Raw genomic sequence first — 72,089 nt, forward strand, 5'->3', positions numbered from 1 at the left:
GACGTGAACTGGGGACCCCGATCCGACACTATATCCTCAGGCACCCCGTAGTGCACATTGGTCAACAGGGCTTCCGCAGTCTGCAGGGCCATAGGATGACCGGGCAGAGGGAGGGAGGAGGGAGGAGATGACAGAACTAGTCTTCCGACTAGCTTGGAAAGACAGTACCGTGCAGTACCGAAGAGCCCTTACTGCTGCTCGATCATCCTATTTTTCTAACTTAATTGAGGAAAATAAGAACAATCCGTAATTCCTTTTTGATACTGTCGCAAACTAACTAAAAAGCAGCATTCCCCAAGAGAGGAAAAGATCATTTGAGGAAAAGATAATGATTATTAGAAAGCAAATTACGGACTCCTCTTTAAATCTGCGTATTCCTTCAAAGCTCAGTTGTCCTGAGTCTGCACAACTCTGCCAGGACCTAGGATCAAGAGAGACGTGTTTTAGTACTATCTCTTGACACAATGATGAAAATAATCATGGCCTCTAAACCTTCAAGCTGCATACTGGACCCTATTCCAACTAAACTACTGAAAGACCTGCTTCCTGTGCTTGGCCCTCCTATGTTGAACATAATAAACGGCTCTCTATCCACCGGATGTGTAGCAAACTCACTAAAAGTGGCAGTAATAAAGCCTCTCTTGAAAAAGCCAAACCTTGACCCAGAAAATATAAAAAACTGTCGGCCTATATCGAATCTAACATTCCTCTTAAAATTTTTGAAAAGGCTGTTGCGCAGCAATTCACTGCCTTCCTGAAGACAAACAATGTATACGAAATGCTTCAGTCTGGTTTTAGACCCCATCATAGCACTGAGACTGCACTTGTGAAGGTGATAAATGACCTTTTAATGGCATCAGACCGAGGCTCTGCATCTGTCCTCGTGCTCCTAGACCTTAGTGCTGCTTTTGATACCATCGATCACCACATTCTTTTGGAGAGATTGGAAACCCAAATTGGTCTACACGGACAAGTTCTGGCCTGGTTTAGATCTTATCTGTCAGAAAGATATCAGTTTGTCTCTGTGAATGGTTTGTCCTCTGACAAATCAACTGTAAATTTCGGTGTTCCTCGAGGTTCCGTTTTAGGACCACTATTGTTTTCTCTATATATTTTACCTCTCGGGGATGTCATTCGAAAACATAATGTTAACTTTCACTGCTATGCGGATGACACACAGCTGTACATTTCAATGAAACATGGTGAAGCCCCAAAATTGCCCTCGCAAGAAGCATGTGTTTCAGACATAAGGAAGTGGATGGCTGCAAACGTTCTACTTTTAAACTCTGACAAAATAGAGATACTTGTTCTACGTCCCAAGAAACAAAGAGATCTTCTGTTGAATCTGACAATTAATCTTAATGGTTATACAGTCGTCTCAAATAAAACTGTGAAGGACCTCAGCGTTACTCTGGACCCTAATCTCTCTTTTGAAGACATATCAAGACCATTTCAAGGACAGCTTTTTTCCATCTACGTAACATTGCAAAAATCAGAAACTTTCTGTCCAAAAATGATGCAGAAAAATGTATCCATGCTTTTGTCACTTCTAGGTTAGACTACTGCAATGCTCTACTTTCCGGCTACCCGGATAAAGCACTAAATAAACTTCAGTTAGTGCTAAATACGGCTGCTAGAATCCTGACTAGAACCAAAATAATTTATCATATTACTCCAGTGCTAGCCTCCCTACACTGGCTTCCTGTCAAGGCAAGGGCTGATTTCAAGGTTTTACTGCTAACCTACAAAGCATTACATGGGCTTGCTCCTACCTATCTCTCTGACTTGGTCCTGCCGTACATACCTACACGTACGCTACGGTCACAAGACGCAGGCCTCCTAATTGTCCCTAGAATTTCTAAGCAAACAGCTGGAGGCAGGGCTTTCTCCTATAGAGCTCCATTTTTATGGAACGGTCTGCCTACCCATGTAAGAGACGCAAACTCGGTCTCAACCTTTAAGTCTTTACTGAAGACTCATCTCTTCAGTGGGTCATATGATTGAGTGTAGTCTGGCCCAGGAGTGGGAAGGTGAACGGAAAGGCTCTGGAGCAACGAACCGCCCTTGCTGTCTCTGCCTAGCCGGTTCCCCTCTTTCCACTGGGATTTTCTGCCTCTAACCCTATTACAGGAGCTGAGTTACTGGCTTACTGGGGCTCTTTCATACCGTCCCCGGGAGGGGTGCGTCACCTGAGTGGGTTGAGTCACTGATGTGATCTTCCTGTCTGGGTTGGCGCCCCCCCCCCCCCCGGAGATCTTTGTGGGCTATACTCGGCCTTGTCTCAGGATGGTAAGTTGGTGGTTGAAGATATCCCTCTAGTGGTGTGGGGGCTGTGCTTTGGCAAAGTGGGTGGGGTTATATCCTTCCTGTTTGGTCCTGTCCGGGGCTGTCCTCGGATGGGGCCACAGTGTCTCCTGGCGCCTCCTGTCTCAGCCTCCAGTATTTATGCTGCAGTAGTTTATGTGTCGGGGGGCTAGGGTCAGTTTGTTATATCTGGAGTACTTCTCCTGTCCTATTCGGTGTCCTGTGTGAATTTAAGTGTGCTCTCTCTAATTCTCTCCTTCTTTCTTTCTTTCTCTCTCTCAGAGGACCTGAGCCCTAGGACCATGCCTCAGGACTACCTGACATGATGACTCCTTGCTGTCCCCAGTCCACCTGGCCGTGCTGCTGCTCCAGTTTCAACCTTATTTTTATTGGACCATGCTGGTCATTTATGAACATTTGAACATCTTGGCCATGTTCTGTTATAATCTCCACCCGGCACAGCCAGAAGAGGACGGCCCACCCCACATAGCCTGGTTCCACTCTAGGTTTCTTCCTAGGTTTTGGCCTTTCTAGGGAGTTTTCCTAGCCACCGTGCTTCTACACCTGCATTGCTTGCTGTTTGGGGTTTTAGGCTGGGTTTCTGTACAGCACTTTGAGATATCAGCTGATGTACGAAGGGCTATATAAATAAATTTGATTTGATTTGATGTGTGGGCTAGATCAACTGGTCACGGACAGTTGAAGTAAACAGAGCTCTTAGCTGCCCAAAAGCCCTGTCCGCCTCAGCCGACCACTGCAACCATACAGGACCCCCTTCAGCAATGAGGTAATGGGAGCAGCAACCAGGCCAAAACCCCGGAAAATTATCTGGTAGTAATTGGCAAACCCTAAAAACCGCTGCCCCTCCTTTACCGTGGTGGGAGTCGGCCAATTACGCATGGCTGCAATGTGGTCACTCTCCATCTCCACCCCTGATGTGGAAATGCGATACCCTTGGAAGGAGACAGCCTGCTGAAAGAACAGGCACTTCTCAGCATTGACATACAGGTCATGCTCCAACAGTCGTCCAAGTACCTTGCGTACCAAGGACACAAGCTCGGTGCGTGTAGCAGAGTATATCTCGTCTACAAAGGATTGGAAAACTGATGGAGCATTCATCAACAAATGCGGCACGACGAGGTACTCATAATGCCCTGTGGTGGTACTAAACGCTGTCTTCCACTCGTCTCCCTCCCGGATACGCACCAGGTAATACGTACTCCCGTGATCCAGTTTCGTGAAGAAACGCGCCCCATGCATTGACTAAATCGCCATGGCGATAAGAGGTAGGGACAAACTGTATCTCACCGTGATTTGATTGAGTCCTTTTTAGTCAATGCACAGGCGTAAACCCCTATCCATCTTCTTCACAAAAAATAAACTTGAGGAGGCGGGTGACGCAGGGATTCAGAGACATATGTTTCCATAGCCACCGTCTCCACTTGCTACAGGGGATACACGTGACTCCTGGGAAGCACAGCATCTGCCAGGAGACGTATCGCACAATCCCACCGTCGATGAGGTGGTAATTGAGAGGCCTTCCTTTGACAGAAGGCGAGAGCCAAATCGGCATATTCTGGGTGGGGGGGGGGGTGCACGGTGGAGACCTGGTCTGGACTTTCCCTGCCGTGGTAGCACCAACGGAAACCCCTATACACCTCCCTTGGCACTCTCGCGACCACCCCTTGAGAGCCCTCTGTTGCCAGGAAATAGTGGGGTTATGCAGAGCCAACCAGGGAAGGCCTAATACCACAGGAAACACAGGAGAGTTAATGAGGAAGAGGCTGATTTTCTCCTCGTGATCCCCCTGCATAACCATGGCCAAAGAGATGGTGGCCTCCCTGATTATCCCGGACCATAATGGTCGACAATCCAGAGCGTGAACCGGGAAGGGTCTAACTACAGGAAAAATGGGGATCCCTAAACTAATGGCTAACGCTCTGTCGATAAAATTCCCAGCTGCGCCTGAATCGACGAGCGCCTTATGCTGGGAATGTGGAGAAAATTCAGGGAAACAAACAGGCACAAACAGTTGATCAACAGAGGATTCTGAATGAGTGTGGTGCGAACTCACCTGGGGTGACGCCAGTGTGCCCTGTCTGTTGCCTCGACTCCCAGAGGAACCAACACGGCACGCAGAGTGTGTCCTCTGCGGCCACAGATGGTGTATGTGATGGCTCCTCCTCCAGTCTCCCTATGAGCAGCCCCTCCTAACTCCATGGGCACCGGAACGGGGGTGCTGGAAGATGGCACCGACAGAGCCTCCTCTGGACGTCCGCAGGTGACCAGCAGGTTATCGTACCAGATGGATAAATCCACCAGTTGGTCAAAGGAGATGGTGGCATCCCTGCAGGCCAGCTCACGTCGGACATCCTCTCGTAGGTTGCATCGATAGTGGTCGATGAGGGCCCTGCGTTCCAGCCTGCTCCGCCGGCCAAGGTCCGGAATTCCAGAGCGAATTCCTGGGCGCTCCTTGTCCCCTGCCTCAAATGGAAGAGCCTTTCTCCCACCTCTCTACCTTCGGGTGGATGGTCGAAGACGGCCCGGAAGCGACGGGTGAACTCCTCGAACTGGTCCAACGCCGTGTCCTGCTCTCTCCACACGGCGTTTTCCCACTCCAGCGCTCCTCCTGTGAGACAGGAAATGAGGGCAGCTACTCTCTCCCTTCCTGAGGGAGCTGGGTGCACGCTGGCCAGATAGAGGTCCAGTTGAAACAGGAATCCCTGGCACTTTGCTGCCATCCCATCATACTCCCTGGGAAGGGAGAGATGCATCCCACTGGAATTCTCTCCAGACGGGACGGGTGGAGGCAATCCCGGTTGTACTGGTTGAGGCGCTGGCGAGACTCCCTGTCTCTCCCAACGGTCCATGGTTTGAACAACGCGATCCATCATGGCACCAAGTTGACTTAACATTGCCGAATGTTCCTTGTCGCTCTCCTGGACGCGCTCCTCGACTCCTCTAACCGGGGTACCTGCTCCTGCTGACTCCATGGTTTGGTGTGTAATTCTGTCAAAGGTGTGTAAGGGAGGCAAAGTCAGGTGCATGAGAGCAGAGTGTAGTGAACAGGCGCACTTTAATTCCGTTCCAAAATACACAGCACATAAAAACAATAACGTGACAAAAACACGGAACATGACAAAAGTAAAGCGCCCGACAATAATCCACAATACAAAACAAATAGTTACACACAAAGACATGTTAGGAAACAGAGGGCTAAATACATAGAATGATGAGGGAATGAAAACCAGGTGTGTATGGGACAAGACAAAACAAATGGATATCTGAAAAACTGAGCGGTGATGGCTAGAAAGCCGGTTGATGTCCATCGCTGAACGCTGCCGGAACAAGGAGAGGAGCCGACTTCGGCGGAAGTCGTGACAATGACCAGCAGGGTCAAATAATAATAATCACAGTGGTTGTCGAGGGTGCAACAGGTCAGAACCTCAGGAGTAAATGTCAGTTAATTTTTCATAGCCGATCATTCAGAGTATCTCTACTGCTCCTGCTGTCTCTAGAGAGTTGAAAACAGAAGGTCTGGGCCAAGTAGCACGTATGGTGAACAGGTTCCATAGCCGCAGGCAGAAAAGTTTAAACTGGAGCACCAGCACGGCCAGGTGGACTGGGGACAGCAAGGAGTCATCAGGCCAGGTAGTTCTGAGGCATGGTCCTTGGGCTCAGGTCTTCCAAGAGAAAGAAATAAAGAAATAAAGAAAGAAAGAAAGAAAGAGAGAAAGAGAGAGAATTAGAGAGAGCATACTAAAATTAACACAGGACGCCGGATAAAACAGGAGAAATACTCCAGATATAACAGACTGACCCTAGCCCCCCGACACATACTCTACTGCAGCATAAATACTGGAGGCTGAGACAGGAGGGGTCGGGAGACAATGTGGCCCCATCCGACGATACCCCTGGACAGGGCCAAACAGGCAGGACATAACCACACCCATTTTCAATGTGTTGTCAGTAGTATCCCCCTGAGGATAGACTGGTCACTTCTTGTTGGAGACCTCATCAACGTTACAGTCTCTAGAGGAAATAAATGGCTTCTCTCAATGTCCTTGTAACTAAATCACTGTAATGCCATGACCACTTCATGTGGATAGAGGAGTAGGTGTGAGCGTGTGTGTGTTTTTGTGTGTGTAGGTGTGTATACGTGAATGTCTGTGTGTACGTGCATGTCTGTGTGTACATCTGGGTGAGAGACACTTTGATCTCCTTATTGGGTAGATTAATATTTGAATTCATAGATGGATTCATCTCACCATCCCTCCTACTGTCTCTCCTCTATATCCACCCAGTCATCCCCCTCTCTTCTCTCCCTCCCCTTTCAGAGTTAATATGTTCTGCATCTTTTCTAGATTAACAATCCTCAAAAACGTCATGCTTAATTACATACATGTACAGTATCCATGTTATGTTGATTTAGTTCCAAGTCTACTTTGTCAACAGTATGTTGATGTCAGGCTGATCTTTATTGTGGAGAGTGCACTCATGTACAACTAGGGGGTTTCTCAGGTGAGGGACAGCTTGGCTGTAGCCCTAAACGATATGCTGCTACTACTGCTTCTCTCAGCTCATTATCCATGCAGACCACAGGCATGACAGAGACAGAAAAGTGCAGTTTGACCGAAATCTTCCCTGTGAGAATTCATAAAATACCTAAATTCTCAAAGTGATTTTCTAACGGAGCATTTTTCACCTGGTATTTTAATACTTAATTCAATAGTTTCAAAGCTCTCTATTCTGTCACCATTCAAGGTGATAAAACGACACATACAGTATGTGTGCTAATCAATTACTCTGATGACACCAATATATCCTCCCCTCCTGTAATATAGGCAAAGAGAATGATGTGCTGTTGTTACGCCCCTGAAAACAGGGGAGAAATAATCACGAGAGTGATATGGTATTGTTTTCTCAATACAACTTTTAGTTCAATCATTTCACAAAAGTAACACATTACAAAACAACAGAAAGACCATTATACAAATAACACAGCAAAATATCTTATTAACAACGCACAAGTTCATTCACAATCGACATAAAATGGCAGCTACTCTCAGTACAACGCTATTCTTCGCTACAACCGAGCAGGGCTAATATTACTCTCTTCAAACTTAACTCTAACTTCCTCAATATGTTATTAAGACACACCTTAAACACTCTTAACGTTAGCGAGTTATTACATTTAAATTACTCTTTTTTTTATCATCATAAAGTACCTGAAAACAGGGGAGATCACAGAGAGTGATATGCTATTGTTTTCTAATGAGCTTTTAGTAGATCACAGATTAACACTTTTAGGCACCACAAAATAAAGTAATCAATATAACGTTTACACATTACTCACAATTCGTACCCTTTGACAGATTTTAACGTTAACACAATTATATGAATGTTATCAATCTCTATCAACTAATACTGAATGCATCTTTTTAACCTTAGATTTTTTACGATCCTCACATACTATAAACTTACTAATACTTTTTAATGTATAACAGGCTATGAATATTTACTTTAACCTGTCACACTCTCCCCGACAAAATAAATGTTGTCCCAACATTACCAACATTGTCTTCTTCAACAGTCCGTATGCACTGGACCTAGAAAATCCTCTTCTGTAAGGTAGTACTTGAGCAGAGGTCAAGGGTCACAGTTCAAATATAACTAACAAGTTATATTCACAGTCCATATCTGTTGACCAGCTATATAACATAAGCAGTATTTTCTCATACTATTGATCAACGGTCCATCAATTTTAATGATCTATATGCATAGTCTGCAAATTGTCTCTTTTGACAGTCTGTGAAATCAGACAGTAGTCCATGGTCAAACATGTCAACTCTGTAGCCTCATGTTTGCTGAAGCCCATACATGTAAGGTGGCTGAAAGTAACATTGCTGTAGTGATGGCAGCCATGGAACCAGTCCTGGTGCAGAGTAGACAGGGAACAACTGTGGCTGTGGCTGTATACTGTAGCAGGAAGGGATACCAAGCTGATCATAGGTGATACGTCTTGGAGGGTGTCTCTCTCTTTGTGGCAGCTGGTAGGCTGGTTCCTCAGGTTCAGCAGCATCAGTTAATGAAGGAAAGGCACTTGGTGGACGATCATCAGGCAAATTTTCAGCAGGCAAATTCATCTCCTCAGCAGGCAGGTCTTTAACTGTTGTTGTCTCCTCCAGCCGCTTTTCAACAAGAGGCTGTGCTGGTAGCGTATCAGGGACTGGCACTGCAACTGTCTGTCTCACTGTTGGGGGCCTGTGTTCCCACTCTCTCGCTGGTTCAGCATTCCTCTCCTCAGGTACTATAGGAGATGTGGGAACCTGTAGCGGCTCATGATGAAGGTCATATTCATCCCCGCTGTCTTCATCAGAATCTAGAGGCTGTGATGCAGGCTGGTGTCTCTTCGTTTTCTGACTTTTGTCCACTTTGGTCATTTCTGGTTGTGTCTCAAAAGGTAAGTGGTCACAGGACATGTAGCACTGAACTCCTAACTTTAGTCTCATAGTACTTCTTACTTCTTTCAGCGGCTTTCTGAGCATTTTAATTTGCAATGGCATATGCTTCCTCCATCCCTCGTTTCCAGTTCTCCACGTAGTCTCGCTGGTTACTGGAACCTGCCTCTGTGCACAATCCAAAGAGCATATCAACTGGAAGCCTGGGTGATCTCCCAAACAGAAGATAAAATGGTGAATAGCCAGTCACTTCGCAACGGGTGCAGTTATAGGCATAAACCAGTTTGTTCAGAGACTCCTTCCAATTTGACTTTTGTGTCTCAGTTAGTGTCTTTAACATTTGCAACAATGTTCTGTTCATGCGTTCCGCTTGACCGTTTCCCATCGGGTGATAGGGTGTTGTCCTGGACCCCGCCATGCCACTGAGTTTCTTTAACTGATGGAACAACTGATTTTCAAATTCTCCCCCTTGGTCATGGTGGATGCGGGACGGGAACCCAAACTTCAGGGCAAAGTCATTGAAGATGAGATTTGCAGCAGTTTTACCTGACTTTGATGTGGTGGCGTAGGCTTGAGTGAAACGTGTAAAATGATCAACAACCACGAAGATGTACTCATATCCCCCTTTGCATCTGTCGAGATGAAGGAAGTCTATACATACCAGTTCAAATGGCTGTGTTGTCACAATGTTTGTCAGAGGAGCTCTTGTTTCATGGGCTGGCTTTTTCTGCTTGACACAGCTACAAGTTTTAGTCACATAGTGCTCGATGTCAGATTGCATATATGGCCAGAAGAAGCGGTCACGTACTAGTGATACAGTGCGGTCAGTACCTTGGTGTCCCATGTTATTGTTCAACTCTTCCATCACTTTACCTTTGTACTGCTCTGGTAGAACTAACTGCTTGCGGGCTGTAGTGATTCTGTACAGAATGCCATCACTGTCTATTGTCAATTTGTCCCATTCTCTGAATAGGCATTTTGTCTTTGGACTGAATTTCTTTTGCTCTTTAACTGGCGGTTTGGAACCAGACAGTTTGAAATTGAGCACAGGACGGATGACCGGATCAGATTCTTGTGCTTCTCTTATCCCATCTTTTGGGATCGAGATGGTTGTTGCAGTGGTTGTCTCACCTTCAGCTAATACTGACATCGATGCAGCTGAAAATGACCAAGGTACAACAGCCTCTTTCTGTACCTCAACTGCTTGTATCGCGGCGGCAATGGTGTCTGGTGGAAGCTCCTCAGAACATTCTCTCATCAGTGACTCTACATCCAGTGGCATCCTTGACAAAGCATCTGCATCACCGTTCTCTCTGCCTGGCCTGTACTTTATTGTAAAGTGGAAATCAGCCAAGTCTGCAACCCACCTGGAAGTGGGTTGTTATCGCTGTATACAGTGAAGGTCGGAGCATAGTACAAATAATCATGGAACTTATCAGTGATTGCCCATTTTAGAGCTAGAAATTCTAGCTTGCTCGAGTGGTAGTGATAGTTCTTCTCCGCTGCTGTTAAGGTTCGAGAGCCATAAGAAATGACCCTAAGCTTCCCCTCTTACTTTTGATAAAGAACTGCTCCCAAGCCTTGGTGTGACGCATCAGTGTGTACAACAAATGGCTGAGTGAAATCAGGGAAACCTAAAACTGGTGGGTGAAGCAAACACTCAATCAGCTGTTCCAGTGCCTGTTGATGCTGGTCAGTCCACAGGATTGGCTTGTTTGAGGGCACCACATGACTTACTTTCTTTGTTTTTGTATTCCGTGGGTGGTCAGGTATTTTCTCTGAATCTGCTTTCAGGAGGTCATACAGGCAGCTGGCACTCCTAGAAAAGTACTTGATGTACTGTCTGTAGTAAGTGAGTAAACCAAGCATTTTTCTGAGCTGGCCTACAGTCTCTGGTCTGATTTCTTTCAATGCTCTTACTGCTTCAAAATCGTCTGGGTCAACTCGGCTGCCCTCTGCAGACACTATTCTGCCCAAATAACGGACCTGGGGTTTAAAGAGATCACACTTACTTGGTTTGAGTTTAATGCCATACTCTCTGAGACGCTGCAAAACTTTTCGCACATCATTCACATGGCTGTCGAATGTTTTACTGAAAACTAGCGTGTCGTCCAGATAAGGAATGCAGATGTTATCCCGGAGCCCTTCCAAACACTCCTCCATACACCGCTGAAAAGCTGCAGGAGCGTTCATGAGGCCGAATGGCATACGTATCCACTCATAGAGTCCCCACAGTGTCACAAATGCTGTCAGTGGTCTGCTTTCTTCAGAGATGAACCCCTGGTGATACGCTTTTCCCTGATCTAAGAGGGAGAACCAGGAATTACCACCTAAACTGTCCATGATGTCTTGGACCCGAGGGATGGGCTGGCGGTTGGGATGTGTCTTTCTGTTCAGGTCTCTGTAATCTATACACAACCGGAGGGTCCCGTCCTTCTTACGAACGCACACGACAGGTGAAGAATATGAAGAGTTTGACTTCCTAACCCAGCCCTGGACTATGAGGTCATAAAGGTAACCCTTCATCTCCTGATACAGTGGCCTGGGCACTGACATGTATGTGCGCTTTACTGGTTCAGAGTCCTTTAGAGAAATAGTCATTTTCAATCGTTCAATGCAGCCAATATCATTGTCTGACCTGGAGAAGGAGTGACACTCTTCTCTAAGCATTTGCCTAACAACCTCTCTCTGCTCTTCGGTTAGGTGAGTTAAACCTACTGGTGGATCCCACTGTTCAGTAGCAGTACATGGGGTTCGAACGCTGGTGTGATTCACTGTGGCTGGGGTGACAGTTTTTTCAAAGACTTGGGCAGGTAACACAGTCATAATGGTTTGTACTGTACCGATTAGTGTGCGTCCTAGCAGGGCAATGTCGTGGTCAGTGGGGTTAGAGACATCAAGCAGGATAACTGGAAAAACACCTTTCCTGACTCTGACTAGTGTGTCAAAGAACTCAAGGTCGTCTGGCCACTGCGGGTTCAGGTCTGGCTGGAAAAGCATTGTCATGTCATCTTTGAAAGGCTGGGAAGCTACACGGCACTCAATCTGAATGCTACTGTGTTTTGGTACAGCAACCTTCTCTTTCTTGGTTTTCACTGCGTATTCATCTGTCTGTTCTGCGCTAACAGCCTGTATAAAAGCTCTCACCTTGTTTCTTTTGAGGCTTGGGAAAGCTATTTTTACTGTACTGTATCGTTTAGTCTTTTTGGTCATTGTCAGGATGTGCTCAATAACATTGAAACCTATGATGGGATGAGATAGGTGACAGCCTTTCAGTACCAGCACTGGGATGATCAGTTCCTTTGTTTGGTCAGTTTCAGAGGCTAGCCGAAAAGTTGTTTCAATCCATCCCAGGTATGGCATTTCAGTCCCATTTGCTGCAATCAACCTTAGATCATCAGGTGAGTCCAGGATTTCTGAAACATCTCTCAGCCTTGCGTTTGGGAGAGATTCCTCTTTCCATCGTTCATCAATGACCGATACCCGAGATCCTATGTCCCATAGAGCTTGGAGGTGGTGGCGATTCAGGTGACACTCAATAAGGCACTGTCTGCCGACTAGCGAGGTGACCTTACGGGGGTGGCAACCTTGAGCTAGGGATAGTAAGGAGTGGTCATTTTCCTCTGTGCAGGAAAACCTTTCATGCATTTATCCTTATGTTTATTCCAATGTTGGTTTTGACATACTTTGGAACAGTACAGTGTCTCTTTACATGATGAACATTGTTTCAGGTTCTCAAATGACTCTTCTCTGGCACAATTTACAAATTTCTGGGACTTTTTGGTACCTACGGTTAACACTCGTCCCTCAGCGGTAACCCGTTTCCGTTTAAAGGGGCCTCCCTTGATGGTCTGGCTCCCCGGATTTTACATCCAGCTTGAAAATGTTCTCCACTCCCACATCGGAAGCAGTGTGTGCAGCGTGCATCTGTTCTGGCCTGCTGGCAGACAAAACACCTCCTTGGAGCTTGAGCAGAGTGGTTGGTATACCGGTTAGGTGCATATTGATGCTGCGCAGGGTCAGGTGCTTGGGACCGACTGTAGTTGCTGCAATACTGCTGCTGGGAAATAGGTGCCTGGGGGTCCCTATCTGGCCTCCTAACTGGGGGTGGGGCATAGGCACAAGGCGGTGACTGAAACATAGGCTGCTGTAATGTCTCCTTAATGTGAGCAATCTCTGCACTGAGACCTTGTAGAGAAGCTACACCTGTCTTAAGTTCAGCTAACTCTGTTAACAGTTCTGTGGGTATCTTAGCTTTGGCTTCCTTCACAGGACACTTTGCAGATGGTGTATCTTCTAACTGGACTACACTTACAGTTGTAGCAGGCTGTGGGGCATTAAACCGCTTTTTGTTTCCTCTTTCTATCTCATTAGCACAAGCAATGTTAAGCTTCTCTAACAAAACCTCATCTGATGTTTCGCTCTTTAGCAGGAGAGGCTGCATGTCTATCCTGATACTGTCACTCTGGAGACCCGTAAGGACTGTGTGTAAACACATGCTCTGGACTAGAGCAGGGTCATACGTAAGCCCTGATTCTGACTCCTGGGATGCAAACAGTACTTTTTGCCTCAAATCTAAAACGCGCATCAGGAAGCTTTGAGGGGTCTCCTTGCTATGCTGTGCTTCTGAAGCTAGCTGTTTGTAAAGCTCTGTTGCACTCTTCTCTTGGAAGTGGGAACGCAGGATACATCTAAGTGTGGGAAAAGTTAGCTGGGGTTTACCTTCCAAGTAGCTGCGTAGCTGTGAGCCTGGAGAAATAGCCCTGACTACTGTGTCTACTATTTCTACCTGAGGATAGCCTCTGTTAAGTCCATTTTCGATCTGATGGGCAAGGCTGGAAAAAATCAGTTTTTCTTTCTGGCCCGGTTCACCTATCTGACCAGAAATTTTAAACTCTTTGCGCCAGTATGAGCTGGGCTGTGCATTTGGTGAGAGCGGCACGCTCCCCTGAAGATTGGCATGGGGTTGGGGCTGACGCAGAGAATCACTGGCTTTGGCTGCAGTAATCTGCTCAGTTTCCACCCCTTGTTGTGGGGTTATAGTTCTTAGTTCCTCTATTCTGTGATGTGTTCCGGCTGGTTCAATATCATAGTCAGTTTGCCCTGTTTTGTTATCTATGCCACTGATCATCTCTGTCATTTCGTCTTTAAGTAGCAACAATTCCGACATGCCGCCATCTTCTAACTCTGCAACTTCCTCTCTTTCAAGGAACATCATAATGTGAGTCATTAATGATATGCAGGATTTGTTTTGAACATCTCTTCTCTGTTCGCCTGATATGTAAAGGAAATCACATATCTCTAGTAATTTGTCTTTAGTCAGGATGTTCCCACCATCCTTATTTAGGTTGACTTACTTAACCAATCTCCCTGTAATCTGTTGGAAACCCACCAGTAACAAAGCATCTTCAGGTGGCTCAGATATGTGGTGACAGGAGGACTCTATTTGATGCATGTGTAACAAAGGTAATTAGGCCCTGAGTTTGCGAGGTGTTATTAAAATGCTAAACAGTTTAAGGGCTGGATAACATGACGATCTAAACCTCATCAGGATGTGGGAGGGAAGGACAGAGGGAGAAAATAGAACACGTCTGATTTGTATTCGCTGTGGGTGAATGTTATTTCATACATTACAGAATGCAATATGCTTATGGATCATTATTGTCCAAATGAACTCTATGCTGATATATTCACTCTCCCCTACCTGTAGTAGTTTGATTGTTCCCTTGGCAGTAATATGTATTACTTTTGGTGAATTCAAACAAATAGGTCTAATCTAAACATGCTGCGTCACATATCAACCGTAGTAAACATTTGCTGCAGAAAAAATGTTTTATTAATTGATCAAAGTATAGCTTTTGCTACATTGAAATGTTCATTAGGTCTATTGGCTCTTCAGAGATGCAGAGGCAGCTCGGTCTCCACTGTCAAGATGTAATCAGTCAAAAAGTGCTGCAATCTCCAGCAGCATTGCATCCTCATTGTCATTATCAGTAGCAGGGGTAGCGGAGGCAGCCATATCCTTCAGCTCAGTGTCATCTTCATACTCAGCAATGAGGTCTTTCAGGCTGGTCTCACTGATGGATTTCTCCATAGAGGTGTCTGTTAGGGTGGAGATCAAATCTTTAGCAGAGTCATCCTTCACATCCTCATCAGTAGTGATCATGTCCTTAGTGCTCTCAGGGGTCAGTGCCATGTCAAGAGTGGAGGTCTGGTTAATGGAGTCTGACGTGTAAAGATCTATCATGGTCTCCGATGAGACCATGGAGATCTGGCTCTGAGAGGTAGAAGTGGTCTGTGTGTCTGTGTTCATATCTGATGTCTGTGTTTCCATCTGCGCATGTGTCGAAGTGTTGGTAGAGGATGGGGTTCTCTCTGTCCTAGTTGCCATAGACGAGGTGGGCAGAGGGACTCCGGGTAGCTGCCACTCCAGCGGGAGGATGGCCAGGTTCGAGCCAGGGAAAACTGAGAGAGGGAGCTCTACCCGGAGGAAAAGGGTGGTTAGGTTGAGGTCAGAGGGGAAATTGTCTAGATGCTTTAATCTCTGTCTGTCCGTATAGTAATTTAGGTTTCAGTAACTTACGTGGGCAGGTGGTAGAGTCGGAGAGTCAGGTCTTATGTAAATTTCCTCCACAGGGGTCTTCACTTGCCGGGGTGTCCTTCGATTTTCCTGCACAACACAATTGTAACACCCAATGATAACACAGCATTATGGGAAAGATCTTTTGCTCACAATAAAATATGATACAGCATGTTTGGTTGTCTCACAGAGTTAGGTCTTTGTCCTGAATTAGTTCCCTTGTCTGTTTCTGGTGTTGTACTTACGGGTTCGTGGTCCTGAGATGATTTCAACAGCTGAACTTCAGTCCGGTCTTTCTCCCTGCCCACCTTTCCATTACTCTTGTCCTTGACCCTTTTGGTTGTAACATCACCTCCAGACAAGTCTGAACCTGTGTAGATTAGACATTTTGATTTTGAAGACACGTTCTTCCAAGTGAAGCCAATCTCATTCTATATCTAATCAGCAGACACCTCATAACACTCACCAGTATCAGATGCATTATCTTTGTCCTGGTCCTTTCTACTCTGTCTGTTCTGAGAGGGACGAGTCTTCCTCAGCTTTACTTTCCCACCACAGCAGAAGAGAGTGAACAGCTGCAGGGCCGCCACAGCTGGATGGATGCTCTTCTTCTTCTCTTTCTGCTGGGTCTCCTTTGCTTGCTCCTCAGGGAAGACCTCAGTGTCGCAATCAGTACATCAGTTAGAAATCTACTGACATTTCAAACTACGATATCAATGTTGAATATAGGTAGCCAATGAGCTCTAGCTTCATTGGCAACAAATATTATTTCCTTTTTTTCTTTTTTTTTGAATTTTACCCCTTTTTCTCCCCAATTTCGTAGTATCCAATTGTTGTAGTAGCTACTATCTTGTCTCATCGCTACAACTCCCGTACGGGCTCGGGAGAGACGAAGGTTGAAAGTCATGAGTCCTCCGATACACAACCAACCAAGCCGCTGCTTCTTTAACACAGCGCACATCCAACCCGGAAGCCAGCCGCACCAATGCGCCGGAGGAAACACCGTGCACCTGGCCACCTTGGCTAGCGTACACTGCGCCCAGCCCGCCACAGGAGTCGCTGGTGCGCGATGAGACAAGGACACCCCTACCGACCAAGCCCTCCCTAACCCGGGCGACGCTAGGCCAATTGTGCGTCGCCCCACGGACCTCCCGGTCGCGGCCGGTTACGACAGAGCCTGGGAGCGAACCCAGGACTCTGATGGCACAGCTGGCGCTGACAAATATTATTTCCTAAGTGTGTTTCCATGTCAAAATGTTACCCCATAATAACTAGGGTTAGTGCTATCCGTGATCCTTGGGACGTCCCTACCCTAAACCCTAACCTTAACCCCTACCTTAACCTTAACCCTTACCTTAACCACGGTCAGAGTTGGGACATTCCATGGATTCTGTTTAGACTTTTCCTAATAACTATTAGGGCCTACCACATCCGAAGGGGCATTGTGACATTGTCACATTTGTCAAGCCATGTCAAAGGATCAGATTCAACACAATATGTTGTGTTTTCCTTATTGTGGTCATTATCAGTTGTCAAATGCATTGGTTGATCCTCATTAATAAGCAAGTTTGGATGTCTTACCAAGTTAGGTCTTTGTTTAATGTCTTTTTCTTTTTCCTGTGTCGTTCTGCATTTGTGGTCCTGAGATTCAATGCTATGTTTCTCTCCTCCAACCTTTCCTTTACTCTTGTCCTTGATCCTTTTCATGTCACCTGCAGAGTAGTCCAAGCCTGTAAGTGAAACATTTCTAAGACACATGACCTGTTTTTTTTCCAAGTGAAGCCTAGATAACTGTACTATGTAGCAGCACTAATCAATATACACCTCCTAACACTCACCAGTTTCAGAGTCATTATTGTTGTTTGTATCGTTTATCGTTGTTCCCTTTCTCCCATCACCACTCTGGGAGGGATCAAAGGGTGTTTTCTTCACCTTGACGCAACTCAGCAGTGTAAACAGCTGAAGAAAGGTCAGGGCTTGAGGGATCGATCCTCTTCTCCTTGGGTTTATCTTTATGTTCCTGTGTCTCCTTTGGTTTCTCCCTATGGGATACCTCAGGGACAGGGTCACTTAGTCTCTGACCCATGTCACGACAAGGTAGTGTACCGTTGTAATCAATCAAATCAGTTATAGGTTGAGAGATCGTTCGAATGTAGCTAATGCGCTCTACCTGAGCTTGTCTGACCGTTATAATGTGGTCTGAGATTATGACATAAGTGTGTTTCCGTGGCAACATGTTACCTCATAATGTTCCCTTATAACAACTAGTGCTCCATTCCTGGTAAAGGGGCATTGTGACATCATCAAGTTAGTTACCTATCCACATATCCACCCAGAACACCGGAACAGCCTATTTCTATGGACCTAGTCTGCCTGTATGTCTGTATTTTCCTGCTGGATCAAATTAAGGTCCTACAACTGTATGTCTGTCTCTCTCTGTCCTTCTCTCTACCTCTCTCTCTCTGCCTGTACTCATATTCAACCTCTGCCTTCACCCTATTGCAGCAGTTGATTTTCTCATAGTTTGCCTGCATCATGTTGCAAGGAGAGAGTGGCTGAGCACAGGTCAATCACTCCACAATGAGTATGATTATACAGTTGATTATCAAGTGCCACATTCAACAGACTACTACTGTTGGCAATCAGAATACGATGTTGTTGTAGTCCAAGAGTCAACTCAGTAAATACATGCAGCACAATGGGCAAGAGTCATGGCAACACGTCTATTCATACCTCCTCTATGTTTGCAATATTAAAAGCAGATCGCCGCCACATGTAGCATTAGAGACAGCAAGCCTCCCTGGCTCAGCACCTGTTAGTGTCAGCTTTTAAGTGCTACATGTCAGCCTGTAAATTACTCTGTGTGTCATCAGCAGAGGTGAATAGTGATAAAAGCTCACAGAACATGATAGGCTAACACCTCTGGAGGCACCTGGATGTATCACAGTAGTTTATCCATTTCACTCAGACCACTAACGATAGGTTTGCAGGTATGCACGCACAATCACACACCACACGCACACACACACACATTTATGTGTTTGCAACCACGCATGCATTTCTAAGAACGCATGCACACACACATTACTGAAGACAGGGACACACACACACTGTCCATCATGTCCTATGAGCAGGGTAAAGACAGGGCCAGCAAAAACAGCAGCTGACCCACGGTAATAGAGCCTGTCTGTCAAATCAAATGTATTTATAAATCAAATCAAATGTATTTATGAAGCCCTTCTTACATCTGCTGATATCTCAAAGTGCTGTACAGATACCCAGCCTAAACCCCCAAACAGCAAGCAATGCAGGTGCAGAAGCACGATGGCTAGGAAAAACTCCCTAGAAAGGCCAGAACCTAGGAAGAAACCTAGAGATGAACCAGGCTATGAGGGGAGGCCAGTACTCTTCTGGCTGTGCCGGGTGGAGATTGTAACAGAACATAGCCAAGATATTCAAATGTTCATAGATGACTGTCGAAGGTGTGTTCGGGAGGCAAAGTCAGGTGCAGGAGAGCAGAGTGTAGTGAACAGGCACACTTTAATCCTTTCTTCCCAAGATGGCGTAGCAGTAGGACGTGTTGTCGTGTCCCTTGTATATATCGTTTGTTTTCGTTTTTTTCTTCGCATATCTTTTAAAACATTTTGCTGAACCTCAACTTCTTCTAAATACTCTCCTGCAACCCGCCTCACCCAACGTAGCTATTTTTCCTAAAGTATTTATATTTACTTCGGATCTGGAACCCCTCAACTGAAGCTAGCCAACTAACTACCAGCTATTCAGTCAGCAAAACATTGCTAGCGGTCTTCAGCTAACCGGTCATCAGCTAACCTTTAGCTCGGAAAGCTCTACCCAGTTCGAACAACGCGACTCTAACCAGAGCATAACGGACCTATTTTTTTATTTTATTTTTCATCCTCGGATTCCCACCGCAAACGGAACATTTTGAGCTCCTGGGCTACAATATCCGGACCCACGACCGGTCCATTGATGTCACCGCATGAAGAGGAATAAACAGACTCACCCCATCGCGACGTCCCCCAAAGGCTAACTCTCTAGCCCTTGCTATCTCCTTGCTTGCAAATTCGGCCTGCTAGCTTGTTTAGCCCGGTCCGCTAACTGCTACCGTGTTTAGCACCGGCCTACTAACTGTTAGCTTGTTAGCACAGGCCTGCTAACCGTCTGAATCGCCGCGTCCCAAACACTCACTGAACCCATATTTACTTTCTATCCCTTTTCAATTTTTAATTTGTTTATACCTTCCGGTAACCTGCCTCACCCAATGTGATACGGAACCGCTATTATTTTTACATTTTTAGAACACACTCAAGAACCTCCAGAAGCTAACCAGCTAACTGGCTACAAGCTATTTAGTCATTGTTAGTTTTCTAACCTGGATAACACTCGCCAGTCCAGCTTCCCTGCCCCATCCACCGCTGCCCCCTGGACACTGATCACTTGGCTACATAGCTGATGCATGCTGGACTGTCCATTTATCACGGTAATCCATTCTGCTTGTTTATGTTTTATCTGTCGGCCCCAGCCGCACTCAGGCTCTGTGTGTAGTTAATCCGACCCCCCCTCTGCCTAGTCAATCGCCCAAAAAAAGTTTACAAGTTTAAACTGGAGCAGAAGCACGGCCAGGTGGACTGGGGACAGCAAGGAGTCATCAGGCCAGGCCAGGCTAGGCATGGTCCTAGGGCTCAGGTCCTCCAAGAGAAAGAAAGATAACAAAGGAGAAATACTCCAGATATAACAGACTGACCCTAGCCCCCCGACACATACTCTACTGCAGCATAAATACTGGAGGCTGAGACAGGAGGGGTCTGGAGACAATGTGGCCCCATCCGACGATACCCCCGGACAGGGCCAAACAGGCAGGATATAACCACACCCATTTTCAATGTGTTGTCAGTAGTATCCCCCTGAGGATAGACTGGTCACTTCTTGTTGGAGACCTCATCAATGTTACAGTCTCTAGAGGAAAGAAATGGCTTCTCTCAATGTCCTTGTAACTAGATCACTGTGATGCCCTGACCACTTCATGTGGATAGAGGAGTGGGTGTGAGCGTGTGTGTTTTTGTGTGTGTAGGTGTGTATACGTGCATGTCTGTGTGTACGTGCATGTCTGTGTGTACATCTGGGTGAGAGACACTTTGATCTCCTTATTGGGTAGATTAATATTTGAATTCATAGATGGATTCATCTCACCATCCCTCCTACTGTCTCTCCTCTATATCCACCCAGTCATCCCCCTCTCTTCTCTCCCTCCCCTTTCAGAGTTAATATGTTCTGCATCTTTTCTAGATTAACAATCCTCAGAAACGTCATGCTTAATTACATACATGTACAGTATCTATGTTATGTTGATTTAGTTCCAAGTCTACTTTGTCAACAGTATGTTGATGTCAGGCTGATCTTTATTGTGGAGAGTGCACTCATGTACAACTAGGGGGTTTCTCAGGTGAGGGACAGCTTGGCTGTAGCCCTAAACGATGTGCTGCTACTACTGCTTCTCTCAGCTCATTATCCATGCAGACCACAGGCATGACAGAGACAGAAAAGTGCAGTTTGAGCCAAATCTTCCATGTGAGAATTCATAAAATACCTAAATTCTCAGTGATTTTCTAACGGAGCATTTTTCACCTGGTATTTTAATACTTAATTCAATAGTTTCAAAGCTCTCCATTCTGTCACCATTCAAGGTGATAAAACGACACATACAGTATGTGTGCTAATCAATTACTCTGATGACACCAATATATCCTCCCCTCCAGTAATATAGGCAAAGAGAATGATGTGCTGTAGTATGAGGATGTTCCCACCATCCTTATTTAGGTTGAATTACTTAACCAATCTCCCTGTAATCTGTTGGAAACCCACCAGTAACAAAGCATCTTCAGGTGGCTCAGATACAGTGCCTTGCGAAAGTATTCGGCCCCCTTGAACTTTGCGACCTTTTGCCACATTTCAGGCTTCAAACATAAAGATATAAAACTGTATTTTTTTGTGAAGAATCAACAACAAGTGGGACACAATCATGAAGTGGAATGACATTTATTGGATATTTCAAACTTTTATAACAAATCAAAAACTGAAAAATTGGGCGTGCAAAATTATTCAGCCCCTTTACTTTCAGTGCAGCAAACTCTCTCCAGAAGTTCAGTGAGGATCTCTGAATGATCCAATGTTGACCTAAATGACTAATGATGATAAATACAATCCACCTGTGTGTAATCAAGTCTCCGTATAAATGCACCTGCCCTGTGATAGTCTCAGAGGTCCGTTAAAAGCGCAGAGAGCATCATGAAGAACAAGGAACACACCAGGCAGGTCCGAGATACTGTTGTGAAGCAGTTTAAAGCCGGATTTGGATACAAAAAGATTTCCCAAGCTTTAAACATCCCAAGGAGCACTGTGCAAGCGATAATATTGAAATGGAAGGAGTATCAGACCACTGCAAATCTACCAAGACCTGGCCGTCCCTCTAAACTTTCAGCTCATACAAGGAGAAGACTGATCAGAGATGCAGCCAAGAGGCCCATGATCACTCTGGATGAACTGCAGAGATCTACAGCTGAGGTGGGAGACTCTGTCCATAGGACAACAATCAGTCGTATATTGCACAAATCTGGCCTTTACGGAAGAGTGGCAAGAAGAAAGCCATTTCTTAAAGATATCCATAAAAAGTGTTGTTTAAAGTTTGCCACAAGCCACCTGGGAGACACACCAAACATGTGGAAGAAGGTGCTCTGGTCAGATGAAACCAAAATTGAACCTTTTGGCAACAATGCAAAACGTTATGTTTGGCGTAAAAGCAACACAGCTGAACACACCATCCCCACTGTCAAACATGGTGGTGGCAGCATCATGGTTTGGGCCTGCTTTTCTTCAGCAGGGACAAGGAAGATGGTTAAAATTGATGGGAAGATGGATGGAGCCAAATACAGGACCATTCTGGAAGAAAACCTGATGGAGTCTGCAAAAGACCTGAGACTGGGACAGAGATTTGTCTTCCAACAAGACAATGATCCAAAACATAAAGCAAAATCTACAATGGAATGGTTCAAAAATAAACATATCCAGGTGTTAGAATGGCCAAGTCAAAGTCCAGACCTGAATCCAATCGAGAATCTGTGGAAAGAACTGAAAACTGCTGTTCACAAATGCTCTCCATCCAACCTCACTGAGCTCGAGCTGTTTTGCAAGGAGGAATGGGAAAAAATTTCAGTCTCTCGATGTGCAAAACTGATAGAGACATACCCCAAGCGACTTACAGCTGTAATCGCAGCAAAGTATTAACTTAAGGGGGCTGAATAATTTTGCACGTCCAATTTTTCAGTTTTTGATTTGTTAAAAAAGTTTGAAATATCCAATAAATGTCGTTCCACTTCATGATTGTGTCCCACTTTTTGTTGATTCTTCACAAAAAAAATACAGTTTTATATCTTTATGTTTGAAGCCTGAAATGTGGCAAAAGGTTGCAAAGTTCAAGGGGGCCGAATACTTTCGCAAGGCACTGTATGTGGTGACAGGAGGACTCTATTTGATGCATGTGTAACAAAGGTAATTAGGCCCTGAGTTTGCGAGGTGTTATTAAAATGCTAAACAGTTTAAGGGCTGGATAACATGACGATCTAAACCTCATCAGGATGTGGGAGGGAAGGACAGAGGGAGAAAATAGAACACGTCTGATTTGTATTCGCTGTGGGTGAATGTTATTTCATACATTACAGAATGCAATATGCTTATGGATCATTATTGTCCAAATGAACTCTATGCTGATATATTCACTCTCCCCTACCTGTAGTAGTTTGATTGTTCCCTTGGCAGTAATATTTATTACTTTTGGTGAATTCAAACAAATAGGTCTAATCTAAACATGCTGCGTCACATATCAACCGTAGTAAACATTTGCTGCAGAAAAAATGTTTTATTAATTGATCAAAGTATAGCTTTTGCTACATTGAAATGTTCATTAGGCCTATTGGCTCTTCAGAGTTGCTGAGGCAGCTCGGTCTCCACTGTCAAGATGTAATCAGTCAAAAAGTGCTGCAATCTCCAGCAGCATTGCATCCTCATTGTCATTATCAGTAGCAGGGGTAGCGGAGGCAGCCATATCCTTCAGCTCAGTGTCATCTTCATACTCAGCAATGAGGTCTTTCAGGCTGGTCTCACTGATGGATTTCTCCATAGAGGTGTCTGTTAGGGTGGAGATCAAATCTTTAGCAGAGTCATCCTTCACATCCTCATCAGTAGTGATCATGTCCTTAGTGCTCTCAGGGGTCAGTGCCATGTCAAGAGTCTGGTTAATGGAGTCTGACGTGTGAAGATCTATCATGGTCTCCGATGAGACCAAGGAGATCTGGCTCTGAGAGGTAGAAGTGGTCTGTGTGTCTGTGTTCATATCTGATGTCTGTGTTTCCATCTGCGCATGTGTCGAAGTGTTGGTAGAGGATGGCGTTCTCTCTGTCCTAGTTGCCATAGACGAGGTGGGCAGAGGGACTCCGGGTAGCTGCCACTCCAGCGGGAGGATGGCCAGGTTCCGAGCCAGGGAAAACTGAGAGAGGGAGCTCTACCTGGAGGAAAAGGGTGGTTAGGTTGAGGTCAGAGGGGAAATTGTCTCATGTTTGAATCTCTGTCTGTCCGTATAGTAATTTAGGTTTCAGTAACTTACGTGGGCACGTGGTAGAGTCGGAGAGTCAGGTCTTATGTAAATTTCCTCCACAGGGGTCTTCACTTGCCGGGGTGTCCTTTGATTTTCCTGCACAACACAATTGTAACACCCAATGATAACACAGCATTATGGGAAAGATCTTTTGCTCACAATAAAATATGATACAGCATGTTTGGTTGTTTCACAGAGTTAGGTCTTTGTCCTGAATTAGTTCCCTTGTGGTCCTGAGATGATTTCAACAGCTGAACTTCAGTCCGGTCTTTCTCCCTGCCCACCTTTCCACACCTTTCCATTACTCTTGTCCTTGACCCTTTTGGTTGTAACATCACCTCCAGACAAGTCTGAACCTGTGTAGATTATACATTTTGATTTTGAAGACACGTTCTTCCAAGTGAAGCCAATCTCATTCTATATCTAATCAGCAGACACCCCATAACACTCACCAGTATCAGATGCATTATCTTTGTCCTGGTCCTTTCTACTCTGTCTGTTCTGAGAGGGACGAGTCTTCCTCAGCTTGACTTTCCCACCACAGCAGAAGAGAGTGAACAGCTGCAGGGCCGCCACAGCTGGATGGATGCTCTTCTTCTTCTCTTTCTGCTGGGTCTCCTTTGCTTGCTCCTCAGGGGAGACCTCAGTGTCGCAATCAGTACATCAGTTAGAAATCTACTGACATTTCAAACTACAATATCAATGTTGAATATACGTAGCCAATGAGCTCTAGCTTGATTGGCAACAAATATTATTTCCTAAGTGTGTTTCCATGTCAAAATGTTACCCCATAATAACTAGGGTTAGTGCTGTCCGTGATCCTTGGGACATCCCTACCCTAAACCCTAACCTTAACCCCTACCTTAACCCTAACCCTTACCTTAACCATTTCAATTTCAGGTCAGAGTTGGGACGTTCCATGGATTCTGTTTAGACCTTTCCTAATAACTATTAGGGCCTACCCCATCCGAAGGGGGCATTGTGACATTTTCACATTTGTCAAGCCATGTCAAAGAATCAGATTCAACACAATATGCTGTGTTCCTTATTGTGGTCATTATCAGTTGTCAAATGCATTGTTAATCCTCATTAATAAGCAAGTTTGGATGTCTTACCGAGTTAGGTCTTTGTTTAATGTCTTTTTCTTTTTCCTGTGTCGTTCTGCATTTGTGCTCCTGAGATTCAATGCTATGTTTCTCTCCTCCAACCTTTCCTTTACTCTTGTCCTTGATCCTTTTCACGTCACCTGCAGAGTAGTCCAAGTCTGTAAGTGAAACATTTCTAAGACACATGACCTGTTTTTTTCCAAGTCAAGCCTAGATAATTGTACTATGTAGCAGCACTAATCAATATACACCTCCTAACACTCACCAGTTTCAGAGTCATTATTGTTGTTTGTATCGTTTATCGTTGTTCCCTTTCTCCCATCACCACTCTGGGAGGGATCAAAGGGTGTTTTCTTCACATTGACGCAGCTCAGCAGTGTAAACAGCTGAAGAAAGGTCAGGGCTTGAGGGATCCTCTTCTCCTTGGGTTTATCTTTATGTTCCTGTGTCTCCTTTGGTTTCTCCCTATGGGATACCTCAGGGACAGGGTCACTTAGTCTCTGACCCATGTCACGACAAGGGAGTGTACCGTTGTAATCAATCAAATCAGTTATAGTTTGAGAGATCGTTCGAATGTAGCTAATGCGCTCTACCTGAGCTTGTCTGACCGTTTTAATGTGGTCTGATATTTTGACATAAGTGTGTTTCCGTGGCAACATGTTACCTCATAATGTTCCCTTATAACAACTAGTTCTCCTTCACTGGTAAAGGGGCATTGTGACATCACCAAGTTAGTTACCTATCCAAATATCCACCCAGAACACTGGAACGGCCTATTTCTATGGACCTAGTCTGCTTGTATGTCTGTATTTTCCTGCTGGATCAAATTAAGATCCTACCACTGTATGTCTGTCTCTCTCTTTCCTTCTCTCTACCTCTCTCTCTCTGCCTGTACTCATATTCAACCTCTGCCTTCCCCCTATTGCAGCAGTTGATTTTCTCATAATTTGCCTGCATCATGTTGCAAGGAGAGAGTGACTGAGCACAGGTCAATCACTCCACAATGAGTATGGTTATACAGTTGATTATCAAGTGCCACATTCAACAGACTACTACTGTTGGCAATCAGAATACAATGTTGTTGTAGTCCAAGAGTCGACTCAGTGAATACATGCAGCACAATGGGTAAGAGTCATGACAACACGTCTATTCATACCTCCTCTATGTTTGCACTATTAAAAGCAGATCGCCGCCACATGTAGCATTAGAGACAGCAAGCCTCCCTGGCTCAGCACCTGTTAGTGTCAGCTTTTAAGTGCTACATGTCAGCCTGATAATTACTCTGTGTGTCATCAGCAGAGGTGATTAGTGATAAAAGCTCACAGAACATGATAGGCTAACACCTCTGGAGGCACCTGGATGTATCACAGTAGTTTATCCATTTCACTCAGACCACTAACGATAGGTTTGCAGGTATGCACGCACAAACACACACCACATGCACACACACATGTTACGCCCCTGAAATCAGGGGAGAAATAATCACGAGAGTGATACGGTGTTGTATTCTCAATTCAACGTTTAGTGTAATATTTCACAAAAGTAACGCATTACAAAACAACAGAAAATCCATTATACAACTAACACAGCAAAATATGTTATTAACAGCGTACATGTTCATTCACAATCGACATAAAATGGCAGCTACTCTCAGTACGATGCAATTCTTCACTTCAACCGAGCAGAGCTAATATTACTCTTCAAAGTTAACTCTAACTTCCTCAAGATGTTATTAAGACACACCTTAAACACTCTTTACATGTTAGCGAGTTATAACATTTAAATTACTATTTTTATCATCAATAAAGTACCTGAAAACAGGGGAGAAATAATCACGAGAGTGATACGGTGTTGTATTCTCAATTCGAAGTTTAGTGTAATGAGAAAAGACTGCGATTTTCCCCAGGAATATGGGTGGAGACCAGAGCAATCGATCTCCGGCTCATAGATTAAGAGCATTTCGTAGATCACAGATTAACACTTTTAGGCACCACAAAATAAAGTAATCAATATAACGTTTACACAATACTCTCACAATTTGTACCCTTTGACAGATTTTAACTTTAACACAATTATATGAATGTTATCAATCTCTATCAACTAATACTGAATGCATCTTTTTAACCTTAGATGTTTTAAGATCCACATCCTATGAACTTACTAATACTTTTTAATGTATAACAGGCTATGAATATTTCCTTTAACCTGTCACACTCTCGCCGACAAAATAAATGTTGTCCCAACATTACCAACATTGTCTTCTTCAACAGTCCGTATGCACTGGACCTAGAAAATCCTCTTCTGTAAGGTAGTACTTGAGCAGAGGTCAAGGGTCACAGTTCAAATATAGCTAACAAGTTATATTCACAGTCCATATCTGTTGACCAGCTATATAACATAAGCAGTCTTTTCTCATACTATTGATCAACAGTCCATCAATTTTAATGATCTATATGCATAGTCTGCAAATTGTCTCTTTTGACAGTCTGTGAAATCAGACAGTAGTCCATGGTCAAACATGTCAACTCTGTAGCCTCATGTTTGCTGAAGCCCATACGTGTAAGGTGGCTGAAAGTAACATTGCTGTAGTGATGGCAGCCATGGAACCAGTCCTGGTGCAGAGTAGACAGGGAACAACTGTGGCTGTGGCTGTATACTGTAGCAGGAAGGGATACCAAGCTGATCATAGGTGATACGTCTTGGAGGGTGTCTCTCTCTTTGTGGCAGCTGGTAGGCTGGTTCCTCAGGTTCAGCAGCATCAGTATATGAAGGAAAGGCACTTGGTGGACGATCATCAGGCAAATTTTCTTTAACTGTTGTTGTCTCCTCCAGCCGCTTTTCAACAAGAGGCTGTGCTGGTAGCGTATCAGGGACTGGCACTGCAACTGTCTGTTTCACTGTTGGGGGCCTGTGTTCCCACTCTCGCTGGTTCAGCATTCCTCTCCTCAGGTACTGTAGGAGATGTGGGAACCTGTAGCGGCTCATGATGAAGGTCATATTCATCCCCACTGTCTTCATCAGAATCTAGAGTCTGTGATGCAGGCTGGTGTCTCCTCGTTTTCTGACTTTTGTCCACTTTGGTCATTTCTGGTTGTGTCTCAAAAGGTAAGTGGTCACAGGACATGAGCAGATTTCTGTGCAGGACCCTGGAGCGTCCCCTACCCTTTTCTGGTCTAAATTCATAAATCGGCAGGTCTGAACCCATTTGTCTCACCACTGTGTGAATTGTATCTTCCCAATAGTTACAGAGGTACTTCTTACTTCTTTCAGCGGCTTTCTGAGCATTTTCATTTGCAATGGCGTATGCTTCTTCCATCCCTCGTTTCCAGTTCTCCACGTATTCTCGCTGGTTACTGGAACCTGCCTCTGTGCACAGTCCAAAGAGCATATCAACTGGAAGCCTGGGTGATCTCCCAAACAGAAGATAAAATGGTGAATAGCCAGTCACTTCGCAACGGGTGCAGTTATAGGCATAAACCAGTTTGTTCAGAGACTCCTTCCAATTTGACTTTTGTGGCTCAGTTAGTGTCTTTAACATTTGCAACAATGTTCTGTTCATGCGTTCCGCTTGACCGTTTCCCATCGGGTGATAGGGTGTTGTCCTGGACCCCGCCATGCCACTGAGTTTCTTTAACTGATGGAACAACTGATTTTCAAATTCTCCCCCTTGGTCATGGTGGATGCGGGACGGGAACCCAAACTTCAGGGCAAAGTCATTGAAGATGAGATATGCAGCAGTTTTACCTGACTTTGATGTGGTGGCGTAGGCTTGAGTGAAACGTGTAAAATGATCAACAACCACGAGGATGTACTCATATCCCCCTTTGCATCTGTCGAGATGAAGGAAGTCTATACATACCAGTTCAAATGGCTGTGTTGTCACAATGTTTGTCAGAGGAGCTCTTGTTGCATGGGCTGGCTTTTTCTGCTTGACACAGCTACAAGTTTTAGTCACATAGTGCTCGATGTCAGATTGCATATATGGCCAGAAGAAGCGGTCACGTACTAGTGATACAATGCGGTCAGTACCTTGGTGTCCCATGTTATTGTTCAACTCTTCCATCACTTTACCTTTGTACTGCTCTGGTAGAACTAACTGCTTGCGGGCTGTAGTGATTCTGTACAGAATGCCATCACTGTCTACTGTCAATTTGTCCCATTCTCTGAATAGGCATTTTGTCTTTGGACTGAATTTCTTTTGCTCTTTAACTGGCGGTTTGGAACCAGACAGTTTGAAATTGAGCACAGGACGGATGACCGGATCAGATTCTTGTGCTTCTCTTATCCCATCTTTTGGGATCGAGATGGTTGTTGCAGTGGTTGTCTCACCTTCAGCTAATACTGACATCGATGCAGCTGAAAATGACCAAGGTACAACAGCCTCTTTCTGTACCTCAACTGCTTGTATCGCGGCGGCAATGGTGTCTGGTGGAAGCTCCTCAGAACATTCTCTCATCAGTGACTCTACATCCAGTGGCATCCTTGACAAAGCATCTGCATCACCGTTCTCTCTGCCTGGCCTGTACTTTATTGTAAAGTGGAAATCAGCCAAGTCTGCAACCCACATGGAAGTGGGTAGTTATCGCTGTATACAGTGAAGGTCGGAGCATAGTACAAATAATCATGGAACTTATCAGTGATTGCCCATTTTAGAGCTAGAAATTCTAGCTTGCTCGAGTGGTAGTGATAGTTCTTCTCCGCTGCTGTTAAGGTTCGAGAGCCATAAGAAATGACCCTAAGCTTCCCCTCTTACTTTTGATAAAGAACTGCTCCCAAGCCTTGGTGTGACACATCAGTGTGTACAACAAATGGCTGAGTGAAATCAGGGAAACCTAAAACTGGTGGGTGAAGCAAACACTCAATCAGCTGTTCCAGTGCCTGTTGATGCTGGTCAGTCCACAGGATTGGCTTGTTTGAGGGCACCACATTACTTACTTTCTTTGTTTTTGTTTTCCGTGGGTGGTCAGGTATTTTCTCTGAATCTGCTTTCAGGAGGTCATACAGGCAGCTGGCACTCCTAGAAAAGTACTTGATGTACTGTCTCCAGTAAGTGAGTAAACCAAGTATTTTTCTGAGCTGGCCTACAGTCTCTGGTCTGATTTCTTTCAATGCTCTTACTGCTTCAAAATCGGCTGGGTCAACTCGGCTGCCCTCTGCAGACACTATTCTGCCCAAATAACGGACCTGGGGTTTAAAGAGATCACACTTACTTGGTTTGAGTTTAATGCCATACTCTCTGAGACGCTGCAAAACTTTTCGCACATCATTCACATGGCTGTCGAATGTTTTACTGAAAACTAGCGTGTCGTCCAGATAAGGAATGCAGATGTTATCCCGGAGCCCTTCCAAACACTCCTCCATACACCGCTGAAAAGCTGCAGGAGCGTTCATGAGGCCGAATGGCATACGTATCCACTCATAGAGTCCCCACGGTGTCACAAATGCTGTCAGTGGTCTGCTTTCTTCAGAGATGAACCCCTGGTGATACGCTTTTCCCTGATCTAAGAGGGAGAACCAGGAATTACCACCTAAACTGTCCATGATGTCTTGGACCCGAGGGATGGGCTGGCGGTTGGGATGTGTCTTTCTGTTCAGGTCTCTGTAATCTATACACAACCGGAGGGTCCCGTCCTTCTTACGAACGCACACGACAGGTGAAGAATATGAAGAGTTTGACTTCCTAACCCAGCCCTGGACTATGAGGTCATAAAGGTAACCCTTCATCTCCTGATTCAGTAGCCTGGGCACTGACATGTATGTGCGCTTTACTGGTTCAGAGTCCTTTAGAGAAATAGTCATTTTCAATCGTTCAATGCAGCCAATGTCATTGTCTGACCTGGAGAAGGAGTGACACTCTTCTCTAAGCATTTGCCTAACAACCTCTCTCTGCTCTTCGGTTAGGTGAGTTAAACCTACTGGTGGATCCCACTGTTCAGTAGCAGTACATGGGGTTCGAACGCTGGTGTGATTCACTGTGGCTGGGGTGACAGTTTTTTCAAAGACTTGGGCAGGTAACACAGTCATAATGGTTTGTACTGTACCGATTAGTGTGCGTCCTAGCAGGGCAATGTCGTGGTCAGTGGGGTTAGAGACATCAAGCAGGATAACTGGAAAAACACCTTTCCTGACTCTGACTAGTGTGTCAAAGAACTCAAGGTCGTCTGGCCACTGCGGGTTCAGGTCTGGCTGGAAAAGCATTGTCATGTCATCTTTGAAAGGCTGGGAAGCTACACGGCACTCAATCGGAATGCTACTGTGTTTTGGTACTGCAACCTTCTCTTTCTTGGTTTTCACTGCGTATTCATCTGTCTGTTCTGCGCTAACAGCCTGTATAAAAGCTCTCACCTTGTTTCTTTTGAGGCTTGGGAAAGCTATTTTTACTGTACTGTATCGTTTAGTCTTTTTGGTCATTGTCAGGATGTGCTCGATAACATTGAAACCTATGATGGGATGAGATAGGTGACAGCCTTTCAGTACCAGCACTGGGATGATCAGTTCCTTTGTTTGGTCAGTTTCAGAGGCTAGCCGAAAAGTTGTTTCAATCCATCCCAGGTATGGCATTTCAGTCCCATTTGCTGCAGTCAACCTTAGATCATCAGGTGAGTCCAGGATTTCTGAAACATCTCTCAGCCTTGCGTTTGGGAGAGATTCCTCTTTCCATCGTTCATCAATGACCGATACCCGAGATCCTGTGTCCCATAGAGCTTGGAGGTGGTGGCGATTCAGGTGACACTCAATAAGGCACTGTCTGCCGACTAGCGAGGTGACCTTACGGGGGTGGCAACCTTGAGCTAAGGATAGTAAGGAGTGGGCATTTTCCTCTGTGCAGGAAAACCTTTCACTGGTAGAGTCAATTTTCAGGTGAGTGCATTTTTCCTTATGTTTATTCCAATGTTGTTTTTTACATACTTTGGAACAGTACAGTGTCTCTTTACATGATGAACATTGTTTCAGGTTCTCAAATGACTCTTCTCTGGCACAATTTACACATTTCTGGGACTTTTTGGTACCTACGGTTAACACTCGTTCCTCAGCGGTAACCCGTTTCCGTTTAAAGGGGCCTCCCTTGATGGTCTGGCTCCCCGGATTTTACATCCAGCTTGAAAATGTTCTCCACTCCCACATCGGAAGCAGTGTGTGCAGCGTGCATCTGTTCTGGCCTGCTGGCAGACAAAACACCTCCTTGGAGCTTGAGCAGAGTGGTTGGTATACCGGTTAGGTGCATATTGATGCTGCGCAGGGTCAGGTGCTTGGGACCGACTGTAGTTGCTGCAATACTGCTGCTGGGAAATAGGTGCCTGGGGGTCCCTATCTGGCCTCCTAACTGGGGGTGGGGCATAGGCACAAGGCGGTGACTGAAACATAGGCTGCTGTAATGTCTCCTTAATGTGAGCAATCTCTGCACTGAGACCTTGTAGAGAAGCTACACCTGTCTTAAGTTCAGCTAACTCTGTTAACAGTTCTGTGGGTATCTTAGCTTTGGCTTCCTTCACAGGACACTTTGCAGATGGTGTATCTTCTAACTGGACTACACTTACAGTTGTAGCAGGCTGTGGGGCATTAAACCGCTTTTTGTTTCCTCTTTCTATCTCATTAGCACAAGCAATGTTAAGCTTCTCTAACACAACCTCGTCTGATGTTTCGCTCTCTAGCAGGAGAGGCTGCATGTCTATCCTGATACTGTCACTCTGGAGACCCGTAAGGACTGTGTGTAAACACATGCTCTGGACTAGAGCAGGGTCATACGTAAGCCCTGATTCTGACTCCTGGGATGCAAACAGTACTTTTTGCCTCAAATCTAAAACGCGCATCAGGAAGCTTTGAGGGGTCTCCTTGCTATGCTGTGCTTCTGAAGCTAGCTGTTTGTAAAGCTCTGTTGCACTCTTCTCTTGGAAGTGGGAACGCAGGATACATCTAAGTGTGGGAAGAGTTAGCTGGGGTTTACCTTCCAAGTAGCTGCGTAGCTGTGAGCCTGGAGAAATAGCCCTGACTACTGCGTCTACTATTTCTACCTGAGGATAGCCTCTGTTAAGTCCATTTTCGATCTGATGGGCAAGGCTGGAAAAAATCAGTTTTTCTTTCTGGCCCGGTTCACCTATCTGACCAGAAATTTTAAACTCTTTGCGCCAGTATGAGCTGGGCTGTGCATTTGGTGAGAGCGGCACGCTCCCCTGAAGATTGGCATGGGGTTGGGGCTGACGCAGAGAATCACTGGCTTTGGCTGCAGTAATCTGCTCAGTTCCCACCCCTTGTTGTGGGGTTATAGTTCTCAGTTCCTCTATTCTGTGATGTGTTCCGGCTGGTTCAATATCATAGTCAGTTTGCCCTGTTTTGTTATCTATGCCACTGATCATCTCTGTCATTTCGTCTTTATTAAGTAGCAACAATTCCGCCATCTTCTAACTCTGCAACTTCCTCTCTTTCAAGGAACATCATAATGTGAGTCATTAATGATATGCAGGATTTGTTTTGAACATCTCTTCTCTGTTCGCCTGATATGTAAAGGAAATCACATATCTCTAGTAATTTGTCTTTAGTCAGGATGTTCCCACCATCCTTATTTAGGTTGACTTACTTAACCAATCTCCCTGTAATCTGTTGGAAACCCACCAGTAACAAAGCATCTTCAGGTGGCTCAGATATGTGGTGACAGGAGGACTCTATTTGATGCATGTGTAACAAAGGTAATTAGGCCCTGAGTTTGCGAGGTGTTATTAAAATGCTAAACAGTTTAAGGGCTGGATAACATGACGATCTAAACCTCATCAGGATGTGGGAGGGAAGGACAGAGGGAGAAAATAGAACACGTCTGATTTGTATTCGCTGTGGGTGAATGTTATTTCATACATTACAGAATGCAATATGCTTATGGATCATTATTGTCCAAATGAACTCTATGCTGATATATTCACTCTCCCCTACCTGTAGTAGTTTGATTGTTCCCTTGGCAGTAATATTTATTATTTTTGGTGAATTCAAACAAATAGGTCTAATCTAAACATGCTGCGTCACATATCAACCGTGGTGAAAATTTGCTGTAGAATTCTTTTTAAATTAATTGATCAAAGTATAGCTTTTGCTACATTGAAATGTTCATTAGGTCTATTGGCTCTTCAGAGATGCTGAGGCAGCTCGGTCTCCACTGTCAACATGTAATCAGTCAAAAAGTTCTGCAATCTCCAGCAGCATTGCATCCTCATTGTCATTATCAGTAGCAGGGGTAGCGGAGGCAGCCATATCCTTCAGCTCATTGTCATCTTCATACTCAGCGATGAGGTCTTTCAGGCTGGTCTCACTGATGGATTTCTCCATAGAGGTGTCTGTTAGGGTGGAGATCAAATCTTTAGCAGAGTCATCCTTCACATCCTCATCAGTAGTGATCATGTCCTTAGTGCTCTCAGGGGTCAGTGCCATGTCAAGAGTGGAGGTCTGGGTAATGGAGTCTGACGTGTGAAGATCTATCGTGGTCTCCGATGAAACCATGGAGATCTGGCTCTGAGAGGTAGAAGTGGTCTGTGTGTCTGTGTTCATATCTGATGTCTGTGTTTCCATCTGCGCATGTGTCGAAGTGTTGGTAGAGGATGGGGTTCTCTCTGTCCTAGTTGCCATAGACGAGGTGGGCAGAGGGACTCCAGGTAGCTGCCACTCCAGCGGGAGGATGGCCAGGTTCCGAGCCAGGGAAAACTGAGAGAGGGAGCTCTACCCGGAGGAAAAGGGTGGTTAGGTTGAGGTCAGAGGGGAAATTGTCTAGATGCTTTAATCTCTGTCTGTCCGTATAGTAATTTAGGTTTCAGTAACTTACGTGGGCAGGTGGTAGAGTCGGAGAGTCAGGTCTTATGTACATTTCCTCCACAGGGGTCTTCACTTGCCGGGGTGTCCTTCGATTTTCCTGCACAACACAATTGTAACACCCAATGATAACACAGCATAATGGGAAAGATCTTTTGCTCACAATAAAATATGATACAGCATGTTTGGTTGTCTCACAGAGTTAGGTCTTTGTCCTGAATTAGTTCCCTTGTCTGTTTCTGGTGTTGTACTTACGGGTTCGTGGTCCTGAGATGATTTCAACAGCTGAACTTCAGTCCGGTCTTTCTCCCTGCCCACCTTTCCATTACTATTGTCCTTGACCCTTTTGGTTGTAACATCACCTCCAGACAAGTCTGAACCTGTGTAGATTAGACATTTTGAAGACACGTTCTTCCAAGTGAAGCCAATCTCATTCTATATCTAATCAGCAGACACCCCATAACACTCACCAGTATCAGATGCATTATCTTTGTCCTGGTCCTTTCTACTCTGTCTGTTCTGAGAGGGACGAGTCTTCCTCAGCTTTACTTTCCCACCACAGCAGAAGAGAGTGAACAGCTGCAGGGCCGCCACAGCTGGATGGATGCTCTTCTTCTTCTCTTTCTGCTGGGTCTCCTTTGCTTGCTCCTCAGGGGAGACCTCAGTGTCGCAATCAGTACATCAGTTAGAAATCTACTGACATTTCAAACTACAATATTAATGTTGAATATACGTAGCCAATGAGCTCTAGCTTGATTGGCAACAAATGTTATTTCCTAAGTGTGTTTCCATGTCAAAATGTTACCCCATAATAACTAGGGTTAGTGCTGTCCGTGATCCTTGGGACGTCCCTACCCTAAACCCTAACCTTAACCCCTACCTTAACCCTAACCCTTACCTTAAAAATTTCAATGTCAAAGGTCAGAGTTGGGCCGTTCCATGGATTCTGTTTAGACTTTTCCTAATAACTATTAGGGCCTACCCCATCCGAAGGGCGCATTGTGACATTTTCACATTTGTCAAGCCATGTCAAAGAATCAGATTCAACACAATATGCTGTGTTTTCCTTATTGTGGTCATTATCAGTTGTCAAATGCTTTGGTTAATCCTCATTAATAAGCAAGTTTGGATGTCTTACCGAGTTAGGTCTTTGTTTAATGTCTTTTTCTTTTTCCTGTGTCGTTCTGCATTTGTGGTCCTGAGATTCAATGCTATGTTTCTCTCCTCCAACCTTTCCTTTACTCTTGTCCTTGATCCTTTTCACGTCACCTGCAGAGTAGTCCAAGCCTGTAAGTGAAACATTTCTAAGACACATGACCTGTTTTTTTCCAAGTCAAGCCTAGATAATTGTACTATGTAGCAGCACTAATCAATATACGCCTCTTAACACTCACCAGTTTCAGAGTCATTATTGTTGTTTGTATCGTTTATCGTTGTTCCCTTTCTCCCATCACCACTCTGGGAGGGATCAAAGGGTGTTTTCTTCACCTTGACGCAGCTCAGCAGTGTAAACAGCTGAAGAAAGGTCAGGGCTTGAGGGATCCTCTTCTCCTTGGGTTTATCTTTATGTTCCTGTGTCTCCTTTGGTTTCTCCCTACGGGATACCTCAGGGACAGGGTCACTTAGTCTCTGACCCATGTCACGACAAGGTAGTGTATTGTTGTAATCAATCAAATCAGTTATAGGTTGGGAGATCGATCGAATGTAGCTAATGCGCTCTACCTGAGCTTGTCTGACCGTTTTAATGTGGTCTGAGATTATGACATAAGTGTGTTTCCGTGGCAACATGTTACTTCATAATGCTCCCTTATAACAACTAGTTCTCCTTCACTGGTAAAGGGGCATTGTGACATCACCAAGTTAGTTACCTATCCAAATATCCACCCAGAACACTGGAACGGCCTATTTCTATGGACCTAGTCTGCTTGTATGTTTGTATTTTCCTGCTGGATCAAATTAAGATCCTACCACTGTATGTCTGTCTCTCTCTTTCCTTCTCTCTACCTCTCTCTCTCTGCCTGTACTCATATTCAACCTCTGCCTTCACCCTATTGCAGCAGTTGATTTTCTCATAATTTGCCTGCATCATGTTGCAAGGAGAGAGTGACTGAGCACAGGTCAATCACTCCACAATTAGTATGGTTATACAGTTGATTATCAAGTGCCACATTCAACAGACTACTACTGTTGGCAATCAGAATACAATGTTGTTGTAGTCCAAGAGTCGACTCAGTGAATACATGCAGCACAATGGGTAAGAGTCATGACAACACGTCTATTCATACCTCCTCTATGTTTGCACTATTAAAAGCAGATCGCCGCCACATGTAGCATTAGAGACAGCAAGCCTCCCTGGCTCAGCACCTGTTAGTGTCAGCTTTTAAGTGCTACATGTCAGCCTGATAATTACTCTGTGTGTCATCAGCAGAGGTGATTAGTGATAAAAGCTCACAGAACATGATAGGCTAACACCTCTGGAGGCACCTGGATGTATCACAGTAGTTTATCCATTTCACTCAGACCACTAACGATAGGTTTGCAGGTATGCACGCACAAACACACACCACATGCACACACACACACACACACACACAAACACGCAACCACGCATGCATTTCTAAGAACGCATGCACACACACATTACTGAAGACACGGACACACACACACTGTCCATCATGTCCTATGTGCAGGGTAAAGACAGGGCCAGCAAAAACAGCAGCTGACAGACCGTAATAGAGCCTGTCTGTCAAATCAAATGTATTTATGAAGCCCTTCGTACATCTGCTGATATCTCAAAGTGCTGTACAGATACCCAGCCTAAACCCCCAAACAGCAAGCAATGCAGGTGTAGAAGCACGATGGCTAGGAAAAACTCCCTAGAAAGGTCAGAACCTAGGAAGAACCATAGAGATAAACCAGGTTATGAGGGGAGGCCAGTACTCTTCTGGCTGTGCCGGGTGGAGATTGTAACAGAACATAGCCAAGATGTTCAAATGTTCACAGATGACTGTCAAAGGTGTGTACGGGAGGCAAAGTCAGGTGCAGGAGAGCAGAGTGTAGTGAACAGGCACACTTTAATTCCTTTCCAAAATACATAGCACATAAAAACAATAACGTGCCAAAGACACAGAACATGACATAAGTAATAATCCACAATACCAAACAAACAATTACACACAAAGACATGATGGGAAACAGAGGGCTAAATTCATGTATAATGATTAGGGAATGAAAACCAGGTGTGTATGGGACAAGACAAAACAAATGGATATATGAAAAATGGAGAGTTGATGGCTAAAAAAACTGTGACTCCGCCCTTGACGCGAAGCTCCAGTGGCACGCCGACACCAGTATCGGGGACGACCCGGAGGGCGAAGTGAAGGGAGATCCGGCGATGGTGAAACTCCCGCAGCAATTCAGGATCCAAAACATCCGCAACCGGAACACAGCACCTCTCCTCCGGACCCTACCCCTCCCATTCCACGGGGTACTGAAGGCACCCCGCCCGATGCCTCGAATCTAGGATGGAACGAACAATGTACACTGGGGCCCCCTCGATGTCCAAAGGGGGTGGAGGGACCTCCCACACCTCAGATTCCTGGAGCGGACCAGCCACCACCGGCCTGAGGAGAGACACATGGAACGAGGGGTTAATACGATTATCAGAGACAAGCTGTAATCTGTTACATACCTCATTCACCCTCCTCAGGACTTTAAAGGGCCCCACAAACCGCGGACCCAGCTTTCGGCAGGGCAGTCGGAGGGACAGTGTAACGACTCTCCTCTTCTTCTCTCCTCTTCTCACTTGTCGTTTTTCAAATGTATTTATGAAGCCCTTCGTACATCTGCTGATATCTCAAAGTGCTGTACAGATACCCAGCCTAAACCCCCAAACAGCAAGCAATGCAGGTGTAGAAGCACGATGGCTAGGAAAAACTCCCATGAAAGGTCAGAACCTAGGAAGAACCCTAGAGATAAACCAGGTTATGAGGGGAGGCCAGTACTCTTCTGGCTGTGCCGGGTGGAGATTGTAACAGAACATAGCCAAGATGTTCAAATGTTCACAGATGACTGTCAAAGGTGTGTACGGGAGGCAAAGTAAGGTGCAGGAGAGCAGAGTGTAGTGAACAGGCACACTTTAATTCCTTTCCAAAATACATAGCACATAAAAACAATAACGTGCCAAAGACACGGAACATGACATAAGTAATAATCCACAATACCAAACAAACAATTACACACAAAGACATGATGGGAAACAGAGGGCTAAATACATGTATAATGATCAGGGAATGAAAACCAGGTGTGTATGGGACAAGACAAAACAAATGGATATATGAAAAATGGAGAGTTGATGGCTAAAAAAACTGTGACTCCGCCCTTGACGCGAAGCTCCAGTGGCACGCCGACACCAGCTTCGGGGACGACCCGGAGGGCGAAGTGAAGGGCGATCCGGCGATGGTGAAACTCCCGCAGCAATTCAGGATCCAAAACATCCGCAACCGGAACACAGCACCTCTCCTCCGGACCCTACCCCTCCCATTCCACGGGGTACTGAAGGCACCCCGCCCGATGCCTCGAATCTAGGATGGAACGAACGATGTACACTGGGGCCCCCTCGATGTCCAAAGGGGGTGGAGGGACCTCCCACACCTCAGATTCCTGGAGCGGACCAGCCACCACCGGCCTGAGGAGAGACACATGGAACGAGGGGTTAATACGATTATCAGAGACAAGCTGTAATCTGTTACATACCTCATTCACCCTCCTCAGGACTTTAAAGGGCCCCACAAACCGCGGACCCAGCTTTCGGCAGGGCAGTCGGAGGGACAGTGTAACGACTCTCCTCTTCTTCTCTCCTCTTCTCACTTGTCGTTTTTCAAATGTATTTATGAAGCCCTTCGTACATCTGCTGATATCTCAAAGTGCTGTACAGATACCCAGCCTAAACCCCCAAACAGCAAGCAATGCAGGTGTAGAAGCACGATGGCTAGGAAAAACTCCCATGAAAGGTCAGAACCTAGGAAGAACCCTAGAGATAAACCAGGTTATGAGGGGAGGCCAGTACTCTTCTGGCTGTGCCGGGTGGAGATTGTAACAGAACATAGCCAAGATGTTCAAATGTTCACAGATGACTGTCAAAGGTGTGTACGGGAGGCAAAGTAAGGTGCAGGAGAGCAGAGTGTAGTGAACAGGCACACTTTAATTCCTTTCCAAAATACATAGCACATAAAAACAATAACGTGCCAAAGACACGGAACATGACATAAGTAATAATCCACAATACCAAACAAACAATTACACACAAAGACATGATGGGAAACAGAGGGCTAAATACATGTATAATGATCAGGGAATGAAAACCAGGTGTGTATGGGACAAGACAAAACAAATGGATATATGAAAAATGGAGAGTTGATGGCTAAAAAAACTGTGACTCCGCCCTTGACGCGAAGCTCCAGTGGCACGCCGACACCAGCTTCGGGGACGACCCGGAGGGCGAAGTGAAGGGCGATCCGGCGATGGTGAAACTCCCGCAGCAATTCAGGATCCAAAACATCCGCAACCGGAACACAGCACCTCTCCTCCGGACCCTACCCCTCCCATTCCACGGGGTACTGAAGCACCCCGCCCGATGCCTCGAATCTAGGATGGAACGAACGATGTACACTGGGGCCCCCTCGATGTCCAAAGGGGGTGGAGGGACCTCCCACACCTCAGATTCCTGAGGTGAGACACATGGAACGAGGGGTTAATACGATTATCAGAGACAAGCTATAATCTGTTACATACCTCATTCACCCTCCTCAGGACTTTAAAGGGCCCCACAAACCGCGGACCCAGCTTCCGGCAGGGCAGTCGGAGGGGCAGTGTAACGACTCTCCTCTTCTTCTGACGAGGAGTAAGAGATGTCGGACCAATGTGCAGCTTGGTAAGTGTCCATTTTAATATCTAAAACTGAACACTACAAAAATACAAAATAACAACGTGAATGAACAAACGAAAATCGAAACAGTCCCATATGGTACAAACACAGACACAGGAAACAATCACCCACCACTCAAAAGTGAAACCAGGCTACCTAAGTATGGTTCTCAATCAGGGACAACGAATGACAGCTGCCTCTGATTGAGAACCATACCGGGCCAAACACAGAAATGCCAAATCATAGAAAAAGGAACATAGACAACCCACCCAATTCACGCCCTGACCATACTAAAACAAAGACATAACAAAAGAACTAAGGTCAGAACGTGACGGGCAGGTTACGGGTCGAGAGCCAGACCCGGTCTCACTGCAGTGATGGTCCGCTCTGGTTATTTGGCAGCGCGCGGCTCGCTGGAGGTGTACACGGGTGGCCTCCCATGTCTCCTCCGCATGCCTAAACCAGTCATCCACCGCAGGAGCTTCGGTCTAACCCTGATGCCATTGCGCCAGAACCAGCTGGTACCCCAATACGCACTGAAACGGGGAGAGGTTAGTGTAGGAGTGGCGAAGCAAGTTCTGTGCCATCTCGGCACAGTGCACGAACGCAGCCCACTCACCCAGCCGGTCCTGGCAATAAGACCGCAGAAACCTGCCCACATCCTGGTTAACTCTCTACCTGCCCATTACTCTCGAGGTGAAAACCTGAGGTAAGGCTGATCGAGAACCCCAGACGTTCCATGAACGCCTTCCAAACTCTTGACGTGAACTGGGAACCCCGATCCGACACTATATCCTCAGGCACCCCGTAGTGCCGGAAGACGTGAGTCAACAGGGCTTCCGCAGTCTGCAGGGCCATAGGATGACCGGGCAGAGGGAGGGAGGAGGGAGGAGATGACAGGACTTAGAAAAACGATCCACAACGACCAGGATCGTAGTGTTTCCCTGTAAAAGAGAAAGATCTGTTTGGATATCCACAAACAGATGTGACCAAGGTCATTGTGGAACGGGTAAGGGATTAACTTACCTCTGGGCATGTGTCTTTGAGCCTTATACTGGGCACACACCGAGCAGGAGGAAACATAAGCCCTCACGTCTTTTGCCAAGGTGGGCCACCAGTACTTTCCAGTCAGACAGAGCACCGTCAGAGATGTGTGGGCCCAATAGATCAACTGGTCCCTGACAGCTGACGGAACGTACATACGCCCAACGGTGCACTGGAGGGGGGCGGGCTATGTACGTAAAGCCTGCTCAATTTCCACATCCAGCTCCCACACGACCAGCGCTACCAGGAAGGAGGTCGGGGGTATGGGAGTCTGATCCATGGGCCGCTCCTCTGTGTCATACAGCCGGGACAGTGCGTCTGCCGTCTTATTCTGGGAACCTGGTCTGTAGGATAGGGTAAACACAAAATGGGTAAAGAACATGGCCCACCTTGCCTGATGGGGATTCAGTCTCCTCGCTGCCTGGATGAACTCCAGGTTGCGGTGGTCAGTCCAGATGAGGAAAGGGTGTTTAGCCCCCTCAAGCCAATGTCTCCACACCTTCAACGCTTTAGCTGTAGCCAACAACTCGCGGTCCCCCACATCATAGTTAAGCTCCGCTGGGCTGAGCTTCTTCGAGAGGAAAGCACAGGGGCAGAGTTTCGGTGGCGTACCCGAGCGCTGTGAGAGCACGGCTCCTACCCCAGCCTCAGACGCGTCTACCTCCACTATGAATGCCAAAGAGGGATCCGGATGGGCCAGCACGTAAAAAAAGAAGAAGTAAAGAAGAAGTAAACAGAGCTCTTAGCTGCCCAAAAGCCCTGTCCGCCTCAGCCGACCACTGCAACCATACAGGACCCCCTTCAGCAATGAGGTAATGGGAGCAGCAACCAGGCCAAAACCCCGGAAAATTCTCTGGTAGTAATTGGCAAACCCTAAAAACCGCTGCCCCTCCTTTATCGTGGTGGGAGTCGGCCAATTACGCATGGCTGCAATGTGGTCACTCTCCATCTCCACCCCTGATGTGGAAATGTGATACCCTTGGAAGGAGACAGCGTGCTGAAAGAACAGGCACTTCTCAGCCTTGACATACAGGTCATGCTCCAACAGCCGTCCAAGTACCTTGCCCACCAAGGACACATGCTCGGTGCGTGTAGCAGAGTATATCAGAATGTCATCGATATACACCACTACACCCTGTGCAGGTCCCTGAATATCTCGTCTACAAAGGATTGGAAAACTGATGGAGCATTCATCAACAAATACGGCATGACGAGGTACTCATAATGCCCTGTGGTGGTACTAAACGCTGTCTTCCACTCGTCTCCCTCCCGGATACGCACCAGGTTATACGTACTCCCGTGATCCAGTTTCGTGAAGAAGCGCGCCCCATGCATTGACTCAATCGCCGTGGCGATAAGAGGTAGCGGCAAACTGTATCTCACCGTGATTTGATTGAGTCTTCTATAGTCAATGCACGGGCGTAAATCTCCATCCATCTTCTTCACAAAAAATAAACTTGAGTAGGCAGGTGACGCAGGGATTCAGAGACCTATGTATCCATAGCCACCGTCTCCGCTTGCTACAGGGGATACACGTGACTCCTGGGAAGCACAGCATCTGCCAAGAGACTTATCGCACAATCCCACCATCGATGAGGTGGTAATTGAGTGGCCTTCCTTTGACAGAAGGCGAGAGCCAAATCGGCATATTCTGGGACTTTCCCTGCCGTGGTAGCACCAACGGCAACTCCTACACACCTCCCTGAGCACTCTCACGACCACCCCATGAGAGCCCTCTGTTGCCAGGATATAGTGGGGTTATGCAGAGCCAACTAGGGAAGGCCTAATACCACAGGAAACACAGGACAGTCAATGAGGAAGAGGCTGATTTTCTCCTCGTGATCCCCCTGCATAACCATGGCCAAGGAGATGGTGGCCTCCCAGAATATCCCGGACCATAATGGTCGACAATTCAAGAGCGTGAACCGGGAAGGGTCTAACTACAGGAAAAATGGGGATCCCTAAACTAATGGCTAACGCTCTGTCGATAAAATTCCCAGCTGCGCCTGAATCGACGTGCGCCTTATGCTGGGAATGTGGAGAAAATTCAGGGAAACAAACAGGCACAAACAGTTGATCAACAGAGGATTCTGAATGAGTGTGGTGCGAACTCACCTGGGGTGACGCCAGAGTGCCCTGTCTGTTGCCTCAACTCCCAGAGGAACCAACACGGCACGCAGAGTGTGTCCTCTGCGGCCACACATGGTGCATGTGATGACTCCTCCTCCAGTCTCCTTATGAGCAGCCCCTCCTATCTCCATGGGCACCGGAGCGGGGGTGCTGGAAGATGGCACCGACAGAGCCTCCTCTGGACGTCCGCGGGTGACCAGCAGGTTATCACACCAGATGGACAAATCCACCAGTTGGTCAAAGGAGATGGTCCCTGCAGGCCAGCTCACGTCGGACGTCCTCTCGTAGGTTGCATCGATAGTGGTCGATGAGGGCCCTGAGTTCCAGCCTGCTCCGCCGGCCAAGGTCCCTGGGCGCTCCTCGTCCCCTGCCTCAAATGGAAGAGCCTTTCTCCCGCCGCTCTACCTTCGGGTGGATGGTCGAAGATGGCCCGGAAGCGACGGGTGAACTCCTCGAACTGGTCCAACGCCGGGTCCTCCTCTCTCCACACGGCGTTTGCCCACTCCAGCGCTCCTCCTGTGAGACAGGAAATGAGGGCAGCTACTCTCTCCCTTCCTGAGGGAGCTGGGTGCACGCTGGCCAGATAGAGGTCCAGTTGAAACAGGAATCCCTGGCACTTTGCTGCCATCCCATCATACTCCCTGGGAAGGCAGAGATGCATCCCACTGGAATTCTCTCCGGACGGGACGGGTGGAGGCAATCCCGGTTGTACTGGTCGAGGCGCTGGAGAGACTCCCTGTCAGGAGACTCCCTGTCTCTCCCGACGGTCCATGGTTTGAACAACGCGATCCATCATGGCACCAAGTTGACTTAACATTGCCGAATGTTCCTTGTCGCTCTCCTGGACACGCTCCTCGACTCCTCTAACCGGGGTACCTGCTCCTGCTGACTCCATGGTTTGGTGTGTAATTCTGTCAAAGGTGTGTAAGGGAGGCAAAGTCAGGTGCAGGAGAGCAGAGTGTAGTGAACAGGCGCACTTTAATTCCGTTCCAAAATACACAGCACATAAAAACAATAACGTGGCAAAAACACGGAACATGACAAAAGTAAAGCGCCCGACAATAATCCACAATACAAAACAAACAGTTACACACAAAGACATGATAGGAAACAGAGGGCTAAATACATGTAGAATGATTATGGAATGAAAACCAGGTGTGTATGGGACAAGACAAAACAAATGGATATCTGAAAAATGGAGCGGTGATGGCTAGAAAGACGGTGATGTCCATCGCTGAACGCCGCCCGAACAAGGAGAGGCGCCGACTTGGGCGGAAGTCGTGACAATGACCTGCAGGGTCAAATAATAATAATCACAGTGGTTGTCGAGGGTGCAACAGGTCAGAACCTCAGGAGTAAATGTCAGTTAGCTTTTCATAGCCGATCATTCAGAGTATCTCTACTGCTCCTGCTGTCTCTAGAGAGTTGAAAACAGAAGGTCTGGGACAAGTAGCACGTATGGTGAACAGGTCAGGGTTCCATAGCCGCAGGCAGAAAAGTTTAAACTGGAGCAGCAGCACAGCCAGGTGGACTGGGGACAGCAAGGAGTCATCAGGCCAAGTAGTTCTGAGGCATGGTCCTAGGGCTCAGGTCCTCCAAGAGAAAGAAAGAAAGAAAGAAAGAAAAAGAGAGAGAGAATTAGAGAGAGCATACTTAAATTCACACAGGGCGCCGGATAAGACACGAGAAATACTCCAGATATAACAGACTGACCCTAGCCCCCCGACACATACTCTATTTGATGCATGTGTAACAAAGGTAATTAGGCACTGAGTTTGCGAGGTGTTATTAAAATGCTAAACAGTTTAAGGGCTGGATAACATGACGATCTAAACCTCATCAGGATGTGGGAGGGAAGGACAGAGGGAGAAAATAGAACACGTCTGATTTGTATTCGCTGTGAGTGAATGTTATTTCATACATTACAGAATGCAATATGCTTATGGATCATTATTGTCCAAATGAACTCTATGCTGATATATTCACTCTCCCCTACCTGTAGTAGTTTGATTGTTCCCTTGGCAGTAATATTTATTATTTTTGGTGAATTCAAACAAATAGGTCTAATCTAAACATGCTGCGTCACATATCAACCGTAGTAAACATTTGCTGCAGAAAAAATGTTTTATTAATTGATCAAAGTATAGCTTTTGCTACATTGAAATGTTCATTAGGTCTATTGGCTCTTCAGAGATGCAGAGGCAGCTCGGTCTCCACTGTCAACATGTAATCAGTCAAAAAGTGCTGCAATCTCCAGCAGCATTGCATCCTCATTGGCATTATCAGTAGCAGGGGTAGCGGAGGCAGCCATATCCTTCAGCTCAGTGTCATCTTCATACTCAGCAATGAGGTCTTTCAGGCTGGTCTCACTGATGGATTTCTCCATAGAGGTGTCTGTTAGGGTGGAGATCAAATCTTTAGCAGAGTCATCCTTCACATCCTCATCAGTAGTGATCATGTCCTTAGTGCTCTCAGGGGTCAGTGCCATGTCAAGAGTCTGGTTAATGGAGTCTGACGTGTGAAGATCTATCATGGTCTCCGATGAGACCAAGGAGATCTGGCTCTGAGAGGTAGAAGTGGTCTGTGTGTCTGTGTTCATATCTGATGTCTGTGTTTCCATCTGCGCATGTGTCGAAGTGTTGGTAGAGGATGGCGTTCTCTCTGTCCTAGTTGCCATAGACGAGGTGGGCAGAGGGACTCCGGGTAGCTGCCACTCCAGCGGGAGGATGGCCAGGTTCCAAGCCAGGGAAAACTGAGAGAGGGAGCTCTACCCGGAGGAAAAGGGTGGTTAGGTTGAGGTCAGAGGGGAAATTGTCTCATGTTTGAATCTCTGTCTGTCCGTATAGTAATTTAGGTTTCAGTAACTTACGTGGGCACGTGGTAGTCGGAGAGTCAGGTCTTATGTAAATTTCCTCCACAGGGGTCTTCACTTGCCGGGGTGTCCTTTGATTTTCCTGCACAACACAATTGTAACACCCAATGATAACACAGCATTATGGGAAAGATCTTTTGCTCACAAAATATGATACAGCATGTTTGGTTGTTTCACAGAGTTAGGTCTTTGTCCTGAATTAGTTCCCTTGTGGTCCTGAGATGATTTCAACAGCTGAACTTCAGTCCGGTCTTTCTCCCTGCCCACCTTTCCATTACTCTTGTCCTTGACCCTTTTGGTTGTAACATCACCTCCAGACAAGTCTGAACCTGTGTAGATTAGACATTTTGATTTTGAAGACACGTTCTTCCAAGTGAAGCCAATCTCATTCTATATCTAATCAGCAGACACCCCATAACACTCACCAGTATCAGATGCATTATCTTTGTCCTGGTCCTTTCTACTCTGTCTGTTCTGAGAGGGACGAGTCTTCCTCAGCTTGACTTTCCCACCACAGCAGAAGAGAGTGAACAGCTGCAGGGCCGCCACAGCTGGATGGATGCTCTTCTTCTTCTCTTTCTGCTGGGTCTCCTTTGCTTGCTCCTCAGGGGAGACCTCAGTGTCGCAATCAGTACATCAGTTAGAAATCTACTGACATTTCAAACTACAATATCAATGTTGAATATACGTAGCCAATGAGCTCTAGCTTGATTGGCAACAAATATTATTTCCTAAGTGTGTTTCCATGTCAAAATGTTACCCCATAATAACTAGGGTTAGTGCTGTCCGTGATCCTTGGGACGTCCCTACCCTAAACCCTAACCTTAACCCCTACCTTAACCCTAACCCTTACCTTAACCATTTCAATGTCAAAGGTCAGAGTTGGGACGTTCCATGGATTCTGTTTAGACTTTTCCTAATAACTATTAGGGCCTACCCCATCCGAAGGGGGCATTGTGACATTTTCACATTTGTCAAGCCATGTCAAAGAATCAGATTCAACACAATATGCTGTGTTCCTTATTGTGGTCATTATCAGTTGTCAAATGCATTGTTAATCCTCATTAATAAGCAAGTTTGGATGTCTTACCGAGTTAGGTCTTTGTTTAATGTCTTTTTCTTTTTCCTGTGTCGTTCTGCATTTGTGCTCCTGAGATTCAATGCTATGTTTCTCTCCTCCAACCTTTCCTTTACTCTTGTCCTTGATCCTTTTCACGTCACCTGCAGAGTAGTCCAAGTCTGTAAGTGAAACATTTCTAAGACACATGACCTGTTTTTTTCCAAGTCAAGCCTAGATAATTGTACTATGTAGCAGCACTAATCAATATACACCTCCTAACACTCACCAGTTTCAGAGTCATTATTGTTGTTTGTATCGTTTATCGTTGTTCCCTTTCTCCCATCACCACTCTGGGAGGGATCAAAGGGTGTTTTCTTCACATTGACGCAGCTCAGCAGTGTAAACAGCTGAAGAAAGGTCAGGGCTTGAGGGATCCTCTTCTCCTTGGGTTTATCTTTATGTTCCTGTGTCTCCTTTGGTTTCTCCCTATGGGATACCTCAGGGACAGGGTCACTTAGTCTCTGACCCATGTCACGACAAGGTAGTGTACCGTTGTAATCAATCAAATCAGTTATAGTTTGAGAGATTGTTCGAATGTAGCTAATGCGCTCTACCTGAGCTTGTCTGACCGTTTTAATGTGGTCTGATATTATGACATAAGTGTGTTTCCGTGGCAACATGTTACCTCATAATGTTCCCTTATAACAACTAGTTCTCCTTCACTGGTAAAGGGGCATTGTGACATCACCAAGTTAGTTACCTATCCAAATATCCACCCAGAACACTGGAACGGCCTATTTCTATGGACCTAGTCTGCTTGTATGTCTGTATTTTCCTGCTGGATCAAATTAAGATCCTACCACTGTATGTCTGTCTCTCTCTTTCCTTCTCTCTACCTCTCTCTCTCTGCCTGTACTCATATTCAACCTCTGCCTTCCCCCTATTGCAGCAGTTGATTTTCTCATAATTTGCCTGCATCATGTTGCAAGGAGAGAGTGACTGAGCACAGGTCAATCACTCCACAATGAGTATGGTTATACAGTTGATTATCAAGTGCCACATTCAACAGACTACTACTCTTGGCAATCAGAATACAATGTTGTTGTAGTCCAAGAGTCGACTCAGTGAATACATGCAGCACAATGGGTAAGAGTCATGACAACACGTCTATTCATACCTCCTCTATGTTTGCACTATTAAAAGCAGATCGCCGCCACATGTAGCATTAGAGACAGCAAGCCTCCCTGGCTCAGCACCTGTTAGTGTCAGCTTTTAAGTGCTACATGTCAGCCTGATAATTACTCTGTGTGTCATCAGCAGAGGTGATTAGTGATAAAAGCTCACAGAACATGATAGGCTAACACCTCTGGAGGCACCTGGATGTATCACAGTAGTTTATCCATTTCACTCAGACCACTAACGATAGGTTTGCAGGTATGCACGCACAAACACACACCACATGCACACACACATGTTACGCCCCTGAAATCAGGGGAGAAATAATCACGAGAGTGATACGGTGTTGTATTCTCAATTCAACGTTTAGTGTAATATTTCACAAAAGTAACGCATTACAAAACAACAGAAAATCCATTATACAACTAACACAGCAAAATATGTTATTAACAGCGTACATGTTCATTCACAATCGACATAAAATGGCAGCTACTCTCAGTACGATGCAATTCTTCACTTCAACCGAGCAGAGCTAATATTACTCTTCAAAGTTAACTCTAACTTCCTCAAGACGTTACTAAGACACACCTTAAACACTCTTTACATGTTAGCGAGTTATAACATTTAAATTACTATTTTTATCATCAATAAAGTACCTGAAAACAGGGGAGAAATAATCACGAGAGTGATACGGCGTTGTATTCTCAATTCGAAGTTTAGTGTAATGAGAAAAGACTGCGATTTTCCCCAGGAATATGGGTGGAGACCAGAGTAATCGATCTCCGGCTCATAGATTAAGAGCATTTCGTAGATCACAGATTAACACTTTTAGGCACCACAAAATAAAGTAATCAATATAACGTTTACACAATACTCTCACAATTTGTACCCTTTGACAGATTTTAACTTTAACACAATTATATGAATGTTATCAATCTCTATCAACTAATACTGAATGCATCTTTTTAACCTTAGATGTTTTAAGATCCACATCCTATGAACTTACTAATACTTTTTAATGTATAACAGGCTATGAATATTTCCTTTAACCTGTCACACTCTCGCCGACAAAATAAATGTTGTCCCAACATTACCAACATTGTCTTCTTCAACAGTCCGTATGCACTGGACCTAGAAAATCCTCTTCTGTAAGGTAGTACTTGAGCAGAGGTCAAGGGTCACAGTTCAAATATAGCTAACAAGTTATATTCACAGTCCATATCTGTTGACCAGCTATATAACATAAGCAGTATTTTCTCATACTATTGATCAACGGTCCATCAATTTTAATGATCTATATGCATAGTCTGCAAATTGTCTCTTTTGACAGTCTGTGAAATCAGACAGTAGTCCATGGTCAAACATGTCAACTCTGTAGCCTCATGTTTGCTGAAGCCCATACATGTAAGGTGGCTGAAAGTAACATTGCTGTAGTGGTGGCAGCCATGGAACCAGTCCTGGTGCAGAGTAGACAGGGAACAACTGTGGCTGTGGCTGTATACTGTAGCAGGAAGGGATACCAAGCTGATCATAGGTGATACAACTTGGAGGGTGTCTCTCTCTTTGTGGCAGCTGGTAGGCTGGTTCCTCAGGTTCAGCAGCATCAGTATATGAAGGAAAGGCACTTGGTGGACGATCATCAGGCAAATTTTCTTTAACTGTTGTTGTCTCCTCCAGCCGCTTTTCAACAAGAGGCTGTGCTGGTAGCGTATCAGGGACTGGCACTGCAACTGTCTGTTTCACTGTTGGGGGCCTGTGTTCCCACTCTCGCTGGTTCAGCATTCCTCTCCTCAGGTACTGTAGGAGATGTGGGAACCTGTAGCGGCTCATGATGAAGGTCATATTCATCCCCACTGTCTTCATCAGAATCTAGAGTCTGTGATGCAGGCTGGTGTCTCCTCGTTTTCTGACTTTTGTCCACTTTGGTCATTTCTGGTTGTGTCTCAAAAGGTAAGTGGTCACAGGACATGAGCAGATTTCTGTGCAGGACCCTGGAGCGTCCCCTACCCTTTTCTGGTCTAAATTCATAAATCGGCAGGTCTGAACCCATTTGTCTCACCACTGTGTGAATTGTATCTTCCCAATAGTTACAGAGTTTTCCTGGATCTCCTCTTGGTGTCAGGTTTTTAATCAGAACTCGCTCGCCAGGCTGTAGCACTGAACTCCTAACTTTAGTGTCATAGTACTTCTTACTTCTTTCAGCATTTTCATTTGCAATGGCGTATGCTTCTTCCATCCCTCGTTTCCAGTTCTCCACGTATTCTCGCTGGTTACTGGAACCTGCCTCTGTGCACAATCCAAAGAGCATATCAACTGGAAGCCTGGGTGATCTCCCGAACAGAAGATAAAATGGTGAATAGCCAGTCACTTCGCAACGGGTGCAGTTATAGGCATAAACCAGTTTGTTCAGAGACTCCTTCCAATTTGACTTTTGTGGCTCAGTTAGTGTCTTTAACATTTGCAACAATGTTCTGTTCATGCGTTCCGCTTGACCGTTTCCCATCGGGTGATAGGGTGTTGTCCTGGACCCCGCCATGCCACTGAGTTTCTTTAACTGATGGAACAACTGATTTTCAAATTCTCCTCCTTGGTCATGGTGGATGCGGGACGGGAACCCAAACTTCAGGGCAAAGTCATTGAAGATGAGATATGCAGCAGTTTTACCTGACTTTGATGTGGTGGCGTAGGCTTGAGTGAAACGTGTAAAATGATAAAAAACCACGAGGATGTACTCATATCCCCCTTTGCATCTGTCGAGATGAAGGAAGTCTATACATACCAGTTCAAATGGCTGTGTTGTCACAATGTTTGTCAGAGGAGCTCTTGTTGCATGGGCTGGCTTTTTCTAATTGACACAGCTACAAGTTTTAGTCACATAGTGCTCGATGTCAGATTGCATATATGGCCAGAAGAAGCGGTCACGTACTAGTGATACAGTGCGGTCAGTACCTTGGTGTCCCATGTTATTGTTCAACTCTTCCATCACTTTACCTTTGTACTTCTCTGATAGAACTAACTGCTTGCGGGCTGTAGTGATTCTGTACAGAATGCCATCACTGTCTACTGTCAATTTGTCCCATTCTCTGAATAGGCATTTTGTCTTTGGACTGAATTTCTTTTGCTCTTTAACTGGCAGTTTGGAACCAGACAGTTTGAAATTGAGCACAGGACGGATGACCGGATCAGATTCTTGTGCTTCTCTTATCCCATCTTTTGGGATCGAGATGGTTGTTGCAGTGGTTGTCTCACCTTCAGCTAATACTGACATCGATGCAGCTGAAAATGACCAAGGTACAACAGCCTCTTTCTGTACCTCAACTGCTTGTATCGCGGCGGCAATGGTGTCTGGTGGAAGCTCCTCAGAACATTCTCTCATCAGTGACTCTACATCCAGTGGCATCCTTGACAAAGCATCTGCATTCTCTCCGTTCTCTCTGCCTGGCCTGTACTTTATTGTAAAGTGGAAATCAGCCAAGTCTGCAACCCACCTGGAAGTGGGTTGTTATCGCTGTATACAGTGAAGGTCGGAGCATAGTACAAATAATCATGGAACTTATCAGTGATTGCCCATTTTAGAGCTAGAAATTCTAGCTTGCTCGAGTGGTAGTGATAGTTCTTCTCCGCTGCTGTTAAGGTTCGAGAGCCATAAGAAATGACCCTAAGCTTCCCCTCTTACTTTTGATAAAGAACTGCTCCCAAGCCTTGGTGTGACGCATCAGTGTGTACAACAAATGGCTGAGTGAAATCAGGGAAACCTAAAACTGGTGGGTGAAGCAAACACTCAATCAGCTGTTCCAGTGCCTGTTGATGCTGGTCAGTCCACAGGATTGGCTTGTTTGAGGGCACCACATGACTTACTTTCTTTGTTTTTGTTTTCCGTGGGTGGTCAAGTATTTTCTCTGAATCTGCTTTCAGGAGGTCATACAGGCAGCTGGCACTCCTAGAAAAGTATTTGATGTACTGTCTGTAGTAAGTGAGTAAACCAAGCATTTTTCTGAGCTGGCCTACAGTCTCTGGTCTGATTTATTTCAATGCTCTTACTGCTTCAAAATCGGCTGGGTCAACTCGGCTGCCCTCTGCAGACACTATTCTGCCCAAATAACGGACCTGGGGTTTAAAGAGATCACACTTACTTGGTTTGAGTTTAATGCCATACTCTCTGAGACGCTGCAAAACTTTTCGCACATCATTCACATGGCTGTCGAATGTTTTACTGAAAACTAGCGTGTCGTCCAGATAAGGAATGCAGATGTTATCCCGGAGCCCTTCCAAACACTCCTCCATACACCACTGAAAAGCTGCAGGAGCGTTCATGAGGCCGAATGGCATACGTATCCACTCATAGAGTCCCCACGGTGTCACAAATGCTGTCAGTGGTCTGCTTTCTTCAGAGATGAACCCCTGGTGATACGCTTTTCCCTGATCTAAGAGGGAGAACCAGGAATTACCACCTAAACTGTCCATGATGTCTTGGACCCGAGGGATGGGCTGGCGGTTGGGATGTGTCTTTCTGTTCAGGTCTCTGTAATCTATACACAACCGGAGGGTCCCGTCCTTCTTACGAACGCACACGACAGGTGAAGAATATGAAGAGTTTGACTTCCTAACCCAGCCCTGGACTATGAGGTCATAAAGGTAACCCTTCATCTCCTGATACAGTGGCCTGGGCACTGACATGTATGTGCGCTTTACTGGTTCAGAGTCCTTTAGAGAAATAGTCATTTTCAATCGTTCAATGCAGCCAATATCATTGTCTGACCTGGAGAAGGAGTGACACTCTTCTCTAAGCATTTGCCTAACAACCTCTCTCTGCTCTTCGGTTAGGTGAGTTAAACCTACTGGTGGATCCCACTGTTCAGTAGCAGTACATGGGGTTCGAACGCTGGTGTGATTCACTGTGGCTGGGGTGACAGTTTTTTCAAAGACTTGGGCAGGTAACACAGTCATAATGGTTTGTACTGTACCGATTATTGTGCGTCCTAGCAGGGCAATGTCGTGGTCAGTGGGGTTAGAGACATCAAGCAGGATAACTGGAAAAACACCTTTCCCGACTCTGACTAGTGTGTCAAAGAACTCAAGGTCGTCTGGCCACTGCGGGTTCAGGTCTGGCTGGAAAAGCATTGTCATGTCATCTTTGAAAGGCTGGGAAGCTACACGGCACTCAATCTGAATGCTACTGTGTTTTGGTACTGCAACCTTCTCTTTCTTGGTTTTCACTGCGTATTCATCTGTCTGTTCTGCGCTAACAGCCTGTATAAAAGCTCTCACCTTGTTTCTTTTGAGGCTTGGGAAAGCTATTTTTACTGTACTGTATCGTTTAGTCTTTTCGGTCATTGTCAGGATGTGCTCGATAACATTGAAACCTATGATGGGATGAGATAGGTGACAGCCTTTCAGTACCAGCACTGGGATGATCAGTTCCTTTGTTTGGTCAGTTTCAGAGGCTAGCCGAAAAGTTGTTTCAATCCATCCCAGGTATGGCATTTCAGTCCCATTTGCTGCAGTCAACCTTAGATCATCAGGTGAGTCCAGGATTTCTGAAACATCTCTCAGCCTTGCGTTTGGGAGAGATTCCTCTTTCCATCGTTCATCAATGACCGATACCCGAGATCCTATGTCCCATAGAGCTTGGAGGTGGTGGCGATTCAGGTGACACTCAATAAGGCACTGTCTGCCGACTAGCGAGGTGACCTTACGGGGGTGGCAACCTTGAGCTAGGGATAGTAAGGAGTGGGCATTTTCCTCTGTGCAGGAAAACCTTTCATGCATTTTTCCTTATGTTTATTCCAATGTTGGTTTTGACATACTTTGGAACAGTACAGTGTCTCTTTACATGATGAACATTGTTTCAGGTTCTCAAATGACTCTTCTCTGGCACAATTTACACATTTCTGGGACTTTTTGGTACCTACGGTTAACACTCGTCCCTCAGCGGTAACCCGTTTCCGTTTAAAGGGGCCTCCCTTGATGGTCTGGCTCCCCGGATTTTACATCCAGCTTGAAAATGTTCTCCACTCCCACATCGGAAGCAGTGTGTGCAGCGTGCATCTGTTCTGGCCTGCTGGCAGACAAAACACCTCCTTGGAGCTTGAGCAGAGTGGTTGGTATACCGGTTAGGTGCATATTGATGCTGCGCAGGGTCAGGTGCTTGGGACCGACTGTAGTTGCTGCAATACTGCTGCTGGGAAATAGGTGCCTGGGGGTCCCTATCTGGCCTCCTAACTGGGAGTGGGGCATAGGCACAAGGCGGTGACTGAAACATAGGCTGCTGTAATGTCTCCTTAATGTGAGCAATCTCTGCACTGAGACCTTGTAGAGAAGCTACACCTGTCTTAAGTTCAGCTAACTCTGTTAACAGTTCTGTGGGTATCTTAGCTTTGGCTTCCTTCACAGGACACTTTGCAGATGGTGTATCTTCTAACTGGACTACACTTACAGTTGTAGCAGGCTGTGGGGCATTAAACCGCTTTTTGTTTCGTCTTTCTATCTCATTAGCACAAGCAATGTTAAGCTTCTCTAACACAACCTCATCTGATGTTTCACTCTCTAGCAGGAGAGGCTGCATGTCTATCCTGATACTGTCACTCTGGAGACCCGTAAGGACTGTGTGTAAACACATGCTCTGGACTAGAGCAGGGTCATACTTAAGCCCTGATTCTGACTCCTGGGATGCAAACAGTACTTTTTGCCTCAAATCTAAAACGTGCATCAGGAAGCTTTGAGGGGTCTCCTTGCTATGCTGTGCTTCTGAAGCTAGCTGTTTGTAAAGCTCTGTTGCACTCTTCTCTTGGAAGTGGGAACGCAGGATACATCTAAGTGTGGGAAGAGTTAGCTGGGGTTTACCTTCCAAGTAGCTGCGTAGCTGTGAGCCTGGAGAAATAGCCCTGACTACTGTGTCTACTATTTCTACCTGAGGATAGCCTCTGTTAAGTCCATTTTCGATCTGATGGGCAAGGCTGGAAAAAATCAGTTTTTCTGTCTGGCCCGGTTCACCTATCTGACCAGAAATTTTAAACTCTTTGCGCCAGTATGAGCTGGGCTGTGCATTTGGTGAGAGCGGCACGCTCCCCTGAAGATTGGCATGGGGTTGGGGCTGACGCAGAGAATCACTGGCTTGTGTTGTGGGGTTATAGTTCTCAGTTCCTCTATTCTGTGATGTGTTCCGGCTGGTTCAATATCATAGTCAGTTTGCCCTGTTTTGTTATCTATGCCACTAATCATCTCTGTCATTTCGTCTTTAAGTAGCAACAATTCCGACATGCCGCCATCTTCTAACTCTGCGACTTCCTCTCTTTCAAGGAACATCATAATGTGAGTCATTAATGATATGCGGGATTTGTTTTGAACATCTCTTCTCTGTTCGCCTGATATGTCAAGGAAATCACATATCTCTAGTAATTTGTCTTTAGTCAGGATGTTCCCACCATCCTTATTTAGGTTGACTTACTTAACCAATCTCCCTGTAATCTGTTGGAAACCCACCAGTAACAAAGCATCTTCAGGTGGCTCAGATATGTGGTGACAGGAGGACTCTATTTGATGCATGTGTAACAAAGGTAATTAGGCCCTGAGTTTGCGAGGTGTTATTAAAATGCTAAACAGTTTAAGGGCTGGATAACATGACGATCTAAACCTCATCAGGATGTGGGAGGGAAGGACAGAGGGAGAAAATAGAACACGTCTGATTTGTATTCGCTGTGGGTGAATGTTATTTCATACATTACAGAATGCAATATGCTTATGGATCATTATTGTCCAAATGAACTCTATGCTGATATATTCACTCTCCCCTACCTGTAGTAGTTTGATTGTTCCCTTGGCAGTAATATTTATTACTTTTGGTGAATTCAAACAAATAAGTCTAATCTAAACATGATGCGTCACATATCAACCATAGTAAAAATTTGCAGCAGAAAAAATGTTTTATTTATTGATCAAAGTATAGCTTTTGCTACATTGAAATGTTAATTAGGACTATTGGCTCTTCAGAGATGCAGAGGCAGCTCGGTCTCCACTGTCAACATGTAATCAGTCAAAAAGTGCTGCAATATCCAGCAGCATTGCATCCTCATTGGTATTATCAGTAGCAGGGGTAGCGGAGGCAGCCATATCCTTCAGCTCATTGTCATCTTCATACTCAGCGATGAGGTCTTTCAGGCTGGTCTCACTGATGGATTTCTCCATAGAGGTGTCTGTTAGGGTGGAGATCAAATCTTTAGCAGAGTCATCCTTCACATCCTCATCAGTAGTGATCATGTCCTTAGTGCTCTCAGGGGTCAGTGCCATGTCAAGAGTGGAGGTTTGGTTAATGGAGTCTGACGTGTGAAGATCTATCATGGTCTCCGATGAGACCATGGAGATCTGGCTCTGAGAGGTAGAAGTGGTCTGTGTGTCTGTGTTCATATCTGATGTCTGTATTTCCATCTGCGCATGTGTCGAAGTGTTGGTAGAGGATGGCGTTCTCTCTGTCCTAGTTGCCATAGACGAGGTGGGCAGAGGGACTCCGGGTAGCTGCCACTCCAGCGGGAGACTGGCCAGGTTCTGAGACAGGGAAAACTGAGAGAGGGAGCTCTATCCGGAGGAAAAGGGTGGGTAGGTTGAGGTCAGAGGGGAAATTGTCTCATGTTTGAATCTCTGTCTCTCCGTATAGTAATTTAGGTTTCAGTAACTTACGTGGGCACGTGGTAGAGTCGGAGAGTCAGGTCTTATGTAAATTTCCTCCACAGGGGTCTTCACTTGCCGGGGTGTCCTTTGATTTTCCTGCACAACACAATTGTAACACCCAATGATAACACAGCATGATGGGAAAGATCTTTTGCTCACAATAAAATATGATACAGCATGTTTGGTTGTTTCACAGAGTTAGGTCTTTGTCCTGAATTAGTTCCCTTGTGGTCCTGAGATGATTTCAACAGATGAACTTCAGTCCGGTCTTTCTCCCTGCCCACCTTTCCATTACTCTTGTCCTTGACCCTTTTGGTTGTAACATCACCTCCAGACAAGTCTGAACCTGTGTAGATTAGACATTTTGATTTTGAAGACACATTCTTCCAAGTGAAGCCAATCTCATTCTATATCTAATCAGCAGACACCCCATAACACTCACCAGTATCAGATGCATTATCTTTGTCCTGGTCCTTTCTACTCTGTCTGTTCTGAGAGGGACGAGTCTTCCTCAGCTTGACTTTCCCACCACAGCAGAAGAGAGTGAACAGCTGCAGGGCCGCCACAGCTGGATGGATGCTCTTCTTCTTCTCTTTCTGCTGGGTCTCCTTTGCTTGCTCCTCAGGGGACACCTCAGTGTCGCAATCAGTACATCAGTTAGAAATCTACTGACATTTCAAACTACAATATCAATGTTGAATATACGTAGCCAATGAGCTCTAGCTTGATTGGCAACAAATATTATTTCCTAAGTGTGTTTCCATGTCAAAATGTTACCCCATAAAAACTAGGGTTAGTGCTGTCCGTGATCCTTGGGACATCCCTACCCTAAACCCTAACCTTAACCCCTACCTTAACCCTAACCCTTACCTTAACCATTTCAATTTCAACGTCAAAGGTCAGAGTTGGGACGTTCCATGGATTCTGTTTAGACCTTTCCTAATAACTATTAGGGCCTACCCCATCCGAAGGGGCATTGTGACATTATCACATTTGTCAAGCCATGTCAATGCTCTGTTTTCCTTATTGTGGTCATTATCAGTTGTCAAATGCATTGGTTAATCCTCATTAATAAGCAAGTTTGGATGTCTTACCGAGTTAGGTCTTTGTTTAATGTCTTTTTCTTTTTCCTGTGTCGTTCTGCATTTGTGCTCCTGAGATTCAATGCTATGTTTCTCTCCTCCAACCTTTCCTTTACTCTTGTCCTTGATCCTTTTCACGTCACCTGCAGAGTAGTCCAAGTCTGTAAGTGAAACATTTCTAAGACACATGACCTGTTTTTTTCCAAGTCAAGCCTAGATAATTGTACTATGTAGCAGCACTAATCAAAATACACCTCCTAACACTCACCAGTATCAGAGTCATTATTGTTGTTTGTATCGTTTATCGTTGTTCCCTTTCTCCCATCACCACTCTGGGAGGGATCAAAGGGTGTTTTCTTCACCTTGACGCAGCTCAGCAGTGTAAACAGCTGAAGAAAGGTCAGGGCTTGAGGGATCCTCTTCACCTTGGGTTTATCTTTATGTTTCTGTGTCTCCTTTGGTTTCTCCCTATGGGATACCTCAGGGACAGGGTCACTTAGTCTCTGACCCATGTCACGACAAGGTAGTGTACCGTTGTAATCAATCAAATCAGTTATAGGTTGGGAGATCGTTCGAATGTAGCTAATGCGCTCTACCTGAGCTTGTCTGACCGTTTTAATGTGGTCTGAGATTATGACATAAGTGTGTTTCCGTGGCAACATGTTACCTCATAATGTTCCCTTATAACAACTAGTTCTCCTTCCCTGGTAAAGGGGCATTGTGACATCACCAAGTTAGTTACCTATCCACATATCCACCAAGAACACTGGAACAGCCTATTTCTATGGACCTAGTCTGCCTGTATGTCTGTATTTTCCTGCTGGATCAAATTAAGATCCTACCACTGTATGTCTGTCTCTCTCTTTCCTTCTCTCTACCTCTCTCGCTCTGCCTGTACTCATATTCAACCTCTGCCTTCACCCTATTGCAGCAGTTGATTTTCTCATACTTTGCCTGCATCATGTTGCAAGGAGAGAGTGGCTGAGCACAGGTCAATCACTCCACAATGAGTATGGTTATACAGTTGATTATCAAGTGCCACATTCAACAGACTACTACTGTTGGCAATCAGAATACAATGTTGTTGTAGTCCAAGAGTCGACTCAGTGAATACATGCAGCACAATGGGCAAGAGTCATGACAACACGTCTATTCATACCTCCTCTATGTTTGCACTATTAAAAGCAGATCGCCGCCACATGTAGCATTAGAGACAGCAAGCCTCCCTGGCTCAGCACCTGTTAGTGTCAGCTTTTAAGTGCTACATGTCAGCCTGATAATTACTCTGTGTGTCATCAGCAGAGGTGATTAGTGATAAAAGCTCACAGAACATGATAGGCTAACACCTCTGGAGGCACCTGGATGTATCACAGTAGTTTATCCATTTCACTCAGACCACTAACGATAGGTTTGCAGGTATGCACGCACAAACACACACCACATGCACACACACATGTTACGCCCCTGAAATCAGGGGAGAAATAATCACGAGAGTGATACGGTGTTGTATTCTCAATTCAACGTTTAGTGTAATATTTCACAAAAGTAACACATTACAAAACAACAGAAACCCCATTATACAACTAACACAGCAAAATATCATATTAACAACGTACATGTTCATTCACAATCGACATAAAATGGCAGCTACTCTCAGTACGATGCTATTCTTCACTTCAACCGAGCAGGGCTAATATTACTCTTCAAAGTTAACTCTAACTTCCTCAAGACGTTACTAAGACACACCTTAAACACTCTTTACATGTTAGCGAGTTATAACATTTAAATTACTATTTTTATCATCAATAAAGTACCTGAAAACAGGGGAGAAATAATCACGAGAGTGATACGGTGTTGTATTCTCAATTCAAAGTTTAGTGTAATGAGAAAAGACTGCGATTTTTCCCAGGAATATGGGTGGAGACCAGAGCAATCGATCTCCGGCTCATAGATTAAGAGCATTTCGTAGATCACAGATTAACACTTTTAGGCACCACAAAATAAAGTAATCAATATAACGTTTACACATTACTCTCACAATTCGTACCCTTTGACAGATTTGAACTTTAACACAAGTATATGAATGTTATCAATCTCTATCAACTAATACTGAATGCATCTTTTTAACCTTAGATGTTTTAAGATCCTCACATCCTATGAACTTACTAATACTTTTTAATGTATAACAGGCTATGAATATTTCCTTTAACCTGTCACACTCTCCCCGACAAAATAAATGTTGTCCCAACATTACCAACATTGTCTTCTTCAACAGTCCGTATGCACTGGACCTAGAAAATCCTCTTCTGTAAGGTAGTACTTGAGCAGAGGTCAAGGGTCACAGTTCAAATATAACTAACAAGTTATATTCACAGTCCATATCTGTTGACCAGCTATATAACATAAGCAGTCTTTTCTCATACTATTGATCAACAGTCCATCAATTTTAATGATCTATATGCATAGTCTGCAAATTGTCTCTTTTGACAGTCTGTGAAATCAGACAGTAGTCCATGGTCAAACATGTCAACTCTGTAGCCTCATGTTTGCTGAAGCCCATACATGTAAGGTGGCTGAAAGTAACATTGCTGTAGTGGTGGCAGCCATGGAACCAGTCCTGGTGCAGAGTAGACAGGGAACAACTGTGGCTGTGGCTGTATACTGTAGCAGGAAGGGATACCAAGCTGATCATAGGTGATACGTCTTGGAGGGTGTCTCTCTCTTTGTGGCAGCTGGTAGGCTGGTTCCTCAGGTTCAGCAGCATCAGTTAATGAAGGAAAGGCACTTGGTGGATGATCATCAGGCAAATTTTCTTTAACTGTTGTTGTCTCCTCCAGCCGCTTTTCAACAAGAGGCTGTGCTGGTAGCGTATCAGGGACTGGCACTGCAACTGTCTGTTTCACTGTTGGGGGCCTGTGTTCCCACTCTCGCTGGTTCAGCATTCCTCTCCTCAGGTACTGTAGGAGATGTGGGAACCTGTAGCGGCTCATGATGAAGGTCATATTCATCCCCACTGTCTTCATCAGAAACTAGAGTCTGTGATGCAGGCTGGTGTCTCCTCGTTTTCTGACTTTTGTCCACTTTGGTCATTTCTGGTTGTGTCTCAAAAGGTAAGTGGTCACAGGACATGAGCAGATTTCTGTGCAGGACCCTGGAGCGTCCCCTACCCTTTTCTGGTCTAAATTCATAAATCGGCAGGTCTGAACCCATTTGTCTCACCACTGTGTGAATTGTATCTTCCCAATAGTTACAGAGTTTTCCTGGTCCTCCTCTTGGTGTCAGGTTTTTAATCAGAACTCGCTCGCCAGGCTGTAGCACTGAACTCCTAACTTTAGTGTCATAGTACTTCTTACTTCTTTCAGCGGCTTTCTGAGCATTTTCATTTGCAATGGCGTATGCTTCTTCCATCCCTCGTTTCCAGTTCTCCACGTATTCTCGCTGGTTACTGGAACCTGCCTCTGTGCACAATCCAAAGAGCATAACAACTGGAAGCCTCGGTGATCTCCCAAACAGAAGATAAAATGGTGAATAGCCAGTCACTTCGCAACGGGTGCAGTTATAGGCATAAACCAGTTTGTTCAGAGACTCCTTCCAATTTGACTTTTGTGTCTCAGTTAGTGTCTTTAACATTTGCAACAATGTTCTGTTCATGCGTTCCGCTTGACCGTTTCCCATCGGGTGATAGGGTGTTGTCCTTGACCCCGCCACATCAGTTTCTTTAACTGATGGAACAACTGATTTTCAAATTCTCCCCCTTGGTCATGGTGGATGCGGGACGGGAACCCAAACTTCAGGGCAAAGTCATTGAAGATGAGATATGCAGCAGTTTTACCTGACTTTGATGTGGTGGCGTAGGCTTGAGTGAAACGTGTAAAATGATCAACAACCACGAGGATGTACTCATATCCCCCTTTGCATCTGTCGAGATGAAGGAAGTCTATACATACCAGTTCAAATGGCTGTGTTGTCACAATGTTTGTCAGAGGAGCTCTTGTTGCATGGGCTGGCTTTTTCTAATTGACACAGCTACAAGTTTTAGTCACATAGTGCTCGATGTCAGATTGCATATATGGCCAGAAGAAGCGGTCACGTACTAGTGATACAGTGCGGTCAGTACCTTGGTGTCCCATGTTATTGTTCAACTCTTCCATCACTTTACCTTTGTACTTCTCTGATAGAACTAACTGCTTGCGGGCTGTAGTGATTCTGTACAGAATGCCATCACTGTCTACTGTCAATTTGTCCCATTCTCTGAATAGGCATTTTGTCTTTGGACTGAATTTCTTTTGCTCTTTAACTGGCAGTTTGGAACCAGACAGTTTGAAATTGAGCACAGGACGGATGACCGGATCAGATTCTTGTGCTTCTCTTATCCCATCTTTTGGGATCGAGATGGTTGTTGCAGTGGTTGTCTCACCTTCAGCTAATACTGACATCGATGCAGCTGAAAATGACCAAGGTACAACAGCCTCTTTCTGTACCTCAACTGCTTGTATCGCGGCGGCAATGGTGTCTGGTGGAAGCTCCTCAGAACATTCTCTCATCAGTGACTCTACATCCAGTGGCATCCTTGACAAAGCATCTGCATCACCGTTCTCTCTGCCTGGCCTGTACTTTATTGTAAAGTGGAAATCAGCCAAGTCTGCAACCCACCTGGAAGTGGGTTGTTATCGCTGTATACAGTGAAGGTCGGAGCATAGTACAAATAATCATGGAACTTATCAGTGATTGCCCATTTTAGAGCTAGAAATTCTAGCTTGCTCGAGTGGTAGTGATAGTTCTTCTCCGCTGCTGTTAAGGTTCGAGAGCCATAAGAAATGACCCTAAGCTTCCCCTCTTACTTTTGATAAAGAACTGCTCCCAAGCCTTGGTGTGACGCATCAGTGTGTACAACAAATGGCTGAGTGAAATCAGGGAAACCTAAAACTGGTGGGTGAAGCAAACACTCAATCAGCTGTTCCAGTGCCTGTTGATGCTGGTCAGTCCACAGGATTGGCTTGTTTGAGGGCACCACATGACTTACTTTCTTTGTTTTTGTTTTCCGTGGGTGGTCAGGTATTTTCTCTGAATCTGCTTTCAGGAGGTCATACAGGCAGCTGGCACTCCTAGAAAAGTATTTGATGTACTGTCTGTAGTAAGTGAGTAAACCAAGCATTTTTCTGAGCTGGCCTACAGTCTCTGGTCTGATTTCTTTCAATGCTCTTACTGCTTCAAAATCGGCTGGGTCAACTCGGCTGCCCTCTGCAGACACTATTCTGCCCAAATAACGGACCTGGGGTTTAAAGAGATCACACTTACTTGGTTTGAGTTTAATGCCATACTCTCTGAGACGCTGCAAAACTTTTCGCACATCATTCACATGGCTGTCGAATGTTTTACTGAAAACTAGCGTGTCGTCCAGATAAGGAATGCAGATGTTATCCCGGAGCCCTTCCAAACACTCCTCCATACACCACTGAAAAGCTGCAGGAGCGTTCATGAAGCCGAATGGCATACGTATCCACTCATAGAGTCCCCACGGTGTCACAAATGCTGTCAGTGGTCTGCTTTCTTCAGAGATGAACCCCTGGTGATACGCTTTTCCCTGATCTAAGAGGGAGAACCAGGAATTACCACCTAAACTGTCCATGATGTCTTGGACCCGAGGGATGGGCTGGCGGTTGGGATGTGTCTTTCTGTTCAGGTCTCTGTAATCTATACACAACCGGAGGGTCCCGTCCTTCTTACGTTACGCACACGACAGGTGAAGAATATGAAGAGTTTGACTTCCTAACCCAGCCCTGGACTATGAGGTCATAAAGGTAACCCTTCATCTCCTGATACAGTGGCCTGGGCACTGACATGTATGTGCGCTTTACTGGTTCAGAGTCCTTTAGAGAAATAGTCATTTTCAATCGTTCAATGCAGCCAATATCATTGTCTGACCTGGAGAAGGAGTGACACTCTTCTCTAAGCATTTGCCTAACAACCTCTCTCTGCTCTTCGGTTAGGTGAGTTAAACCTACTGGTGGATCCCACTGTTCAGTAGCAGTACATGGGGTTCGAACGCTGGTGTGATTCACTGTGGCTGGGGTGACAGTTTTTTCAAAGACTTGGGCAGGTAACACAGTCATAATGGTTTGTACTGTACCGATTAGTGTGCGTCCTAGCAGGGCAATGTCGTGGTCAGTGGGGTTAGAGACATCAAGCAGGATAACTGGAAAAACACCTTTTCTGACTCTGACTAGTGTGTCAAAGAAGGTCGTCTGGCCACTGCGGGTTCAGGTCTGGCTGGAAAAGCATTGTCATGTCATCTTTGAAAGGCTGGAAAGCTACACGGCACTCAATCTGAATGCTACTGTGTTTTGGTACAGCAACCTTCTCTTTCTTGGTTTTCACTGCGTATTCATCTGTCTGTTCTGCGCTAACAGCCTGTATAAAAGCTCTCACCTTGTTTCTTTTGAGGCTTGGGAAAGCTATTTTTACTGTACTGTATCGTTTAGTCTTTTTGGTCATTGTCAGGATGTGCTCGATAACATTGAAACCTATGATGGGATGAGATAGGTGACAGCCTTTCAGTACTAGCACTGGGATGATCAGTTCCTTTGTTTGGTCAGTTTCAGAGGCTAGCCGAAAAGTTGTTTCAATCCATCCCAGGTATGGCATTTCAGTCCCATTTGCTGCAGTCAACCTTAGATCATCAGGTGAGTCCAGGATTTCTGAAACATCTCTCAGCCTTGCGTTTGGGAGAGATTCCTCTTTCCATCGTTCATCAATGACCGATACCCGAGATCCTATGTCCCATAGAGCTTGGAGGTAGTGGCGATTCAGGTGACACTCAATAAGGCACTGTCTGCCGACTAGCGAGGTGACCTTACGGGGGTGGCAACCTTGAGCTAGGGATAGTAAGGAGTGGGCATTTTCCTCTGTGCAGGAAAACCTTTCACTGGTAGAGTCAATTTTCAGGTGAGTGCATTTTTCCTTATGTTTATTCCAATGTTGGTTTTGACATACTTTGGAACAGTACAGTGTCTCTTTACATGATGAACATTGTTTCAGGTTCTCAAATGACTCTTCTCTGGCACAATTTACACATTTCTGGGACTTTTTGGTACCTACGGTTAACACTCGTCCCTCAGCGGTAACCCGTTTCCGTTTAAAGGGGCCTCCTTCCCTTGATGGTCTGGCTCCCCGGATTTTACATCCAGCTTGAAAATGTTCTCCACTCCCACATCGGACGCAGTGTGTGCAGCGTGCATCTGTTCTGGCCTGCTGGCAGACAAAACACCTCCTTGGAGCTTGAGCAGAGTGGTTGGTATACCGGTTAGGTGCATATTGATGCTGCGCAGGGTCAGGTGCTTGGGACCGACTGTAGTTGCTGCAATACTGCTGCTGGGAAATAGGTGCCTGGGGGTCCCTATCTGGCCTCCTAACTGGGAGTGGGGCATAGGCACAAGGCGGTGACTGAAACATAGGCTGCTGTAATGTCTCCTTAATGTGAGCAATCTCTGCACTGAGACCTTGTAGAGAAGCTACACCTGTCTTAAGTTCAGCTAACTCTGTTAACAGTTCTGTGGGTATCTTAGCTTTGGCTTCCTTCACAGGACACTTTGCAGATGGTGTATCTTCTAACTGGACTACACTTACAGTTGTAGCAGGCTGTGGGGCATTAAACCGCTTTTTGTTTCGTCTTTCTATCTCATTAGCACAAGCAATGTTAAGCTTCTCTAACACAACCTCATCTGATGTTTCGCTCTCTAGCAGGAGAGGCTGCATGTCTATCCTGATACTGTCACTCTGGAGACCCGTAAGGACTGTGTGTAAACACATGATGAGCCCTGATTCTGACTCCTGGGATGCAAACAGTACTTTTTGCCTCAAATCTAAAACGCGCATCAGGAAGCTTTGAGGGGTCTCCTTGCTATGCTGTGCTTCTGAAGCTAGCTGTTTGTAAAGCTCTGTTGCACTCTTCTCTTGGAAGTGGGAACGCAGGATACATCTAAGTGTGGGAAGAGTTAGCTGGGGTTTACCTTCTAAGTAGCTGCGTAGCTGTGAGGCTGGAGAAATAGCCCTGACTACTGTGTCTACTATTTCTACCTGAGGATAGCCTCTGTTAAGTCCATTTTCGATCTGATGGGCAAGGCTGGAAAAAATCAGTTTTTCTTTCTGGCCCGGTTCACCTATCTGACCAGAAATTTTAAACTCTTTGCGCCAGTATGAGCTGGGCTGTGCATTTGGTGAGAGCGGCACGCTCCCCTGAAGATTGGCATGGGGTTGGGGCTGACGCAGAGAATCACTGGCTTTGGCTGCAGTAATCTGCTCAGTTCCCACCCCTTGTGGTGGGGTTAAAGTTCTCAGTTCCTCTATTCTGTGATGTGTTCCGGCTGGTTCAATATCATAGTCAGTTTGCCCTGTTTTGTTATCTATGCCACTAATCATCTCTGTCATTTCGTCTTTAAGTAGCAACAATTCCGACATGCCGCCATCTTCTAACTCTGCAACTTCCTCTCTTTCAAGGAACATCATAATGTGAGTCATTAATGATATGCAGGATTTGTTTTGAACATCTCTTCTCTGTTCGCCTGATATGTAAAGGAAATCACATATCTCTAGTAATTTGTCCTTAGTCAGGATGTTCCCACCATCCTTATTTAGGTTGACTTACTTAACCAATCTCCCTGTAATCTGTTGGAAACCCACCAGTAACAAAGCATCTTCAGGTGGCTCAGATATGTGGTGACAGGAGGACTCTATTTGATGCATGTGTAACAAAGGTAATTAGGCCCTGAGTTTGCGAGGTGTTATTAAAATGCTAAACAGTTTAAGGGCTGGATAACATGACGATCTAAACCTCATCAGGATGTGGGAGGGAAGGACAGAGGGAGAAAATAGAACACGTCTGATTTGTATTCGCTGTGGGTGAATGTTATTTCATACATTACAGAATGCAATATGCTTATGGATCATTATTGTCCAAATGAACTCTATGCTGATATATTCACTCTCCCCTACCTGTAGTAGTTTGATTGTTCCCTTGGCAGTAATATTTATTACTTTTGGTGAATTCAAACAAATAGGTCTAATCTAAACATGCTGCGTCACATATCAACCATAGTAAAAATTTGCAGCAGAAAAAATGTTTTATTTATTGATCAAAGTATAGCTTTTGCTACATTGAAATGTTAATTAGGACTATTGGCTCTTCAGAGATGCAGAGGCAGCTCGGTCTCCACTGTCAACATGTAATCAGTCAAAAAGTGCTGCAATCTCCAGCAGCATTGCATCCTCATTGTCATTATCAGTAGCAGGGGTAGCGGAGGCAGCCATATCCTTCAGCTCATTGTCATCTTCATACTCAGCAATGAGGTCTTTCAGGCTGGTCTCACTGATGGATTTCTCCATAGAGGTGTCTGTTAGGGTGGAGATCAAATCTTTAGCAGAGTCATCCTTCACATCCTCATCAGTAGTGATCATGTCCTTAGTGCTCTCAGGGGTCAGTGCCATGTCAAGAGTGGAGGTTTGGTTAATGGAGTCTGACGTGTGAAGATCTATCATGGTCTCCGATGAGACCATGGAGATCTGGCTCTGAGAGGTAGAAGTGGTCTGTGTGTCTGTGTTCATATCTGATGTCTGTATTTCCATCTGCGCATGTGTCGAAGTGTTGGTAGAGGATGGCGTTCTCTCTGTCCTAGTTGCCATAGACGAGGTGGGCAGAGGGACTCCGGGTAGCTGCCACTCCAGCGGGAGACTGGCCAGGTTCTGAGACAGGGAAAACTGAGAGAGGGAGCTCTATCCGGAGGAAAAGGGTGGTTAGGTTGAGGTCAGAGGGGAAATTGTCTCATGTTTGAATCTCTGTCTCTCCGTATAGTAATTTAGGTTTCAGTAACTTACGTGGGCATGTGGTAGAGTCGGAGAGTCAGGTCTTATGTAAATTTCCTCCACAGGGGTCTTCACTTGCCGGGGTGTCCTTTGATTTTCCTGCACAACACAATTGTAACACCCAATGATAACACAGCATTATGGGAAAGATCTTTTGCTCACAATAAAATATGATACAGCATGTTTGGTTGTTTCACAGAGTTAGGTCTTTGTCCTGAATTAGTTCCCTTGTGGTCCTGAGATGATTTCAACAGCTGAACTTCAGTCCGGTCTTTCTCCCTGCCCACCTTTCCATTACTCTTGTCCTTGACCCTTTTGGTTGTAACATCACCTCCAGACAAGTCTGAACCTGTGTAGATTAGACATTTTGATTTTGAAGACACATTCTTCCAAGTGAAGCCAATCTCATTCTATATCTAATCAGCAGACCCCATAACACTCACCAGTATCAGATGCATTATCTTTGTCCTGGTCCTTTCTACTCTGTCTGTTCTGAGAGGGACGAGTCTTCCTCAGCTTGACTTTCCCACCACAGCAGAAGAGAGTGAACAGCTGCAGGGCCGCCACAGCTGGATGGATGCTCTTCTTCTTCTCTTTCTGCTGGGTCTCCTTTGCTTGCTCCTCAGGGGACACCTCAGTGTCGCAATCAGTACATCAGTTAGAAATCTACTGACATTTCAAACTACAATATCAATGTTGAATATACGTAGCCAATGAGCTCTAGCTTGATTGGCAACAAATATTATTTCCTAAGTGTGTTTCCATGTCAAAATGTTACCCCATAAAAACTGGGGTTAGTGCTGTCCGTGATCCTTGGGACATCCCTACCCTAAACCCTAACCTTAACCCCTACCTTAACCCTAACCCTTACCTTAACCATTTCAATTTCAACGTCAAAGGTCAGAGTTGGGACGTTCCATGGATTCTGTTTAGACTTTTCCTAATAACTATTAGGGCCTACCCCATCCGAAGGGGCATTGTGACATTTTCACATTTGTCAAGCCATGTCAAAGAATCAGATTCAACACAATATGCTGTGTTCCTTATTGTGGTCATTATCAGTTGTCAAATGCATTGTTAATCCTCATTAATAAGCAAGTTTGGATGTCTTACCGAGTTAGGTCTTTGTTTAATGTCTTTTTCTTTTTCCTGTGTCGTTCTGCATTTGTGCTCCTGAGATTCAATGCTATGTTTCTCTCCTCCAACCTTTCCTTTACTCTTGTCCTTGATCCTTTTCACGTCACCTGCAGAGTAGTCCAAGTCTGTAAGTGAAACATTTCTAAGACACATGACCTGTTTTTTTCCAAGTCAAGCCTAGATAATTGTACTATGTAGCAGCACTAATCAATATACACCTCCTAACACTCACCAGTTTCAGAGTCATTATTGTTGTTTGTATCGTTTATCGTTGTTCCCTTTCTCCCATCACCACTCTGGGAGGGATCAAAGGGTGTTTTCTTCACATTGACGCAGCTCAGCAGTGTAAACAGCTGAAGAAAGGTCAGGGCTTGAGGGATCCTCTTCTCCTTGGGTTTATCTTTATGTTCCTGTGTCTCCTTTGGTTTCTCCCTATGGGATACCTCAGGGACAGGGTCACTTAGTCTCTGACCCATGTCACGACAAGGTAGTGTACCGTTGTAATCAATCAAATCAGTTATAGTTTGAGAGATTGTTCGAATGTAGCTAATGCGCTCTACCTGAGCTTGTCTGACCGTTTTAATGTGGTCTGATATTATGACATAAGTGTGTTTCCGTGGCAACATGTTACCTCATAATGTTCCCTTATAACAACTAGTGCTCCATTCCTGGTAAAGGGGCATTGTGACATCATCAAGTTAGTTACCTATCCACATATCCACCCAGAACACTGGAACAGCCTATTTCTATGGACCTAGTCTGCCTGTATGTCTGTATTTTCCTGCTGGATCAAATTAAGATCCTACCACTGTATGTCTGTCTCTCTCTTTCCTTCTCTCTACCTCTCTCTCTCTGCCTGTACTCATATTCAACCTCTGCCTTCACCCTATTGCAGCAGTTGATTTTCTCATAATTTGCCTGCATCATGTTGCAAGGAGAGATTGGCTGAGCACAGGTCAATCACTCCACAATGAGTATGATTATACAGTTGATTATCAAGTGCCACATTCAACAGACTACTACTGTTGGCAATCAGAATACAATGTTGTTGTAGTCCAAGAGTCGACTCAGTGAATACAGTGCCTTGCGAAAGTATTCGGCCCCCTTGAACTTTGCGACCTTTTGCCACATTTCAGGCTTCAAACATAAAGATGTAAAACTGTATTTTTTTGTGAAGAATCAACAACAAGTGGGACACAATCATGAAGTGGAACGACATTTATTGGATATTTCAAACTTTTTTAACAAATCAAAAACTGAAAAATTGGGCGTGCAAAATTATTCAGCCCCCTTAAGTTAATACTTTGTAGCGCCACCTTTTGCTGCGATTACAGCTGTAAGTCGCTTGGGGTATGTCTCTATCAGTTTTGCACATCGAGAGACTGACATTTTTTCCCATTCCTCCTTGCAAAACAGCTCAAACTCAGTGAGGTTGGATGGAGAGCATTTGTGAACAGCAGTTTTCAGTTCTTTCCACAGATTCTCAATTGGATTCAGGTCTGGACTTTGACTTGGCCATTCTAACACCTGGATATGTTTATTTTTGAACCATTCCATTGTAGATTTTGCTTTATGTTTTGGATCATTGTCTTGTTGGAAGACAAATCTCCGTCCCAGTCTCAGGTCTTTTGCAGACTCCATCAGGTTTTCTTCCAGAATGGTCCTGTATTTGGCTCCATCCATCTTCCCATCAATTTTAACCATCTTCCCTGTCCCTGCTGAAGAAAAGCAGGCCCAAACCATGATGCTGCCACCACCATGTTTGACAGTGGGCATGGTGTGTTCAGGGTGATGAGCTGTGTTGCTTTTACGCCAAACATAACGTTTTGCATTGTTGCCAAAAGTTCAATTTTGGTTTCATCTGACCAGAGCACCTTCTTCCACATGTTTTGTGTGTCTCCCAGGTGGCTTTTTGCAAACTTTAACCGACACTTTTTATGGATATCTTTAAGAAATGGCTTTCTTCTTGCCACTCTTCCATAAAGGCCAGATTTGTGCAATATACGACTGATTGTTGTCCTATGGACAGAGTCTCCCACCTCAGCTGTAGATCTCTGCAGTTCATCCAGAGTGATCATGGGCCTCTTGGCTGCATCTCTGATCAGTCTTCTCCTTGTATGAGCTGAAAGTTTAGAGGGACGGCCAGGTCTTGGTAGATTTGCAGTGGTCTGATACTCCTTCCATTTCAATATTATCGCTTGCACAGTGCTCCTTGGGATGTTTAAAGCTTGG

The 72,089-nt window shown here is 45.3% G+C and overlaps 1 protein-coding gene across 1 annotated transcript; it reads right to left on the reverse strand.

The window, feature by feature from the left end:
- Positions 1-14,516: 14,516 nt before the first annotated feature.
- Positions 14,517-19,905, reverse strand: LOC139384430 (uncharacterized). Its single transcript, XM_071129195.1, has 6 exons — positions 17,184-19,905; positions 16,927-17,075; positions 15,812-16,001; positions 15,591-15,715; positions 15,349-15,435; positions 14,517-15,245 (listed from the first exon to the last, which is right to left on the reverse strand). The coding sequence occupies exons 2-6, from the start codon at positions 17,050-17,052 to the stop codon at positions 15,075-15,077; spliced, it is 699 nt and encodes a 232-aa protein (XP_070985296.1). The 5' UTR covers positions 17,053-17,075; positions 17,184-19,905; the 3' UTR covers positions 14,517-15,074.
- Between the last annotated feature and the right edge of the window lie 52,184 nt (positions 19,906-72,089).

The sequence above is a fragment of the Oncorhynchus clarkii genome, chromosome 26 (assembly GCF_045791955.1).
Source record: "Oncorhynchus clarkii lewisi isolate Uvic-CL-2024 chromosome 26, UVic_Ocla_1.0, whole genome shotgun sequence".
NCBI lineage: Eukaryota > Metazoa > Chordata > Actinopteri > Salmoniformes > Salmonidae > Oncorhynchus > Oncorhynchus clarkii.

What these genes read in the sequence shown, in the direction of transcription:
- LOC139384430 (XM_071129195.1), bottom strand. Translation starts at nt 17,052, where the DNA reads ATGAAAAGGATCAAGGACAAGAGTAAAGGAAAGGTTGGAGGAGAGAAA. An exon ending in AGATAATGCATCTGATACTG is followed by an intron (nt 15,716 to 15,811) that starts GTGAGTGTTATG and finishes TAATCTACACAG; the next exon opens with GTTCAGACTTGTCTGGAGGT. An exon ending in CGACTCTACCACCTGCCCAC is followed by an intron (nt 15,246 to 15,348) that starts GTAAGTTACTGA and finishes TCCTCCGGGTAG; the next exon opens with AGCTCCCTCTCTCAGTTTTC.